Source organism: Panicum virgatum, chromosome 9K (genome assembly GCF_016808335.1).
Source record: "Panicum virgatum strain AP13 chromosome 9K, P.virgatum_v5, whole genome shotgun sequence".
NCBI classification, from domain to species: domain Eukaryota; kingdom Viridiplantae; phylum Streptophyta; class Magnoliopsida; order Poales; family Poaceae; genus Panicum; species Panicum virgatum.
The window spans coordinates 1,987,443-2,049,147 of NC_053144.1; the positions used below are offsets into that span (position 1 = coordinate 1,987,443).

The window sequence follows — 61,705 nt, forward strand, 5'->3', positions numbered from 1 at the left end:
CGAGCTCTGCTTGCTCGACTCGATGGGTCTGCTCCCTCAGGATGCTGGCTTGATCGTCAAAGAGCTGATCCAAGGAGGCTAGGTAGGTAGCTACTTGGTACAGTGGATCTTCTTCATGGCGGCGCCATTCCAGACTTCTCATGCGAGCTTTCCAAACTGGAGTTCTGATGGCCGGAGAGAAGAACCTCATCGGAGTGGGGGCGAGGTGTCCTTCAAAATTCCGGCACAAATAACGGAGCGCTTTCCTGACGGCCAAGGGATAGGTGTCTTGGTGCCTAAACCCTATGGCAGTCACACGCCATGGCTGGATGTCGGGGTAGCGGTCACTTCTGGCGATGACCAGGATCACCCTGCAGCGGAGGGTAACATGGTGCTCGTACTCTCTGCACCCGAGGCGTCGCGTCACCAGTGCTCGCCTCGCCGACTGCACCACCGCCGCCGTTGACGCCCCGCCAGTGCCGCACAGTGCCCGTGCCATCGCATCACCGCCGTGCCGCCTCGCCGCTAGCACCGCCGCGTCGCGACTCCATTAACTCGGCCGCACCGCTCGCCGGCCTCCGCCCGCGCCCCGCCAAACCTCCACCGCCTTAGCTCGCCTATAAAAGGACGCCCAGCACCGCCCCTTCGCCCCACGACCACCTCCACCACCCCAGCACCTCCCCCCAAGCTCCAGCGCGGCCGCCGCAAAGCTACTCCGCCGCCACACCTGCCTCCCATCGACCCGCCTCTCTGCTCCACTCCAGTCCGAGGTGAGCGAGGGAAATCAAGCCAGAGCCCTCTCTGGTGCTCCTCCCCCACTCCCTGGCCGCTCTCACACCCCACGACGTCGCCGCCACCGCACCGCCGCCCGCCACCCTCTGACCCCGTGGCACCGCCGCCTCATCACACCCCGGCCCAAATCAAGGCGGGGAGTGGGTTCCCCATGGCCCGCACCCCTTTTTCCCCTCCCCAAGACCGCCGCCGAGCCCCAGGGCCGCCGGCCCAAGGCCGCCGGCGCCCTAAGCCTCCTCCTCTGTTTTCCATGGAGGGAGGAGGAGGAAGGGGGCAAATTTGCCCCAAGCCCCCTCCTTTCCCTCTTAATTGGTTAAGAGTTCCCCCCTCTTTAACCATTTTGCAAAAAGAGACCCCCTTTTATTATATTTCAAAACAGACACTTCCACTATATAGCATATTTGTGAATAGACCCCTACCTCTTTCTAGAATGACCCAAATACCTTCTAGATTACAAACCAAGCCCCTGCCTTCTCAAATATATTTACAAACAAGTCCCTGGACCTTATTTAACCCCTGAACCTTTGTGCAACCTATCATTTTATGCACCAAATGAACTCTGATCAACCCGAAACTTTACCACGACTTTCATAACTTAGTTTTGACCATGCCATTAGGAAACTGCTCGAAAATATTACTCCGTACTCCATATCTTATGTGTTTCCGATTCGAGCTCAATGATAAATTTTTATTTTTCTGTGTCTTGATTGTATGCTTGTTTGCATGCGTCATAGACCACGGTGTGAACGAAGGAGAGTCCACCAACGAGCAGTACTGTGAGCAGGTGAACGAGGACCAGTTCCGCGACCCCGAGCCCGAAGGACAGGACCTCCCCGAAGGCTACGAAGACGGCAAGTTCAATCCCGCCCCTTTGATGCATGTTTTGTCCTAGTTTTTATAAACACAACCTATTAGCCTGTTTTACAAAATTGCATATGTTTTGCTTGCATGAAAACACGGTTGGATAGCCACCCCTTGATTTGTGATGACCATTCTTTGACCACCTAGATTAATGTCTGATTTTGCTTGGACGTTAATCGATACTAGAACGCTTAGGACCTGCTACTTTATACAACTTGTTTTATAAAGAAAAGGTGTGTGTGGGAAGGGATAAAAGTGGATTTTCGAAAGTTGAGTCTAGACGGGATGGATGGCATTTCAGTGTGATTTGCCGTTTGGTGTGCTCGTGCCGGTGTGGTAGGGCAAGGAAGGAAGATATCCATCTTATCACCCCTAAGGACCGAGTTGGTGTTACATCTCACCTAACTCTACTATCGTGCAAACCACTCGACCGTTGTATGGGCAACGGCTTAGCATAAATCCCACTAGTTAGTCTGATAGCCATCAGGAGAGCTGAGAGCAACGGGTGACTAAGGAGAAAGGATAAGCCTCGAGTGACTTATGCCTCGGTTAAACCTAGGTGAACGGTCGATGACCCCTTGGTGCATCCCGTGATGGCTAGTCAGGTCTAGCTAAGGAGGGTAATGGCTTTGTTGGGATCTGCACCGTCACTAAGGTGATCGAGTTGCGGTACCCCGCTTGTGAGTAAAGTTGCACACCTCTGCAGAGTTAAAAAACCTATTCGAATAGTCCGTGCCCACAGTACTGGGCGAGTTACGGTGTGGTCTCACAACTAGTGTTTACTTTGGGATGGGTTGGTGTGAGTTGTTTTGGAAATGCTCCGGCAGTTGTGCCGTGTGCTACGGCGGATGAGAAGTCCGGTAGCAGCTTAAAACTTGAACTCCGAGTTCCTCACTACAAAAACTGGTTTCTTAAATGTTTTCGGCTAAACGAACCCCTGCATAAAATTTAGCTTTCCGCAAATTAAACCGTAACCTTATCCATTGTTTTACCTGAGCATGTTATTCTGATATAACCCCCTCCGTGGGTGTGGTTGGACTTGCTGAGTACATTTGTACTCACCCCATTCTTACTTTCTACAGAAGAAGACCCAGACTTCGTACCAGACGACGCCGAGTAGGGTTATCGTTCTACACCCAACCTTGCCTGTGGAACCGGCCCTGTTCGAGATGTTTTCGCTGGCGCAGTACTCTGAACCCGAGCTAGATCCCATGTGGGTCGCGCTCTGGTGTTATGTCGTAGCTTGGTTACTTATTATTATCATCTGTATCGAGTGTCCTCCTCGGAGGTTTGTACGGTAATTAACCATCTGATGTAATAAAGGTGGCATCAGCCTCCTGGGACTGATGTTTGTATCACATTTAAGTTCTCTCTTATGAGGGGACGCTTCAGGTGGTATCAGAGTCGTAGGTTGGCCGTAGGACGTGACCCTAGGAGCGAAACACTGTCTTAGGCCCTTTCACACTAGGATTATTCCTTCCTTAACCCTTTCTTCACACAAACACTCACCATTGGTTCTTGCCCTGTTCCAGATGGCTGACAATGGATGGATCGGCGGAATCTGTCACGCAGAGCCCGGCCTTCCTAAGTTGTTGATACTCAGCCTGGAACGCATCGGAGTTGTGGACCCCCCAGAGTTTCTCTACCGGGAGTACGACTCCAAGGGCACTCTTCGGTGCGACCTGATGATCTTCGTGGCAAGGAGCACCCGCTATCCAGATGTGGACCCTTGGTTCATCTCCACCACTGGTTTTCGCTTCCCGGACACCTATCGAAAAGCCGCCCGTAAAGCCCTGCGACGTCTACGCGTGATCTACAGGCATCCCCTCCAGCGGACTCCTATGGGATTTTTCCCGCCGACTGAAGGAAGAGGACGCACATGGATTGCCCGGATGAGAGGACTTGGAAGAGAAGAAGAAGACCTAGAAGACACGGTCTCTCACCTATCCATCTATCTCACCGGCCTGGATGAGCTCTACCGCGAACAAGCGGCACAACTGAAGCAACAAGTCCACAGAACAGACAAGGCCAAGATTGATGAAAAAAAGGATAACAAGCGCAAGTTCCTAGAGAGCAAGTCTCGCCAGCAGGATCGTTTCCAGAAGCCCAGAAGCTTCAGCTACAACGCACCAAGGTCCCAAGCCCCAATGCAGTACAGAACTTAGTCTCAAGTGACAGGACCACGGGCCCCTAACACCCAGCCCAGAAGCCAGAACACCATGAGGGCCCCGCAAAGTAATGCAAGCTAGGTCACCACCAACAACAGCAATGTGAGGGCCTGCTTCAACTGCCGAGAGACGGGACATTTCATCGCCGACTGCCCCTATGCCAAGAACAAGCCCGCTACGTCAGCCTTCTCCAACACGGTGAACCGAAATTATGTTAGAAATGGCGTGGTTGAATTTTGGGAGAATTGGAGGATGTTTGGCGCATGAAATGATATGTTAAAGGAGTGGTTAGGGTCTAAACCGGGTTTCAAGGACCTATTTGCAAATACTTTTCGGAGAGGAAAGGTCCTTATTGGAATTTCTGAAAATATCCAGGCCATATTAGAAGGGCAGGGGCCTAGGTGTAAATGTTTTGTAAATTGGAGGGGTCATCTCTTTAAATAGGGAGGGTTTCTTTGAAAAAGGACTAGAGAGAGGTGGGAGGTTTCTTAACAGAAAAGGAGAAAAGGGTGGGGGCTTTGGTCAAAGTTGCCCCTCATCTTCTTCCTCTCGACACACAGGCCGAACAGAGGAGGGCGCAGGTGGGGGGGGGGGGGCGGCCATGGGCCGGCGGCCCTCGGGGCGCGATGGAGGCCCGGAAGTGGGGGGAAACGAAGAGGAGGCCGAGGGGGTCCGATTCCCCTACTCACCTCGAGCGGAGGCGGTCTGTGAAGGGCTGTCCACGGCGGCGGGCGGAGGTGGGCGACAGCGGCTATGGCGGCGGCGCTGCGAGGCTGGGGAGAGGGCGCGCGGTGGGGAGGGCGGTTGTGGTGGCCGAGGGCTGCGCGGAGGCCCTATTTATAGGCCGGGAGAGGCGGTGGAGAGGGGGGGCGGTGGCCGAGCTCGGCGGCCATTAATGGTGTTTGGAGCCGGCGAGGTGTCGCGGAGCGGCGGCGCGATTCTCGGCGGCGGTGCAGACGACGGGATGGCTCAGGCAGAGGCCGAGCGGCGCGCCGGGCATCCCGGCCGCGTGGTGCGCGTGGGCGCATAGGCTCACGCGCGTGCAGCGCGTGGGGGAGGTGTTGTGCTCTGCTCTGTGCTTGTCCGTGCGTGGGAAAGGAGAGAGGAAGAGAGAAGGAAGAAAGGAGAAGGGAAAAAGAAAAGGAGAAAAAGAAAAACAGAGAAGGGAAAAAGAGGAAAAGGAGAAAAAGAAAAGGAGACGCCGGCGGGATTCGCGGCGACGGTCGTGAGCCGGGCGTTCAAATTGCAAGTGGGGCGGCGAACGGGTACCCACTACCCGTCCACATAAGCCGCAAGCTTTGTGCGGGTTTATACGGCTGCCCACGAGACGCCGCATGCTGACGCGGGCTCATGCGGCAACCCGGCAGCCCGCATGCGGCATGCATGCACATAAATGTCACTTAACGTTTAAGCATGCTGGCCTCTTGTGCGCTCGTCGCGATACAAATCGCTGGCCTGGGCATAGACAGGGCAAGCCATGCCAGAAGCATGCATGCGCCCGCTGCAGGATCGAGACGGCGGCTACTGGCCTGCTGCTGCAGGAAACTGGGAGGGTGTGCCGGTGAGGCGGCCAACGGGATACACGGGCTGTGCGGGTTACCCGCATATAACCCGTCACTCGAAGTGGGTTGGGATATCGAACTATGTGGGCTCACGGTGCTGTCCGGCCCAGCGGGTTAGATGAATGGCCCGCGCCGCTTGCATCCTGACCGGGCGTGGCGTCGACAAGGAGCGACGTGCACGAGAAACGAGGGGAACAGGAAAAAATAGATGGTGACTGATGCGGGTGCCAGGACGGCGGATCGCCAGGGGATTTCGGGAGATTAGGAGTTCGGACGGAAACGATTCGAGCTCAGCGACGAAAAAGTTTTGAAAATTATTTTTAGCGCGTGATTTAATTTGGTGAATTTTTTTTGGATGTTATAATGTGCTTGTGAGATTAGCGGCTAATTGGAGGCATTATGAAGTAGAGTGACCAGGATTTGGTGGATGGGCGTGTGTACTGACCCTAGTGTTAAACTATGTTGTTTTAATTTATCTGCTTCAAGTTGATTTTTTGAAATTCAACAAATTTAGCTTGGATGCTTTTCTTGCTTAAGTTCTGCCGAACTCATGGTAATGATCATTCAATTTTTAGACCGAGGGAGAGCATCATACTGGCAGTAGATCACATGTTTGATCAGCATCATATGGTTGAAATGATGTCCGGTTCAAGTTAGTTTTTGTATTTTTTTATTTTTATTCAGTGGTATGTAATCGATGGATGTTCATTCGGCACGAACTCAGGGTACTGATCAGGGTATGAGTACTGTTGAAATGATGTCGCTTGAAATCTGGCCGGAATCAAACATGTCTTGCCCAACAGTTTGCTGGAACCAATCCTGACCAGGAATGATTACTGACCCGGTTCGATCTGGTTTGAGTGACACCTCTGGAACCACTCCATCCTGACCAGGATCAAAACCTGGCCCGGAACCAAATCTGGGCTGCCGAATGAGTCCTAAGAGAGAATCCGCAACTGGTGCTGTCGACGAGCTGGAATGCAACGAACACATCATGTCACTGCCTCAGCGCGCGTTACATGATACAAGCTCTCTTCTCTGTACCAAAACCGAAACATGGCAGACTCTGACGGTGATCATGGAATGGAAACCGGTGTAAAAACAGGACGTCGCCGTCGCTGCTTTGCCCTTTAGTCTCACGCATGCACAAATACAAACTGTTTCAAACCGCAGAAAAAACTGTATTGGCGCCAAGAAAGAAACGAGAACACCATCCAATCATCCATCGTGCAGATTCCTAGTTTGCTCGATAAAAAAAAAAGCGAACAGCCGGATGCTAATGCAACATTAGCCTGTAATGCTAACCACCTTATCAGTGTTCCAGGCTGCAGCAGCAATGATCGGATGATGTCGACGTAGCTCCCCTGTCGGCACTCGGCTCAACCATCCATCGCCCAGCCCAGTAGGTGCCGGGTAATCATCCGATTACGTTGCCTCGGTTAGCCAACCGCACTGAAATTCTGTACAAATTCGTGCGAATTCCAGCTAGATTGCGTGCATCCCACAGGAGGAGGGCAGACGGTTGATAGTTGATTCGATTCCACGCTTGAGTTTGAGGAGAGGAGGAGAAGAAAGCAGAAACAATTTTTAATCTTCGTCCTCCCTGCCTTCTCGAACATCGGTCCACTCCAAATCTCCAGAAATTTTACAGATCAAAAAATTAAGCGGAAATCCAGACGCGAGAACCGATGCTTTTAACGCTGACTGTGAACCCCTCTCTCTTTCCTCTTCCCCAACCCAACCACCCGCACCCAGCCGGGCCAGAGGCCAGAGCACCCGACGCGACGCGGCCTTCGCCTCCTCCCTCTGACTGGCCCCGCCCCCGCCTCGCCTAGCTGCCGCGCTCGCGCCGCCGGGGGTGGTACAGGGAGGAGGAGGGAGGGCTGGTGGCGGCCGCGCCTCGGGGCCCCGATGGAGTGGGCGTCGGCGGCGTACACGGCCGCGGCGCTGGTGTGCGCCGCGGCGGCCACCGTGCTCGCGCTCGTGCACATCTACCGCCACCTCCTCCACTACGCCGAGCCAATCTACCAGCGATTCATCGTCCGCATGATCTTCATGGTCCCGGTAATGCTCCCCGTCCGGCGCTTATACCTAACCCTTTTTGCTCAGCTCCCCCCATGCCAGATCTATCGCCGCTTTCGCGAAAAAATTCCTTTTTTTTCTTAAATTTGAGGGCGCGTCGAAGTTATTAGCTGGGATAAGACCCGTTTTAGGTGACTTTGCAGGAGTTCGTTGCTTGCCCACGCGAATATGCGATTGGGTTTGTTTATGCTATTAGGTTTCAGTCGGTGTCTAAAGTGTCTTTTCAGGCGAGTTACCCGTGAAAGCCAGGCTGTATTTGGAAATTGAAGTACCCACTAATAAATTTACTGCAGCTTTGTGCCCCATGTGTGGAGCTTTATGCGATTTTGCCCTGGTTTTCTTTGATGTATGCAATTGAATTCATTGTGGCTCTGGAGCTTGCGGTTTTGCCCTGAGTATGAGTTCATTAATTGTACACCGAGTTCTGATAGGAATGTGGGTGCTTCCGGGGCAAATTATTTCTGTTGTTTGAGCATTAGAGGGTTTTGGTTAGAGGATATGGATAGTGTGTTTAGATTCACTAGTGGTTGGGATCAGTAAATGAATTTTCTGTGCAGCTATGAGAGTAATTATTTGGTAGAACTCCTACAACTTCTAGTTTGGAAAATATGAACACTTGGTCATGTATTCGTCCATTTGCATCCCACCCTTGTGTCCCTTCGTTTATGTTTACAAGCTCTCTTTATATCTTTGCATATTTCAGTATATTAACCAAAAAGGCGTTCAATGTTCTGCAGGTATATGCTGTTATGTCATTCCTTTCCCTTATCCTCCCTGCAAACGCGATATATTTTAATTCTATTCGAGAGATGTAAGTCCTACTTGCATGCCAGACCTCTTTTCTCATTTCATATGGATTATTTAGTTCAGTGTGGCGATTAATGGCTTGTACTTTTGCTTCCTGTTGAGACATGTAATATTCTATTCCATGATTCCACCTATTTGTAGGCAACTAGCAAAAAGATAAGAACTAGCAGAAGCATGCTATCCAATTCATATGCGCTGTCAACATATCACTGTCTCTGAACTGCTGATGGGTTTCGGTAATCTGCACTATAAATATGGTTAGCAGGCTTGATAATCTTTGACCATCTCTAGTAAACGGGTATCCAGTATGCTTTGTGAATAAGTTCGCATGCATCCAATTTGTTCAGAGATTGATCTGATCCCATCGGAGTAGGCATCATAAATTCATAACTGACAAAGATTACTCACGCTTCTGTCTACTCATTATCTTTCTATGAGCATTGAGCAACATCAACATAAATGAAAACGAGGTGGAGCAAATGTAACAAAATGATTTCTCTCTGTAAAATTGCAAAACGATCTTCACACGCATAATTTGATAGTAAATTCATTTAATGCTTCTAATCTAATATGATACTAAGTGTGTCTTCATATGTCAACCTATAGGCTAGATTCTTGCTGAGCTTGTGGTTTAAAATTGTGCAGATTTTAGCCGTTGCTTACCTTTATATTTATATGTGAGTTTGTATTCTATTGGCTTTTTCTGCAGTTACAGAAGTACGTCTTCAACTAATAATGGCAAAAATGTGTCTTCTGAAATGTCATATCTCATGTTCTTTCAGCTATGATGCTTGGGTCATCTACAATTTCCTCTCACTCTGCTTGGCATGGGTGGGAGGTCCTGGTGCTGTTGTGGTGAGTTTGAGTGGACGAACTCTGAAACCGTCATGGATTCTGATGACTTGTTGTTATCCAGCTATACCTCTCGATGGGTGCGTAAGTTTCCTTGGTGCATATTAGTAATTATCATAACAGTTTTTATGCTTTTCTGTGCCATTGCACAATTATAGGTGATTAAGTTTTGTGAATATATTTTTGCCTTTGTTATCATGTGAGTGCTGTCTGAAAAAAAATCTGATGATCTTGAACAGGCGTTTTATACGAAGATGCAAACAAGGCTGCTTGCAGTTTGTAATTCTCAAGCCTATTTTGGTTGTTATCACCTTCATACTTTACGCGAAAGGAAAATACAAGGATGGAAACTTCAGTGTCAACCAATCCTATCTGTACATAACTATCATATATACAATCTCATACTCGATGGCATTATATGCCCTCGCATTGTTCTATGCGGCATGCAGGGATCTACTTCGGCCATATAATCCTGTCCCAAAATTCATAATGATCAAATCGGTTGTGTTTCTCACATATTGGCAGGTAAAGTACATGGTACTTCAATCGGCCACCTGTTGTCCAAAATAAATTTACAACTGTATCTCTGTTTGCACTTTGCAGTGTATTTACTAAGAAATTTTTATATGTAAACTTATTCTCTTATAATATATAACCAGTAGGGGCATACCCCTCCTGTTTCATCGAAACAAAAAAAAATGATTGGAGGTGTTATCCATGCAATAATTTGAAGCTTTTTCTTACAGGGTGTCCTGGTTTTCCTTGCTGCAAAATCTCGACTTATCAAGAATGCTGATAAGGCCGCTGATCTCCAGAACTTTGTATTGTGTGTTGAGATGCTCATAGCAGCCATTGGGCACTTATTTGCCTTCCCCTACAAGGAATATGCAGGTCCCAATGCCCGCCCTGCCGGTGGTTTCAGAGAAAGCCTTCTTCATGCTTTGAAGTTCAATGATTTTTACCATGACACTGTTCACCAGGTAACTAGGACTTTCATACCCTGGTACCTAATGCATGGTAGCATTTATTGTCTGACCAAATGCTATTCTCATGCAGTTTGCTCCTACATATAACGAGTATGTGCTCTACAATCACAATGAGGGAGACAATGCACAAACAAAGTATCCCTCAGGGAGCACAGTGCCAAGTGGGCAGGGTGTAGAGTTAGCTGGCATCACTGTGGTAGCTTCAAATAGTCCAGTGACATCAAGCGTCTCATCAAACAAGGCAGATCAGGAAGAAACAATGACAACCCCGATCAAGGACAAAGTCGATCCTCCTGGAGGGCTGTATGACCTCACAGACTTGCTCGATGTGGATTTGTCTAACTACCCAGCCAAGGTTCCTGCAATCACTGATGTAAGAAAACAATGATCAACCTTGACGAGGGGCTATTTGTAGGGTGGCATTTGGGGAAAATCGTGATTTTTGTTGAAGGCTCGGCATAGTTAACATTGTAAAAATGTGTGTATTACTTGCTTCTGATTTTTCCCCATTTAAGGGGCTTATTCATGTCAGCAGCTGCTGCCACATGGCTTCTCGCCCCGCTCTTTACTAACTGTAATGTTGTGAGCTGAAGATAAACTGAAGTGACACAAATGAAGTCCATACTGAATATACTCTGCATTTCTGATGGAACATTTCTCATTGGCTGCCTTATGTAATATGGCTTATTCTGTGCACGAGTAAATTAATCAATCGAGATATTTGGCAGATTTCTTTATGCTAAATTGCTAATGGCCTGCTTTCTGCTTACAGCTTTACAACACAACAAAAAGCATGATAAATAAAACCCTTTGCCTTGTCCCCCTCCCAACAACAACAACATAGCCTTTTTTCCCAAGCAAGTTAGGGTAGGCTAGAGATGAAACCCGAAAGAAATAAGTTCAAGGTTCAGGCACATTGATAGCCAGTCTCCAAGCGCTCCTATCCAAAGCTATCTCTTTAGAGATATTCCAATCCTTAAGGTCTCTCTTAACCAACTCATCCCACGTCAGTTTAAGTCTACCTCTACCCCTCTTTACATTATCGACCCGCTCAAGAACCCCATTACGCACCGGCACCACAGGAGGCCTTCGTTGGACATGTCCAAACCATCTCAGCCGATGCTGAGTAAGTTTCTCCTCAATTGGTGCCACCCCGACCCTATCCCGAATAACTTCGTTCCGGACTCTATCCGTCCTTGTGTGCCCGCAAAACCACCGCAACATCCGCATCTCTGCTACACTCAGTTGCTGCACATGTCGCCTTTTTGTAGGCCAACATTCAGCACCGTATAACATCGCCGGACGAATTGCTGTCCTATAGAATTTGCCTTTTAGCTTTTGTGGCACCCTCTTGTCACAAAGGATGCCAGAAGCTTGCCGCCATTTTAACCAGCCAGCTGAAATTCTATGCCTAACATCTTCATCAATGTCGCCATCCTTTTGTAGCACCGATCCTAAATACCGAAAAATATCCTTCTGGACCACCACTTGCCCATCTAGACTAACGTCTCCCCCCTCATGCCTAGTCGCGCTGAAATCGCACATCATGTACTCGATCTTGGTCCTACTAAGTTTGAACCCTTTCGACTCTAACGTGCGTCTCCACAGCTCTAACTTCCTATTAACCCCTGCCCTACTCTCGTCAACTAGCACCACATCATCAGCAAAGAGCATACACCAAGGGATCTCACCTTGTATATCCCTTGTGACCTCATCCATCACTAAAACAAATAAATAAGAGCTCAATGCTGACCCCCTGGTGTAGGCCTATGTTAATAGGAAAGTCAGTGGTGTTGCCATCACATGTCCAGACAAACATCGTCGCATCCTTGTACATATCCTTAATGAGGGTAATGTACTTAGTTGGGACTTTGTGCTTCTATTAAGTGATTGGGAAGTAATAGCTCTATTAAGTGTCAACCAAAATGTCTGCTAGCAACTTACATGCTTTCTGCCTACAGCTTCAAAACTTAAATTGCACTACACAGATTCTTATGGCAATTGACATGGAAAAACACTACCTTTCATGACTTCAACCCTTGAAAAGAAAATGAAGAAAAGGAAACGGCACCATCAGAAAATCTTGTGCATGTCAACACTTCAAAGAGGGTTAAACATCCAGATTATTAACATTTACACTTATCAACGGTTATTGAACTGTGCGTGAAAAGACTCATTATTCATTCCGTGGCTCGCCATTTGCATTATGTTCCCTTTGAGCAACATTCTGCTTACTTGAACTTGACTGCACCTCTTTATCATCCTTTCCATCATCCTGAATCTGGGAGTCTGTTGAGGAATCTGATAACGAACTCTCAGAAGTGATGGCACCAGAACAAGCTTCGCCATCCTCACCATTGAAGAACCTAGACAGAGATAGGGGGTTGTAAGTAGAGCTGGCTCTCCGAAGGCCTTGTATCGCTTTCATTGCTGCGAGTGTGCTTCGGTACACATCTGAGGCTTCCACGTCACCAGACAATGTTGGATCACGCTTAGCCACAGCATGCCTTTCCAGATTTGAAGATGAACTAGGCTCAAGAACTTCTGCTTCGACCGGGAAAAGGAGTTCAAGATTAGCCTCGCATTCTCGAACAAGCCTTGTTAAAGGTTCGGTTGTGAAAAATGGCTGGTGACGAACACGCTGAGTGAAAGGCAGGCTAAGCAAACCGCCTGTTCTCTTGTCATACTTCTTCAGTATCTTCACTAGTCCTGCAATTACAGCATATAAGACACACTAGAAGCTAGACACTACTATACAAATACTGCAGATTGCCAACTTAGTTTGAGGTGCTCACCAGCAAAATTTAGGGAGCTGTAGGTTTGCAGAAGAATCATTTCGCCGTGTATGATCACAAAGTCCTTGCGTATCTCTAGCATCTCTTCAGTAAATTCACTCCTGGATGTAAAAGCATCATTCTTCTTAGCTTTGACGCGCTCAATCCTCTCCTTAAGCACCTTCGAGAAACAAGGTCACCAAGGGTTAGAACGGCAGCTCCAACTCAAGGAAGTGCTAAAGACAAGCAAACTAACTGATGAATAAGGTGATAAAGGACAAATCTGGATGACTTGGCTGCCTAACCACGTTATGATAATCTTCCATTTTAAGGCGTTAACATATTCTTAGATCTAGAGGTACAGCCATCTGTCACTGTCAACGTTTTATTTCTTAATGTATCCAGCACCAGACAATATATGGCAAGGATGAAGCCCCATGACAGCAGCGCAGCACAAGGACATAGATACATAGATACTTTCAGGTAGAGTTTGAGAGTTTCAAATACTGATCATGCCTGAAGAGACTTTTTAGGTACGTCAACATTCAGCGTACACAAGATCACAAGTTTTGGAGGAAATAGAAGATCAGCCTCATATTAAACAGTCTAAGCTATGTCCACCTTGTCTGGGTGATCAACCCAAAATGAAGTTGTAAATATAGTTCCTCATGCAAGTATTTTGCAATACCGGGTGCAGTTGCTGTCTACATGAGTAAACAGCTCTTCATAGTAAACTTAGTTCAATTAAGGGGCTATTTCAGTATCTACATGACAAATCTGGTCATCAATGATGTTCTAGTAAACCCAAAAAAAGAAATTCATTTCACTTCAATGCACAGACACAATTGCTGATTGAGTGTGCTACTCTTATACCACAACACTTCCGCACCTTGAAATCCATGCAATCTTAGATTGGACTCGAAAGGCACGAGGAATATATCTCTCATCATGGAGAAAATAAGGAACATTATCCAGTCATGCTCACATCATTGCAAAAATTGTGTGGGTCATTGCGGTCAGTATTTATGTATTGACTTTAGCTAACATGCCCAAAGTGATTGACCCTGTGCAAAGATTAGATTCTAAGGCCATTACCTGCACTATGACTGTAGAATTAGATTTGAAGTAGCATATTTGACCCGTTGTTAAGTGCATACAGCAGCACACAGCAGTAAAGCATCTTCCATAAAGAAGGGTAATGGCAATCCATTTTGTTCAGAACGAAGTCATAAACAAAAGAGATGTGCGACAAAGCTATGAAAATTAGACTAAGACAAGTTTTCTAACCACAATTAATCATGAACTGGCCCCTCCTCCAAGGCAAAAAGCAAGGATTGGAGGCATGATACTCTATTATCTCTTAGCAATCGTCCTTATCATTAGTTCAATTCAAAATGCCCGTGCACATACTGAACTACCAGAGATAACATATCAGTACATAACCCGACTGCACATGCCGAGATCAATAGATCAACTGGGGATCGGGAATCACTCCAACATCAATCGGGTGGCCTGCATCGACCAGGATCGCCGAGAGATGGGTGGGCGAGGGCAAGGAGAAGGGCGCGCACCTGGAGGCGGATGACGTACCACTCCTCCCTCTCCATGTAGAACTCGTTGAGCTTGTGGAGCTCCATGTCGAGGATGCTGGCGAACCAGTTCCCCAGCGCGACGTTCCCCTGGCCGGCCCCATCCCCGGGTCCCTCGGCGACGGGCGGCGGAGGGAGAGGAGGGGCGGCGGGCTCGGGGGCCCGCAGGTTCTTGATGAGCTTCTTGAGGGCCTTGTAGGCGAGGTACTTGTCCCTCCACGCCGGCAGCGTCTCCTCCAGGTGGTTCCGGAAATCCTTCCCGAACTTCATCCGCGGAGGACTCACTCTATCTCCCCCTCACCCCCACGAATTCCTCCTTATCAGAGGAGTGGAATCTCTTACCTCTACCACCCCCTCATCTCCCTCTCTCTCTCTCTCCCTCCTCGGGTGGGAGTGGAGGAATGTTTAGCGATGGGAGGAAGAGGACGGCGAGGGGAAGAAGAAGAGGAGGCAAGTGGAGGGAGGGGCACGGATGGGATGATTGGGTGTTGGGTCGCTGTCGGGTGGGGCCGGCCGGGGGATATTCCGTATTCGCCTCGTGGGTCCCCGTCGTCTTCCCCTCGGCGCCTGCAACGCCTGCCGCTTTTGCCCTATTTTTCTCAGGGTACTTTTGTACGGCATAATGGCATCTTCTCCTTCATTGGGTCTCCTCCTTTCTTGCGCAGAAATTTCGTCGTGGATGGTGGGTTGATCGGTGGTAACATGGCGAATGTTCCATGAACTGTTACAAGCCAAAAATCGGATCAAACTCAGGCCCGGTCCTGAGATGTTAGTGGACCGGGGCGAAACTAAATTTTAGGGCCCTTAATATAAATATTCATATCAAACCGTTTTGAATATGCTATTGAATGCGATGAAGTTGCTATTTTTTTTTAAAAAAAAGAAGTAATTGGAAAGTAGCTGAAAGCCTAAGAGTACTAGACGAACACAAGGAGGAAAGTTTACTTACTATCACGGAGAACTTGCAGTCCAATGAATAGATTCTATCGCTAACCCATGTACTACAATGAACTGATGATTATCATTTACTAGCTGCAATGAACGCGAGTATTCTGATACTGATAAGCCATTTTATAAAGGGAACATATCAAACTTCAATCACCGTGTTCGGCTGGAGGCTCAGCCTCCAGCGCTACAGTGTTTTTATCTCACGTTCCTCCAGCTCTAGCCTCCAACCACTAGTCAGGTAACAGTATTTTTCTCTCACACCACTCCAGCTCCAACCTCCAGCTCCAGCCTGCCGAACACGGTGATTATTGGCAACCGAGCTGCGGCAGTACGTGGACTCAGAACACGCTGCCAGGGAGATGCTACGTGTTAATCTGCGGTTATTATTGGCTCAGAACTTGGCCTGGTCGCGGCGTCCACGCACTCTCTACTGTCTGCGTATCCGGGCCCGGGGCGGCCGCACCGCTCGACCCCCTCAGGGCCGGGCCTGATCAAACTGGAGACAAAAGAGAAACAAAATAAATAAAAATAATGCTGGTGGCTGGGGAGAGGCATAAGTCTTTTCTGGGCCAGGCCCATTTGAAGCGATCCGGCCGCGTGAGAAACGGCCCGTATTTCGGCCTGCAGCAACTGAGACTCGACTGCCTGCTGCCGCCGTATGCTGACAAGGAGAAGGAGATGAGCTCGCACCGATAAAAAATGGGAGATGAGCTTGCTGATAAGGACGAGGAGCAGTGCAGTGCATTGCACCAGCGCCTTTGGCGGAAGATGCCTATCGAGGACACACTGGCATGGGGCGCTCGCGCATGCGCGCACTGGCGACTCCGGCCAGCGACGCGTGTGCTTCATCGACAGGTAGCTGTATGCATGCTTGCTTGGGGAACAGATAAGCTGTGCGAGGGAGGGACAAAGCATTCGAACAAAGCAGATAAGGGTTGTTGGTGGGAGTTTCATATGAGGCTTGGATCGGACAAAGCAGGTAGCTGCGCATACTGGTCGATCGATCGAACAGTAAACTTGAAAGAATAAACAGTAAAATTTTCAGCTGCTGGTTCGTCTATAAAATGGCCATCAGCTGAGAGAGTGTTCAGCAAAATTATTGATCATTCCTCGCACACTTGCTCTTTCTTCCAGGCCAGGGGAGAGACGATACAAGAGAGTTATTAGTTGTTCGATAGCATAGGCCATATATAGGGTCGTCGATCGATCGATAACGAGTAGAAGAGATGGGTTCTCTGATGTCTGGCTGGAGCTCGTCAGTACTGAGTGACAAGGAAGGTAGGACTTGCAATATTTTCCTCTTTTGATGCCTAAGTGCTGTCTCCTCACGACTTGACTGACGATCTTCACGTACACGTCCATGGTGCGCGCGCAGTTCGTCTGATGAGGAACCGGTCGCTGACCAACGACGAGGTGGAGGCGTTCTGGAGGAAGCACGGCGGGAGGCCGGCGGAGAACGGCGAGGCGTCGCCCGGCGGCTCCCCGCTCGCCGGCTCCCCCGGCGCGGTACCGGACGGCAGCTGCCCTGCTCTGCTATATTATAGGAGTATCAACTCAGTTCGTCAGGTTTAAATTAAAATACAATGCTTTTAATGATGGATGGCAGCAGGAGACGACGATCCCGCTCGCCGCCAGGCAACTGAAGGCGATGAGGTCCATGCCTCCGCTGCGCGGCGGGATGAGGAGCGACGACCTGCCCTCGCCGTGCGCCGCCGGCCAGCACGCCCGGTGCTTGTATCCCGCTAGCGAGCCGTCGTCACCGGCGACGACCGCCCGCGGCAAGGGCTGCTTCTTCCACGGGAACGCCGCCGCCGCCGCCGCCGCCGACGACGACGACGATACCTCCAGCACGAGCCGCGGCTGGTACGTATACGTACGAGTGGTTTCAAGTTGCACGCGGTGCACACGCACTGATGATTCACGAACGATACTTGCATTGGCAGGTGGACTCGTAGCAGCTGGGCGTTCCTGAACGATCCGCCGAAAGAGGAGGTGGTGCTGGGCAGGGCGCAGATGATGAGCTTCGCGTGCGACCAGTTCCACGCCGCCCGGATCGTCACCGGCAACGCCTAAGCTGTAGCGCGCGCACGTCCGGCCCTGCACATACACGTGTGAAAGTGTTGTGTAATTAACTTGTATTCGTTGTCCTTTAGGCTTGAGACGAGTTGTTACCACCTTTTTCTCTAGCTAGCTAGTACGTGTCGAAGTGTAAACACGTACAGTGCATGTCATGGCATGGTGAGCGGCTGCCGGCCGTTGGATCGTACATGTAATGTAACAAAAGAGGAACGTTTTGATGTTGGAATGAAGAAGCTATTATATTTCAGTGCGCGCCGACGGACACTGACAAACCAATCCCAAATTAGAGTAGTTTTTTCTTGCTTTGGTTTTGCGTTCCCAAAACTCTGTTCTGCTGGCAACCAGTAACAATGTTTTTCTCTCATATCGAATCATCACCAGCCATCAGCCACCAGCAATATTTTCTCTCACAGCAAATCAATACTCTGTTTGGCTGGTTGTGGCATTTCTCGCACCAAATCAGCACCCGCCAACAGCCACCAAATATACTGATGCTGATGTGTTGGGAGTTACACACCTGACACCCATGATTTTTTTTAAGAAAAAAAGGTGCAGCAGGACGAAATCACACCAGGGCAGCAACACAACTGATCAGTAGCAGCAATGCATATATGTTTCACAAACACATGGCACCACATGGGCGCACTCTTTCCTCATCTTGCCAAGAAAGACGCGAGTTACATTGGGTAGATCTCTGCACATCTTGCAACGTGCTCCATCTCAGAGTTTCAAAAATACAGCAGCAGTACAGCTCAACAAGACTCAGCACAAGTGAGGTCCTTCCAGTGAACAATTCTAACAACGGAAAATTCGAGCAAAATCACTCCAGCAAAAACCTACTCAAAATCCACACGTTTCCTTTCCAAAAACTGTCCAGGCAGGCGCCCCCCCCCCCCCCCCGCCCCCGCAGTGCCTTTCGTAACAACTTAGAGGAGAGTGCAATTTCCTCATTTTTTTCAGCTCTTAATTCTGACGAGGTAAGCAAGATCACCCAAATCACGCACTTCAAGGCCCGCATTCTCACATCGTTTGAAGAAAAGCAATTGGTCCTTGCCGATTCTTCTGCGCCAGCTAATCAGAAACACAGGAGATTTTGCAGGTACTTGTGTTCCTGCCAATCAAGGAATCATAGCACTCTTGTCAAAAAAAAAAAGAAAAAAAAGAAGAGGAAACATAGCACAAGATATTCTCACATGCCGGATGAGTAAAAACAAATGAAATTTGGAACAACTACCTGATTTGTCTGTGATGGTGCTGCAGCCTGACTTCTCACCTGACTTCTTGTATTCTTTTAAAAGAAAGTATACTGTCTTTACCAGGTTGTCATACTGTTTAACATCTGAATGCAACAAGTGCATATATTGTGTTAGGGCATTCCATTCACGATAATACATCATTACGAGATGGAGGCCTAAGATATACACTTACAGAGTAGAATATCACTAGCAATAACAATGTCCCAATCTGGTCTAGAAGCTGGAAATGGATCTCCCCATGTGTCTGAGGGTTAAATGGAAGTGTTAGAGAACAGTTATCCACTTTCAAGTGTCCTACTGCCCTGCTTGCACCTAAGGGGCATATTTAGCAAAAAGAAAAACTACAAGTGCCTAATTTTTGTTTGAAATGGTCAAAAACTCACGTCTGATATGAGGTAGCACATCCAACTTATTAGCTTTGCAGTTGTAAGCAATATTCTCTTCAATGTCCTTGTCATCATAATCAGATGTTGTGATATCCACCCCAAATGACTTCCTCAAAAAGATCGCCAGAGCTCCCGTCCCACTAAGCATTATAAGAGAAACTAATGATCAACAACATAGACAAGCTGAAGAAAATGCCATCATGTTCTTGTGACAACATTCGACTAAGGAGACAAAAAATAAAGCTTTTTGCTTACTACAGCACCAAATCATTATAACAACAGGATACTGAAGACCCAGAGTCACGTAATTCAACCAAGTAGCCTAGTAATTTCTGATTGCTTCACATGGTAAACAGTGATTTCTAACTTCTGACAGCATGATAAAAGCACAGAGTGTGCCTCAGTGCTAACAGAAAACAAGAAAAAGCTATGAAAAGGTCATTAGATATCCTGAATTATTTATCGAGTCCACTCTTACTGCGTGTAGTGGTCATTATCATCGAATTGGTCAGGAAACAAGGGTAAAATACATGGCATACATACCTTCCCAATTCCAAGACCCGTTGTCCATCCAAAATCAACTGGTTCTTAACCAGCCAAGCAGCAAATGAAAATGTCCCAGGCCACAGCAAGTTTGCGTTAACCTCATGAGCTGAGAATTCCCTTACGCTGAGTTTCTGTATTGTCATATTTGGAAATTTGAAGAAAAAGATAAATATGAATTCGGTATCGTTTGTAGGGTTGCAATAACAAATAACACTGAGATCAAGAATGCCTAGTAGTGCTGGCTGCCTAGCTGCAGCAGCAAGCCGGCAGCTGCAGCCAGCTGCTGCAGCCGCAGCCTGCGAGCACAATATCCATTGTCCAATAGCTGCAGCTGGGCAGCAGTAGGCTAGGCAGTGGCATGTCAAGCAGCTGCAGCCGAGCGGTTTCGCTGTGCAGCCTGCCCAAGCAGCTGCAGAAAAGCAGAAGCGAGTGGCGCAATTAAATGTAGCCTTAAATCTTGCAAAATAATAGATTACAGGTCGAGCAGCCTTTGGTAAAGAACATAAATGGCCAGCCAGTGACGTTGTTTTTATAATTATGTGGATCCGGTGATGCAGGAACATGAACTCCAGTGCATGGAAAAATACAGCAACACATCCATACACAATATGTGGATTTTTTTATGCTGCAACATGAACTCCAGTGCATGGAAAAATACCTTGGCAACATATCCATACGCTCTTCAGAAGTATGCTAAATTGTTCGCACAATTTGAAAAATCAATTGGGACGACCCAAAAAATGTGTAACTAATGATGTAGCAGCAAAAATCAAGCTCTACCTGTCCATATAAGATCCATACAATGCTTATGGCTCGTCCTAAATTAGCCACCATTTTACTTTTTTATTCATTTTTCTACTTTGCTGTGTTTGAAGCAACAATTCTCATGTGCGCCATCAGTAAAGTTTAACCACTAGAGAATCACTGAACTGGATCATAGCTACTGCCTTTTGGATAACCTAAGTAATAGTTCAAATTCCGGGCCCTCCCTATTTCAGAGAAGCATCGATTCTGCAGACGCGGGACTATGAGGCAAGGGTCATGAAACCTTACCATGCCAGGGAATTCGTGCGCTCTCTCCACATACTCCAACGCCTCCTCCTTCCCCTTGCCGTCGACCTCCATCTCATCTTGAGTCGCGCGGAAGAGATAACACCAGCCGTTAGGACTTAGGAGGCGCGGTGGGAGACGGGGAGGGGAAGGCGGCGAGGGGGGGGGGGGGTTGACTTTCTGGTCGTACCTCGGCCGTCGTCGCTGTCGTCGGCGCCGTGGAAGAGGGAGGCGGCGGAGAAGAACGCGGTCTCCATGAGTGTGGTCGTGTGGACCCTTGCTGGTGAGGGAGTGTCTGTCTGTTTTTTTTTTTGGAGGGAGGTCGCTCGAATCTCTAAAACACGATTCCGGTGTCATTTCCTAGCACGACGTCATGCCACGTCAGCGAAAAAAAAATCGTGGCCATTCCGGTGTCATTTCCTAGCACGACGTCATGCCACGTCAGCGAAAAAAATCATGGCCGTCGATCCGGCGACCAACGGCCCGCGGCCGGCCGAGCACCTCCTCCCCGCGGCCGGCTCCTCGCGGTCGCCCCCCCGCATGCGCCGACCACCGCCGCAGGCCGCGCCTCCCGCCGCCACGCCATGGCCTCCACCGCCGCGCGCATGGCCCACGCCGGATCCAGCCGTGGACGGAGGAGGGAGGAGGGAGGAGCGAGTAGGGAGGAGGGAGGCGAGCGGCGGGCTCCAGGCGAGGGAGGGGGAACGAGGACGAGGGAGGAGGCCCGCCGCCGCCGAGCGCTCCGCCGCCGTGCGGCAGCTCGACCGCTCCCGCCTCCGCTCCGCCCCTACTCCTCCACCTCCTCCACTGCCGCAGCTCACGGCCGCAGCAGGGGAGGGCCGCGCCCGGTGCAGCGGGCCGCCGCCGCCATGGCCACCGCGCGACGATCTGAGGGAGCAGGTGAGGGCCGCGCCGCCCATGGCTACCAAGAGGAGGAGGCGCGTGTGGGGCCCCCGCTCCGCCGCGAGGCCCGCTCCTCCTCCGCCTCGAAGGCGCGCCGCCGCCCTGGATCCGCCGCCGCCGCCGCCGCCGCCGCGCGAGGCCGCCGCGGGAGACCGCCGGGGAGGGGAATCCGAAGGAGCAGGGGAGGGCCGCGCCGCCCCTGGGGCCTGGCTTCTCGACCCTTCGCGAGAGCGGCGAGGCGGCCGACGCCTCATCCCCCACCTCGCGCCCTCAGCCTGTATTGCTCTCCTCCACCCGTGTTGCCATCCACCGGGGGCGTCCAGGACCTTCGGCACCTCGCCGTCTCCGGGGACGTGCCTCCTCGCCAACGCCGACAATTTTGATGCGGTGCTACTGTCCGCCCCGGCGGTTGCGGTGGCGGAGGAGCAGCAAGAGGCGGCGAGGGAGGTGGAGCGCGGCCTCCTAGAGCTGCAGCAAGTGTTCCTGGACAAGGCGCTGGTGGAGGCCCAGGGCGCGCCGCGGCTGCCGCGGGCGACGTGGGCGCGGTGGAGGCTGAGTTGCGGGAGGCCCGGAGGCTGCATGCTGAGGCGCGGCGGAGGCGGTTTTGCTTGGCCGGCGGACTCGCGGCGCTTCTGCTCGTCGCCGTAGCTATTGCTGTTGTAACGGCACTCGTGTTGGAGCGCAGAGGCGGCAGCGGCGGCGAAAACCTTCTGCTGCAGATCGCTGCGAACTTGCCCGCGTAGTGAATACCTTGGGATGACGTGATTTCAGCATTTGTGGCCGTGAAGAAGCAAGACGCTCGAAAAACAACAACAATCTCAATCTCAAATCTCCATGAGTGACCACGAAGGAAGTGAGACAGATACAAGTTTCTTCAGGCGGTAAGCAAATATCCTTTCCTTTCCACATATGTTGATTGATTTTTGCTCCTTGTACATAGATTACATTCCTTTGCTTTCAATCTCCCTCCCAGTTACTACACATGTAAAATCAGTTCTCCATCCTTTTTGTTGTGTGCACAACCTGGAAATTCCATAGGAAAATGATAACAGTGATATCGAATGCTCAGATCTTGTACAAAATTTAGCTTTTCAATCATATAAGAGGTAATTGATCTTTGGTCTATCCTATTTAAAATTTTATTGACTTGATGTTCCTTACACCAGCCAAAGAGATATCTAAAAGCTGGAGTCATTTTTGTTGTCCTAAACAGCTTAAAATTGGGGGCTACAATCTTATTTATCAGGTATGCATTCAAACTGAGTAGTACAAATAGTAATCACCAAAACTTTACAGTACAACATACCTTTCTTATAAAAATCATATTTGCCTATGCAATTGTTTCTATTACTGACCAAATAATCATGTTCAGAGTTCTGCATAAACAAGAATGAATGTGTCCATATATGCGGCTGACAAGGGCATCTAACTGATGAGAGCAGCAAATAGAAATCAACTTATAGGATAGTACATAACGTAAACCTACAAGTACTCTTTGCTTATCAAAGCCATAACAAATAAAGAAGGAACACATCTTAAGACAACTTTGCTTCTGTCATATCTACACATTCCCTATATTTGTCAAAAATGCTATAGCTACAGCAGCCACTTTAGCAAACTCGATTTCGACAATAACTTTTGTTATAACCAGAGTTCTTTTTTTTACTATGCTCATCGATTACTTGAATACAACGTCCTGGTCTTTATTCCTCAGCTAAGGGCTACTGTAAAAAGATCAGCCATCCAGTTCTTGATTGGTTCTGTGTTGGAGTGAAGTGATAAACCATTCCTGTCATGGCATTGACATGTATGCTAAATTGAGCACCTGCACCCTCTGCTGTCTTTAGATGATCTATAAGCAGCTGTATTATATAAGCAGCTTTGGTTGGCAAGAGAAGGTTAGAATCTTGCACAGTTCGGCAGACATTGACTTCTGAACAGATCTTAAAAGTATGCTCTTCTCACTTCTCTTTGCTTTATTTTTTGGAAGATTTCAGGAATCTACTGACAGTAAAAATACCAAACTTGGTTACTCCACCACAATGAGCATTTCGAGGTTCTAACTAAAAGCAGTTGATCAGGTTATGTCCCATGGCAAAAGTAGTTGAGAGAGAGAGAGACTACATAGAAATACTCATTTGCAACTACCGATATAAATATTACAGTAATGATCATGTGGTGCTTGATCTCCTGTAAATTCATAATACAGGTTGCAATTCAAAGCCATATAGCAGCTTGCTTTATTTGATCAAATTCAAAAGATATGTTGCATTGGCTATTTTACCTCAAATTGATACTTTCAACATTCACTTAATGTTACCCTTGTAATTTTTACCATTTTACCTCCTAATATGCATAAAAGGTATACTAAAGATAAATGCAAGTGGCTCACCACATGAAACACGCTCTTAAGGTTTTGTGTTTTCTGATTTCATAAAGCACCCTGCATGACATGATGTTCATAAAGTGGAAAAAAATCATCTAATGGATTCTAGCTGTTTTGTCATCTTCTTTGGCTCAAGTTAGTGCATGATCTTTTGAAGGCATGTAGTCATTTCTAATCTTTAGAAAATTGGGGATTGAGAAGATCGCCAATTATTGTGGATTTCAGTTGGACCTCTTATATATATTAATACCTCGAATACACTCCAAAGAACAAAAAAACACTCACCTTACCTCTTGTATATATATTAACACCTCGAATACACTCCAAACACCGACGTATCAGAGATTCATAGGTCTAGAATGGCCTAATCAAACTGGGCGCGGCAACGCCGCGCCGAGTTTCTATTCTCTAAACACGATTCTTGCACCAAACCGGAGCCTCTCATAGAGCCACGTCATCTACTTTTCTCTTTAGCGTTGGATGAAAAACGAACGTCATCAAACACATCAACGTGGCTCCTATATACGTGCACTTCTGAAGTCTTGGTGAAGTTTCCGGGATATTCCAGCCACAAGACAGGGCTTTATTATCGTGCTGCTTCTTCCCGTCCTCGCCGCCGTCGCAAACTCGCGATCGGAGCGGTTATCCTAAGGGGCAGCCAGCATGCCACTGGACGCTCCGCCCGCCGACGATGCCGCGCCGCTCCGCCTAGCTGCTCTGACGGCCGCCTGCGCCGGGGAACTCCATCCGCTCGGCCAATTCAGGCAGTCGCAGAGTACTGGGCTGGCTCCGCCGGCCGACACGGCGGCGAGCCCCTCCGCCCGGCCGCGCCCTCTGCCTGGCCGCTCCGACAGGCGCGTACGCCGAGCAGCTTGGTCCGACCGCACGCATGCCCAGCCGCGCCATCAGGCACGCGCCGCCACCCCCCGTCAAAAGGGTGTCCGACTGGGTCGCCGCGTCGTCTGCTCCCTGCCTAATCCCCGCTGCTTGCCAGACATGGCGCTCTGCTCCTCCCACCGAGCAGCCTGTGATGCTCCGGCGCATCTCTACACCTGCAACTATGTCACTTTGATGCACAACCCTGCACTTCCAAAATATAGTCTGTATCAACTTGCTTGCTGTCAAACAAAGCATCAATGCTCAATACCCCTCCCACCGACCAATCTGAGACAAATTTGGGCAACACAGTCTACGAGTGCAGAGTCAGCTGCTCTCTCCTCTCCTCGAGACAACCATAAAACATTAGATGCTAATGTTTTAGAGTGGACGAGTAATGAGGAAGGTAACAGAAAGAGAATGTGATGGCCCTGCAAGAACTCGCAGCTGCTCTCTCCTCTCCTGATGAGTCAATTAGCTAGCATTGTTAATCTCCGCAGCACGCAATTATTAATCATATTGGAAGACTAAATAATATGCCTTATCATTGATGCATTTAGCTGCATTCTCATTTCAGTTTCACGTTACTTACATATATAAACCTGGTTTGTACAATTGCACATCAAAGGGAAATTTCTCTCGATTATAGCCTAAGAGACAAAAAGAACATGGGTTAATATACTTGCCTAGGATTCGATCCCACAACTATGATTACTCCTGTGTGCAGTGCTACCTCAAGTCTGATTGTAACGATTGCTCCTGGTAAATGAATGAAATTCCTGATGTCAAAACAAAAACTATGATTACTATATGTGGTGCTATGCAATTTCCATAGCTTCAATTTCAGTACTACTTAATGGTTATTGCAACAAAAGCTTACCAAGTTACCATGTATTTTCAGGAACAAGAAAAGTACAATTTTATTATAGAACAAATTTTAAAATTCAAAATGCTTTCGCAATTAGTTTGCACAAATGCTTACATGCGATTAGTTATACCTTGACACCAAAACATCTTCAAATTTTAAAAAATGTTCAATACAAACTTGCTCTGAATTTCAAAATCTAAAGCTTTGCTACCCAACAAAATTTAAATTTAAAGTGTTTTCATAATTCGTTCAACATAAGATCTTAATTTGCTAAAAATGTAATATCGTACCACTGTTTTTCTATGCCTTCTCATGCTACCTCCAAAACAATGTGGCATATTTTAATATAATCACTACTTTCTCAAAAAATACCATAACATCTATCAATTGTCACATGATTAAAAGTCCAAATCTCCTCATTTCACAAATACACTAAACTTCTGGCCAATTGTGCTCCACCTCCCTAATAAATAATATTACCCCTTCTTTCAGCACAATATATATAGCAAAAGAAATATCACAATACCCATAATAATATGCTACCAAAATGATAGCGTCATGATAATAAAAAATTCAAAATATACCATAATAATTATATGCATAAACTAAAATCCCCGTGAACTACAAACCTACAACGCAAAATACAGGCACCAAGCGGCAAAGCCGCGGGCCTTTCTAGTACTCCCGAGTCCCGACCCTCATCGGCCGGGCGACAAAGAATTGTCGATACTAATCCAGGAAGCCAAACAGCGTCATCAGGCTTCCAAATTCATGTCCATGTCGGTACAGTAGTATGTAAGTTAAAAGGGGAATGCAAAATAACTTTAGGTTTTGTTAATTTATTGTGCGGTAATTTCAGAGGTGTCCCATGAAGAAGACCCACGCCAGATCGCCGATGTTGAAGCTATCCCGCTTATCCGCCATCGTGCGATTGAAGTAATCTATGAAATCATCGTAAAACAGTAGCCTTGTAAATGTAATTGGCATTTTTACCAAAAAGTTAGCAAGTTTAGAAGGTGAAATTACTATTTGGATTCTAACCAAATAAATGCCAAAAGTTATGGCATGCCCACATTTTAGCATGGCAAATTTTAGTAGTAAAATAATCAGATCCTTAATACTTATTATATAATTTTGCTCCCTACGAGGCGAGTTTGGATGATGGGCCCCTTGAGGCCAATATGAATGAGCCTTTTGTGGCTCATTGACAACACTTGATTTTTTTTATATCAATCTGGCATAATTAATCAAGAATCGAACTGAAATACCAAAAAAATGAACCGAAATACCTAATATAATATTAGTTTATTCGATTCTAGGCCTCGGATACCCAAAATTACCGATATAGCACACGCCCGCACCCTCTGGGTTCCGACCTCTCGCCCTCCTAATCGGGGTCCCGTCTCCTTCCACCCTCCAGCCTCCAGGCCACCACGCGCCACCGGCCCAGGAGAGGAGGTGCCCACCTCGGCCCGCGCTATTGCTACTCCTACCAAGATTCGGGCCCTGACGAGCAGGCTCTTTACGGCCGACGCCCGACGGCAACCCCCACCAGAGCCGGCGAGCCCCATCGCGGGCCGGCGCCAGCGATCTGGCCCCCCTGCTCCCTCCTCTACCGTGAATCCTATGTATCTTTCGGAAGATTTTTTCTTCCTCATTTTTCACTATTTAAGATTCGTGCAAACAATCATAACCCTTGGATCCATCTCAAATCCTAACTCCTCTCTCTCTTAACCTTCTCTCTCCCCCACCCGCCGCCATCTGCTCGTGCTGCACTGCGCCCGCCCGTGCCTCGCGTCGCGCCCTCTCCTCACGCCACACGGCCGCCGCCCGCACCCCGTACGCCACCGCCGCTCGCGCCCCAGCGCACTGCCCCGCCGCCGCGCGCCGCCGTCGCCCACGCCCCCGGGAGCTGCCCCGCCGCGCGCGCCGCCCGTCGCCCGCGCCCCCAGGAGCTGTCCCGCCGCCGCACGCTGCGCGCTGCCCGCTGTCCCGCAGCTGCGCGCTGCCCTGCTCCGCGCACCGCCCGCGCCGGCGCCGGAGAAGATGGCGCTCCGATCGCCGGAGAAGAGGTGCCTGTTCAACTTTCAATTTTAGTATTTTTCAACATTCTGTGACTCCAGTTTCAACATTCCGTATCTATAGTTTCAACAATTCGAAGTTAAATATTGAACATATTTATGAAAAATATTGAGGTGATTTTGTTGAAATGTTGAACTTATTTGCAGCAACTAATTGGGCTAAATGGGCTTTAAAGATGAAAGGCTTATCTACCTTCCATAAGATGTATAGGAGCCCCCCTCCTCTGCTCCTCTACCCGAATGGTGAAGAAGGTGCGGGAGAGGCGGTGGAGCTTGTGGATGTAGGCCGTGAGCATCGTCACCGTCGACCGCCGCGATGACGCCGATAGTGGCGTCGCGACCGGTGGACGAGCCGCCGCAGCGGCATTGACACGACGAACAGACGTATGGTCTCCCCCGCTGGGAGAAGGCCATGTCGCCACCACCGTCGCCCTAAAAAAATAAAACCAATGTATAATAAATAGTTGGTACTGTTGAAAATTTGAGATTGAAATTAACTATTCATATATTTGTCTAGCTCCTTTAAATTTTCTCTCTAGATTCGCTACTGGCCATGCCTCACGCGGTCATGCGCGCCTCACAGACGAGATGCTTTGAGAGGATCAGAGGAAAATAGAGGGAGAGCACAGCAGTGGAAAGAGATACGAGGAGGAAGTGATTTGAAGCGGCAGAGCAAGCTAGTGCCAGTGCACTGTGGTGTGCGCGGCTGCAGCAAGCCAACAGAGGATCACGCGCGGCTGCCATTTTTGCAATGAGAAGGTTACGCGCATTGCCACATTTGTATGTCAGTTGGACCTTGGACGTTCGCCATAGCTAAATGTATAGAAGCTTATCGCCTGCCAGCGGTGGATTTGGCACTACAGCCCGGCCGATGCACATGGAGAAGAAGAAGAGAGCTCCTTGACTATTTTCCTGATGACTCAAAATTTCCCAATTGACGTGTCAATGTTCCAATTTTGCAGCTGCACTACTTGGATGCATGCAATGGGATCATGGCTACGAAGAAAAGAGAGATTGTTTCTCAAAAAGAAGAAAAGAAAAGCACCACGGTTACACTAGAGAGACGTCCGCTTCATAGAGCTTGGTTGTAGTGGGATCGCAACACTTGGTTCATATTATGCCAAAAATCTTAGCCCAAGCCCACCTGATGCACGACCTGACGGCTCGCGGGCCAAATCGGCGGCCCGATAATCCTTGCCCGCCGGTCGCTGACCGCTGCACCTGTCTGCGGCTTGGCCGCCTGCACCTGCAGTCGTGCCTAGCCATCCGCCTCCCGCACCTGGCCGCGCTTGCTCGCCGCCGCCGCGCCTAGCCGTCCTTCGTGTGCACTCTGCCCGTGCGTTGCTCACCGCCGCACCTAGCCGCGCACTGCCCGTCGGGCCGCGGCATTGCACCCTGGCCGCCGTCGCTCGGTAGTCGGTGCAGAGTATACAGGAGGAGGAGTTGGGGAGGGGAGTACGAAGAGATGGCGGCAGCTCCGGGATTGAATGGCTGGGAGGGAAGGGAGGATTGAAAATTAGAGTTAGAATCATCTATTTATGAGTTCTTTGTTGGAATGGGTCATAAAATTTTATGGGCTGCACAGGAAAGATGAGTTTTTCAATATAATTTCGGGTCATCGGGCCGGCCCGCGGGCTAAATTGCAGCTCGAGCTTGACCTGAATCTTTGGTTAGGTAAAAAAGTAAACCCGTGCCCAGCCCATACACTTTTCGGGTTCGCTTTTTTGGGGCGGATCAATTCGGGTTCATCGAGTCGGCCGGCTCATGATTAGGTAGGTATACTCGCATGGGTGGGAGGCAGCACGCGGTGGCGACGAGCCAACGATAAAGGACTAAGAGGTGGTAGGGAGTGGAGCTTGGAAAAGATGGCCGTTCTGTTTTGGGGCTCTCGGCCTAGGATGGCAAGGAACACAGGCCTTCCCAACCAACAGGAATCCTATTCGTCAGGCCTAGGATGTTTGAGCTTCGTACGCTCCGTGTTGGCGTAATTAAAAAACTCGATCGGGGGTTGAAACAGTCCCCACCTGTGTTTCATTAAGAGGAAGCAACAGCCTCGGCTCTTAACCCGACCGAGAAACCCCCCGAACTCGAACCCGCGCCGCGGGGGGTGCCGCCAGCCCCAGCCGGCCAACTGGTCGTAGGGGCCTTAGGCGTGTTGGCGTAATTAAAAAATCTTAAAAAAGAGACAAATACCAGCGTAATACTGGAGGCTATCTATGGTATGGAGGAATCGGCCCAAAGTATAGGGCCATAGACATAGTAGCCCCTTGGCCTTCCTCCGCCGCTGTTGATATTGTAGGCATTTGTAGTACACCGTAGTTAGTATAGATTGTAGGAATATGTCGTTAACGACCTATGATTTAAAAAAAACGCGGCCGGAGGGGTGTGAACGGAGCCACTATTTTTCATTAAGAGGAAGCGACTCGGCTTCTCCCGGTCGCGGAAAATTCTCCGAACCCTGGTCCATGTCCGAGAGAGACAAACCTTTTGACGAACATAGCAGAACCAGTGAGGAGCGACTGTGCCACACCCAGTTATTCATCCCACCAGAGCGGGATCGAACCCGGGCGGGTGGCCTCCACAACGGGAGTGCCCACCACTGCGCTACAAGCGCGTTGGCACGACCTATGATTTATGGACGAAGTTCCCGTGCAGTCACTGCACGTGCAGTGACTGCCGCTGACGTGTGGGCCCATGTGCCGTGGGGCCCACGTGTCAATGGCAGTGACTGCACGTGCAGTGACTGCACAGGAACCTCACGCATGATTTAGGGGGTGTTTAGGAACAGGGACTTCAAAAAAGTCCTAGGGACTTTTTAGTATTTAGAAGTATTAAATAAATATTAATTATAAAACTAACTGCAGAACCCTGGGGCTAAACTGCGAGACGAATCTAATGAGGTATCTTAATCTATGATTAGCGAATGGTTACTGTAGCACCACTGTAGCAAATTATGAATTAATTAGGCTCATTAGATTCGTCTCGCGAAAAAGCACTCAGCTGTCAAAAAAACATTTATAAACAGATTTTATTTAATACTATAAAATAGTAAAATTCCTTTTGATGTGATAAGGACTTCTGAAAAAAGTCCTGGAACCAAACAAGGTCTTGTACCCCCAGACTCGGAGAGGTTACAGGTTAGGCAGTTGCACCAACGCGCGCAAACTATTTTTTTTTTTTTTGCTTTCTTTCACCAAACTTATAAATATATACAGATGTGTTTTAGGGTACACATTGGAAAATCTCCCGTACTACTGTAAAGGATGTACAAACGATGAGCATCACGATTTTCACAAACACTAGGATCGGATCTCGCTCGCCGCACATATATATATATATATATATGTATATATATATACATATACATATATATACATACATATACATATATATACATACATATACATACATATATATGTACATATACATACATATATGTGTACATATAACCGCTAGAGTATATGCTGCGCGCGTTGGTCATCACTAATAATCAGGCGTCGCTGGTGGCGATCCGGGCGACGTGGAACTGCGGCGTGTAGCTCTGCGCCCTGCCGGAGGGCTCCTCCTGGGGCGGCTCGTTCAGGAACGCCCAGTTGCTCCGCGTCCACCAGTCCCGGCTCTTGCTGGGGCTGTCCGCGCCGCCGCCGGGGAGGAAGCCGTCCACGCGGACCTTCGGGGACGACGCGCCGGCGGCCTTGGTGCTACCACCGCCCGGGGACTCCAAGCTCCCGAATGGGCTCTCGGCCTCCTCCGACCTCCGGCGCTGCTTCCAGAACGCCTCCACCTCCTCCTTGGTCAGCGACCGGTTCCGCCGCGCGTGAACTAATTAATATATAGTATATCAGACAGACAGATCCATCGGCACACACAAAACTTGGTATTCCTATACTGTATGATGTAGGAGCTACATACTAGTATTCAAGGCATCGCCAGCAACGTGAAGTGGAGCATTTTCAGCTAACATGCACCAAAGACAGCTAGCGGAGAGAGATCTTTAATTTGCGTACCTTTCTTGTCGTCACCAAGATCCGGCGAGTCCCAGCCAGCCATGAGAGACCCCATCGTCTCGACTCTCACTCTCTTGTATGTGTGTCCAAGTAACTAAGTAAGCAAGTACCACAGCTAGCAGAGAACAAATTCGCACAGGGTTGAGTTGGAGAAGAAACTCAGGTCGTGAGCGAGTCTTGATCTTTAAACTGGGTGAGGCGTATGGAGAGAGACTAGTACTGTACTTGCTTAGTGATAAGCCTCAGCGTAGCAGGTGGTCGGGTTCTTTTCTTATACACGCACGGAGGCTTGACTTTATTTAGGAGGCCGGCCGGTTTAGCACGGCGGCAGCTGCAGAGCACACAGGATTACCAGCAGAGCCCACGGGTTTCGTATAACAAAAGGACGAGAAGGACGATGTCTATGGATGAAGCATGATGACACAGGTGGGTGTCAGTGTTTGTCCCTATCTCTAATGCAGACTAGTGCTAGTGCATTATTTTTTTCCATGATTCTTAGGCGGCTCTGTTTAGTTGCCTTCAAAATTTTATAAAATTTCCCATCATATCAAATCTTTCAACCCATGCATGAAGTATTAAATGTAGCTAAATAAAATAACTAATTACACAGTTTGTCTATAATTTACGAGACGAATTTTTTGAGTCTAATTAATGCATGACGGGATAATAATTACCAAATATAAACAAAAGTGTTATAGTACTTTGTACCTAAAAGTTTATGCATCTAAACAAAGACCTTAGTACGTACTACTACTAGGAGCAGTAGTGTATGGATCACTCGATCAAAGGACCTGGAAAATTAAAGTTTTGTTTATCTACGATAAAGCCGGGCGGTCCGGTGTTCTGGTATCTTCAACAAACCATGCATGGAGCTTAATAACTATGCTACCGTTGTGTAACTATACTCAAGTCCTGACCACTGTAGCATCACTGTTGCAAATCATGAATTAAGTAGGCTCATTAGATTCGTCTCGCGATTTACAGCCCAACCATACAAAAATTTTTATAAATAAACTTCATTTAGTACTTCAAATTAGCAAAATTCCTTTACACTTTTTTGCGTTTACAGTTTTTTTGTGTTTACAGGTGGGAACTAAACAGGCCCTGAGTGTAAAATCCCTGCCAGCTACTCCCTCCGTTCTAAAAATTCGCGCCGATGGGGACGCGCGCAGTGTGCAGTACATACAGATTGGCTTGTACACAGGTTCACCTATACAGATCCCATCCCATCCACGCCTTGTACTTGTACAGGAGCGATTCAGTTGCAGCGGTAACCGCGCATGCAAAAATGCAAAATGAAGCTACCGCCGTCCACCGGAGAAGTACCGGACGGGACGAGGGTGCGGCCGGCGTGGGCAGATAGCGTCGTCGCTCCCTAGCGTGGCAGCGTACGTCTATCCTATGCTCTGCTTATCTGCTCTGGGTCGCCCAAAGTCACGGACGGATCCCCCCCACCAATCAGCACAAAAGAAAAATAAAAAGAAGGAAAAGGCATCTAGGCTATTGCAGGTGATCCTTATCTCCCAAGGTCTCAGATGCATTGCATGCATCACGGGGCGACAAAACTGTCAACGTTAATTTAATTATTATCGATTATCGATGCAGTCTGCTGCAAATGGATCCAACCGCTGAAAATATCTTGCTCGGCTTCGGCGGTGTGTGTCCATGTCTTTTGGGGACCACCGGATGACTTTCCATCTGTCCTCTGTACAGGTGCGAATATTTTATTTTTTTGAGAAAAGGTGCGAATACTTTCTTTGCCACCATGGCACGATGGGCGGTGGCGTGGCGGCCCAACCCGTGTGTGCAGCTTCGTAGGGCGGTTTTTTTATTTTTTTATTTTTTATTTTCATTTTTTACAAAAATATATGTTTGTGTTCGAAATTTACATGAATATACCAAGCTCCGCTGCCGGGACCTGGCCGCCCGGCAGGGGCTTATCTGAAAAAAAAAGTCGACAAAAAATTGCGCCGAGGTCTCTGGAGGACCGGCCGCCCGGCAGCGGGGCGGCCAACCCTCCAGGCCGCCCGGCAGAGGAGCGGCGGGCCCTGGCCGCCCGCCTGCGGGGCGACCGCCCCCAACCCTATATAAGGTGTTGGCTGCCTCTCACCCCCTCATTTGTCTCACTAAAAATCCAGAAAAAAAGAAAAGAGAGGGAGGGAGGGAGAGGAGTGGTGAGGGAGAGGCAAAGCGGCGAAATCCTGCCGGATTTTCAAGCCGGCGACTGTAGGTAACTAAAATTTTCTACATTTTATAAATAGATTATGTTGTAATTATTTTTTTGAAACAGTAGATTAGCAATCAGTTCGATTATTGTTAGAAGTGATTAGTGGTACATTTAGGTGCAGTTAATTGTAGTGATTAGCGTTGATATAGTAAATTTAGTGTTAGATTTAGTATTAGAAAATACTAGAAAATTGTTAGAAAAGTATTAGAAAATCAAAAAAATTGCAAGATAATATTAGAAAATTATAGAGAATATTAGAAAATTGTAGAGAATGTTAGAAAATTGTAGAGAATGTTAGAAAATTGTAGAAAATTATAGAAACTATTTTGTTGAAACAGTAGATTAGCAATCAGTTTAATTATTATTAGGACTGATTAGTGGTACATTTAGGTGTAGTTACTTGTAGTGATTAGCGTTGACATAGTACATTAGCAATCTAATGAATTAATCTTAAAAATTGCAAGATAATATTAGAAAATTTATAAAATGTTAGAAAATATTAGAAATTATTATAAATCGTTAGAAAATCTTAGAAATTATTTAGAAAATATAAGGAACTATTAGAAATATTTAAATTTGTGTGATTGTATTGTATTGTTTTGATCTTACGTGGTAGGTATGGCCGGGGTTACTCCTGCGTTGCTGGACCCAACAATAGACTCGGGTCACCGGTCCTTCCTTGCGAAGGTTCAGCACCAAGAACTAAACGTGCTGCGTCCACGTCCACCTACAGAGTTGATTCCTGTAGACCCACGATGGGTGCCCAAGTGATATGTCGTCTATTTTCTATTTTTATCCGTTATACATTTCGTTATATAATGTATTAATATTTGTGCACTGTATGATGCAGGCTGAGCGAGGCAGGTCTTCTCACTGTGGCTCGTCTTGCTGAGAGTGCTATGGTGAAGCTAGACAAGTCTCTACTTTCAGCTCTCGTTGACAGATGGAGACCTGAGACACACACATTCCGCCTCCCTTGTGGGGAGATGGCACCGACCCTGCAGGACGTTGCGATGCTGCTTGGTCTTTCTATCACCGGAGACGCTGTCAGGCCCCGCGTGGTACCTTCTACGTGGCCGGCGGATCTTGAGGAACGTTTTGCAGGTGTTGCCACCACGATTGATCCTAAAGATTTCAATGAGCACCCACAGTCGAAAGGTCCTTCCAAGTCATGGCTCCTACAATTTCAGGTACAATTTCGTACAAAACGATGTGTTGATGTATTTTATGGCTTTGAAATACCTCATGTGTTTTTTATTTTCAATGTTCGTATTTCATTGCAGCCGGATCTGTTGGCAGCCAATGCTGATGGGTACAGCGTGACTAGATCACTCGAGGCATACCTGCTGTGGTTGTTTGGGTACATCATGTTCAACAACTCACATGGCCACTGTGTGGATTGGGTGCTTCTGCCCTACGCACAGGAGATCGCCGATGCAGATGAGGATGCCATACTCTTATATATTTGGGGTTCGGCGGTTCTTGCATGCACATATCGTGGACTCTGCAAGGCATCACGGCAGAATGAGAGGAATGCTGTCCTAACGGGGTGCCCAATTCTGCTACAGCTTTGGTCTTACGAAAGGATTGCTATCGGTCGTCTCATGATTGACCAGTCACCGTACAAGCCGGATATGTATGGTGACACGGAGGACGACAGACCCACCATGGGGACTCTCTGTTACTCTCGACAGGTATGGACCAGATAAAAATTTATATTCTATGCATACTATGGTCATACATGTTCCCTCAATACCTTTCTTATGGACACATAATTTTTATTTTTGCAGAAAACATGGGCACATGTACGGACCCGGCGGTCTTATCCTGAGTTTGTTGCCGAATTTGATCGATTGACCCTAAAAGACATTGTGTCGGAGCCATACATTCCTTCGGCTATAGTCGCACGTGCACCGCTTGGGATATCTTCGGTGTGCACACAGGACCAGGGCCTATGGATGACTACTACAGGTTTGGTGTACGACGTTGCAGTTGAGGCCCACTGCCCGGATAGAGTCATGAGGCAGTTCGGTCGACGCTAGTCTTTCCCTGTGTCTTCAGCGTTGGATCGTGTTCAGCTCCACGATCATAGGTAACAAAAATGTATAAGTCCCCATGTACTAATAACGTGAAACTAATTTCTATTTAACGTGCAGTTTATCAAGAGTTGGACATCCTTTCTCGACAATGTGGGTCATTAGATTACAAACATGGGTAGCTGCGTGGGATGATGCAGGCGAGCAGTTGGCTGAGGATATCGGTCCACACACTGAGCCTTCGTTTCGGGCGTACCTGACCTGGTATGAACCGAAGACTCGTTGTCGTTTGATGTATGTTGACATGCATCCACAGCCGCATGTTGCGACTTCGCAGGATCGCTATGCACGACACAGGGATGAGGCATTAGCTGGGGCGGTGAGTAAATGTTGACGGCATTTTCGATCTTTTAAGATTTGTATACTAAGTTTTTTTTTGTTGCAGTTCGAGGCCAGTAGGTTGCTTGAATTAGATTGCTCACTGAATGTAATGAGGATTCATGGCGGGTCTATGATGAGCATGCCGGCACAACTCGAGGCTTGGACCACTCAACGTGATAGAGCCCGAGGCATCCTTCAGGCCTTTGGTACGCGGACGGAGTACGAGGATTCCTACGGATCGTCGCAAGCGTCGACGTCGGTTTCTTGTGGTCCCGCATGGCAGCAGCCTCCCTTATACCACCGACAGTACGAAGGTATGGTGTGATATTTACCGATCCGTATGTTTATATGCAGTATTTAAATACGACTCCACACAGGGTACGGGTACCCCGGTTCTCAGCCCTATGGAGGGCCAGGTGCCTCGCAAGGGGCTCCATTTCAAGGAACCAAGTTTACCTCTATGCCACCAGCTGGAGGGACTTTAGGTAAATATGTGGTGCATAATTGTATTTGCTTATGTTTTATGGTCGAAGGCTCATACGTTATTATTTATACTCAGAATCACAACAGTTCACCGTAGCGGGGCCGTCTTCGTATCACCCTATGCCGCCACCAGGAGGATATGATGGAGCTTCTTCCTATCCACCACCACCACCACCTGGAACACAGGGTACGTAGTATAATTTGTACGGAATTGCATTAACCTATTGAATGTTGCTTAAATTTTTTTTGTGATCTGTAGGGTGGTCCGAAGACAACGACGCGGCCTCCTTCGACGACTTTACACGGTTGTTTGCTACGCCTGCCCATGACGATGATCCCAGCTTGCATACACCTGTGGCTTTGTTACGCCGTCCTGCCAGAGACGTGAGGCCACCAGACCGTCAAAGCTACCCTACATATCACGTACACGCGCAACGTAAGAGAGGTCGGAATGGTAGGGGTGGTTACTTGTTGGCACTTGTTTCTCTATTGTTATTATGGTTGTTTATGATTGTGGTAGTTTACTTATCATTTGTTTCTATAGATATTATTGATGTGAACTTGTTATGTTTGTGGGTTCCATAATGCTCGTGAAATAAGGGAAGTTCTTACGAATTTTTTCCGTGATTTAATGAAGGACAAGTTAGGTGCGGGAGGAGTTAGCGGCCGAGATCCCGCCGACGATGATGACGACTACCGCATACAGTGTAAACTTCGTGACACGCTCGTATAGCTCAAAATAGGGATCATAGTGTATCTAGCTGCGAGTACGAGATCACAGGTTGCCACTGCTCAGCACGGCGATCACGGGTTTCCCATATGTCGCATTGTTTGCCCAGACAAATGTGACAAAAGACGACAGCCCAATATCAGCGTCCTTTCACCATTTCAAAAAGATGTGACAACATGGCAACCACACCAGCTCACCTTCAAAGCAGTCTCTCGGGCGAGGATGATGGAACTGTCATTCTACAACGAAGATCTGTGGCGCGTAGTGACGAAGGCGGCATCTAGGCACGATCGACCGAGCGGCAGCGATGCAGTGCTGTGAGTCTGCATGCACTTAGATGCTCTGCATGCACAGAGATGCATCGAGTAGTCAGTTCGAGAATTGAATCTAGCCTTTTCAGTGTTCGGTCAGCTAGCCTATTCTCTGTGTTGTCATGTAGGCTTTTCAGGTGCATTTACACTCTACACTCCGGGTATCAGACCTTTGTGCGCCTATAAATACTCCGAAGTTTGTGAACTCCCAGCAGCACTCAAACACCAAAGCTCATTGTATACCCAATGTCTGGAGGTAGGTCTGGCGGGAAGAATTACTACGGTTTTGGGAAAGGAAAAGGGGGAAGAAAGAGAACCCCATAATATGGGAGGGGCCTCTTGGACCTGATTACTTTCCGGAACCAGTGTTTGAGTTTCAGCCACAGCACAAGAGTGAATTTACCAATGAAACTCCTCTTCGACAATACGATAACCGTAGAGAACCGTGGCCAAAATGCAGACATGGTGAGGACTGCTTAGTGCAGATGTGCACCGATGGGATGGATGGCGGTCGGCGTTTCTTCAAATGCCCATACGCATGGGTAATACTTGGTTGTTTTATTTCTTTACCTTCATTGAGACACCTTACATGAAATTTATTTTGCAGTCTTCAGATACCCCAGAAAACTGTGGTTTTACCAGGTGGGTCGATCATGCAACAATTGATTCAGTTTAGGAGTTCATCGAGTACCTCCAGATAAAGATCTTTGATCTGGAATGAAAGGTGAACCATTACGAGGAAGTGAGCGAGGGTAACAAAGACGACGAAGATGATGATACTAGCAATGCTGCCGCTTCACAGGATGAACCATATACTATTCCTTACTGCAACTGCCCTTGTCACAAGAAGAAGGGCCCTGCCCCTCCGGCACCACCGCATGCACCACCTACAATGGTTGGATACTGCGGAGAAGGCTCAATGCAGTTTGCTACGTGGGGGCACGGCTACTAGGACTACCTAGTGCTAGTGACATGCTGCATCGTTGTGTTTTTTTAAATTACCAAAGGCATGTTAGCTTAGTTCAGAATCTGTTTACCGTAGTTGCAACGAGTTCTGTCATGCCACTGCATGTCTGATGTGTGTTTCATTAACGTTGTATTATGATGTAATTCCTATGGTTTACATTGTGTAGTGCAGTTTTTAGTTCTTAATTCTTACCGTTATATTTGATGTGTGGTTCACAGTATTCTAGTCTCCTGAAAAGGTCCGAAAATATTAAAGGCAAGTTCGAAGATTCACTAGATTGGTTGTGCGTGCATGGCACCTCGGCGCCATGATCTGTGGCGCCAAGACGTGTTATCTCGGCGCCGACCCTATGGTCTATTTCTGCAAAAAATTACAAAAAAAGTACATATGTGAAATTCTTTCACGAAAAGAGCTAAATTGCAAAAATTACGGCCGGTCGCCCCGCAGCCGGGCGGCCAGGGCCGGCCGCCCCGCTGCCGGGCGACCGGCCCTAGGGACCTGCGCGCAATTTTCTCCGCGATTTTTTTTTCAAAAATGCCCCTGTCGCCCCGCTGCCGGGCGGCCAGGTGGGCGGCCGGGGTATTCCTGTAAATTTCCAAATCGAAAATATATTTTTATAAAAACGAAAATAAAAAATATAAAAATATAAAAACCACGCTTCGTAGGCCGCGGAACTTGAGCTCAGGTCAGAGAATCGGACAAAATGGCCCATTATTAACTAAACAATCGGCCGCGGAATCACTGCGGCTGCGGCAAAGCGTGGTTAGCCATCTCAACGTTAGGAAAACTACGTGCATCTCATGTGGCATCTCAAGTGCAGCACCAGCATTCGGGCTACCTTGTGCACCTCGTCGGAAAGAACTGAGAGAGAATTCAGGAGGTGATGCACAGTTTTGCTTTCACTTACAGTAGGAACCATTTTCTCCATTTAACGAGCTAGAACCAGAGGGTGCCAAAATTTCACTACGTACGGAAGAGCAAAAGGACATGTGGATTATGACTAGGCTTGTTGATACGGTTGCACCATTTGCCCCCAACCATTTTTTCCCCATATGAAATGCATCTTGCTTTTGCTGATTCTTGTTGATCTACTCAGCTGTACTGTATAAACCTTGATGAGAAGAAAGAGAGAAACAGCTGTACATACAAATCACATCATCCAAAGCAGAAATCGACATCCTGTATAAGATGCATATCATACATTATCCCAAAGTGCAGTTCCACTGATTAACAAGCAGGTACAGTACAGACTGAATAGGTACAATTCCAGAATGTTTTAGAAATCCCCGCTACACATTATCCAGCAGGCGACTTAGGCTGACCACAGCGGAGGGAGCAAGAGCAAATTTGCTCCCTCCTCGTTTCCCACGCCCTCTCTGTCTACAGTGCCAAACAGTGCATCTACAGTGTCAAACAGTGTATTTGCTCCTTCATTTGCTCCTTCCACTGTGGACGGTCTTACATATATCACATAAGTCGATGGTATTTCGAGCTGACGAGCTCCATCTCAGTGCTACCATGACAGTCTGACGAAGGGCAAGCCTGAGATGTCCAATATCACGACGTCTATTTACAAAACCATGCCTAAGAGCTATCCATTACATGATGCTGATATCCTGCACTACACCAACAGAGGTCTTAGCACATTACAAAACAGTTCTGATGTGATGTAGAGTGGGAGTGAATGATGATGCCAAGTTTGTGCACGGATTGCTGAACAATCTATTAGAGCTCTGATGACAAACCAGAGGACATTGAGGCCCTGCTGGTGAGAGCAGGCCTCATTGTCACCAAAGCAGATTCATTTGCACCAGCTCTTAGAGCAATCCTACCAGCTTCCAGAAATCTGGCAACAGCATCCTCTGCGTAGCGGTTTGCTTCCCCGACAGTCATGGTCCTGCCAATATCTGGGTACGTGTTTAGTACATGATCACCATTAAGCTGTGACGCAAGTTGAATCAACTCCACTTGAAACTCCGTCAGAGATGAATCTTCCTTAGGGCCAAATGGTCGCAATGATTTTGTAACCTCTGGGAGTTTCTCTGTTTGGAAAAAAAAAGAATGCCCAGTTAGGATCCTACTAGTAGATAGAATTGGTCACTCAGTTCAGCTAGCACATATTAGCGTTGATAACTCCAAGAATTACTTAGCCTTTTTGTGAAAAAAAATCATTGATGATAGCAGTTATAATGCCAAAAAAAATGCCATAATTGTTCAAGCTATTGGCATAACATGCATATATACCAACCAACCAAAAATATACCAGGACAGTCAGTTCTTGGCGTCTTCCGGATTTTGAAGTAGTTCTCGAAGGTCCCAGCCCATGCATCTCTCTTTGTCAGGAAGTTAGAGTGTAAATTAAATAGCTTCTTTACTGTTGCAGGAATGGACGAATGCTCATATTGTGAGCTTTCTTGTGGACCATTTGGTTCATGGATCACTGCACAAATGGAAAGTAAAGTCATTACTACTGCAAGATAAACAAAATGGCAAAGAACATGAGCATATATTTCTGTGGCTGTAAACATACAGCTTATTGTTTCCTTCCAAAATACATAAGCATAATTTCTAGGTAAGAAAGCTCAGCTAATTGTTCAACTTCCTAGTTTTGTTAAAATTAATCTGAGGACAAATATGGCAGAGAGGTGACATCAGAATAACATAGATGGCAGTTCCGATCTTTTGATGAGAACAGTTTGTGGATGGAATGCTGCTTATCTGCAAACTATCCACATGGATTGCTACTTGCCAGATATAGGGTGTTTGCCGAGTAACACAAGTTGACATATGACTATACAGAGTCTACATACTAGAAGCTGCAATGTTAAGCCCATTTGATTACCAACAGCAGTTAGTACCGGGAAAACGCCACAAGCTCCTACACTGGCTGAATGTTTCTGAGCCAGATGAACAGAAATTGCCCTTGTCCTTATACTGTAGAATAAGAATCCAATCATACTAACATATTTGCAGCTTGATGTACTAATCAAAATAATACACGAACTGACCTTAGCAAATATGTTCCTACCCGAAGCTAAAGTTAATAAATAATCCCTACCTCCAGATATCAATTTTAAAAATTCGCTTTATCTTATGTTTCTCAATAACCCCTGCTTACGAACTTGAAAATTGGAATTTCAACACCAGAAGTACTCACCAGTTCCTTTCTCAATCCACGGCGAGATGAGGAAGCTGGGCACGCGCACCCCAAGCCGTTCAAACTTGAAGTAGTAGGGATCAGGTCCAACAATTCCATCAGGCTGGGGCACTCCGACAACCGGTGTAGGAACATGGTCATAGAATCCACCATGCTCATCGTATGTGATAATCAGGGCGGTCTCGTTCCACTGAGGACTGGCCCTCAGTGTCTCATACACCTCTTTGACAAACCTCTGGCCCCTTGCCACATCATGCGACGGATGGTCATCGTTTGCGGGAAACATCTCGCAATCAAAGTACCTCTGCTCAATCACCACATAGTTGGGCAGCTTTCCCCACTTGGCGTGCAGCTTGAATTTGAGGCTGTACTGGTGGAATTTGACAAGGTGCTTGAGCCGGCGGAGGCTCTGGTAGAAGAGCGTGGCCGGGATGTTCTGGTAGTAGATGCCAAAGGACAAGCCGTTCTCCTCGAGGCTATCAAAGATGGTCTTCTGCGGGAAGCCGTGGATGAGGTCCTTCCGGCAGTTGAAGGTGAGGCCGTGGGAGGTCGCTGAGTGGACGAACAGGCGGTTGGGCTGCGTGGAGGTGGGCACGGAGGCGAACCACCGATCGAATACGGCGAACTCATCGGCGAGGGAGGCGTAGACGGGGATGGCCTCGGGCTTGAATCCGCTCATGACGTTCTGCGCCATGCCGAGGCCCATCCCGCGCGCGTTCTGGGCGAAGCCTGACATGGGGGGCGGCACGGCGGAGGTGTCGGCGGACCCGAAGATCTGCTCGCGGATGTCCTCGAAGCCGTGGCCCGGGTCGGAGTCGACGTAGCCGGCCTCGTCGGTGACGAAGATCTCCGGGGAGGAGGGGTCGGAGGCGTTGAGGTGGTTGGACTCGCGGCCGGTGAGGCCGTCGATATCGGGGCGGGTGCGGCGGAGCCAGCCGAGGATGTGGTCGAAGCTGCGGTTTTCCATCACGACGACCACCACCGTCTTGATCGGGGAGTGGATCTCGTGCTTCCGGCGGCGGCGCTTCAGCCCGCGGTGGTGCGCGTCCAGGCAGTGGCCGGAGACGACCAGCGCGAGCAGGAGGAGCGCCACGAGGAGGCGCGCCTCGGGTCCGCCGCGGCGGCCCGCGCGGGCGGCGGCGGCCATCGCGACGGAGCTAGGTCTTCGTCGGCGACGGCGGCGGAGGGTAGGGTAGTTGTGATTGCTCTTCAGTTGAATTGGTGAGCTCTGTTTTTTCTTTTTCAATTTAAGCAGTTGCTTTGCTTTTGCGTGCGAATTTCGCCGCCGGCGCGGCGCTTTTTTTAATCATTTCCGATTTTACCCCGTGGGGGTTGGGGCCATGGGGGAGGTGGTTGGAGGAAGCGGAAAGCAGACAGGTGGGCCCTGTATAGGTGCCGTATCGGGGCCACACGTCATAGGGATATGGGGCTCGGTTCGTGCCCGTTGCTTGCTGCGAAGCGTGGACCAGATGTTGGTACACGTGCGACACCGACTAGTGGGACCGTTTGGTGTCGGGTCCCACAAGTCATCGTGACACTAGGCTTGCTGTTTTGTTTGCCTGAAAACTTTTTTTTTCACCTAAGGGCAGTCCAAATGCAGACTCCATTCATAGAGTCTAAACCTCAAAGACTCCATTACAAGAAACTATACTTTTCAATGCTAAGTGTGTTACTTTGGTTTATATGGTCCACTTGTCTCTCACACATTCATTCTTGATTTGCGTGAAGACTTAGAGTCTAAATAAGACTTGGAGTCTTAATTTCTCTCCCTCTCTCTTTCATAAATATACTAACACATCAACAAAACACAATAAATAAGAGGATTAGACTCCATAGTAGAGTCTGGGTTGGGACTGCTCTAATGGGACAAGCAGATTTGGTTAGCAAGCAGATGGTGCGACTGGTAGGAAAAAGAAATTTGGTTAGCAAGCAGATTTTCCGGAGTGGCTTTGCTTTGTGCTACGCTAATGCGACAAGAACCACATGCTCCAGTCCAGCAGCTCCGCTTCTATTCCATGTGTCCCTCAACCTCAACACTATCACGTCAGTAGTTTGAATTTTTACCGAGTGCATATTTAATAAAAACAAATTGGCATCAAACTGTCTTGAGAAATTCTTCTTCTGGACTTTGACTTTTGAGGATTTGATTCTGCAGCAAGTGGATGTGTTTCTTTATCATCTTACGCGATGAACAATATTTGTTTTTTGTTTAGTTTTTATTTTGTTGTGTTCCACTCACGATCAGGACATGTGGAAAGTATATTTGAAGCTAAAGCAGGTTGGGGAATTTCTTCCGCGCCTGCCTTTCAAGGAATTCCTTGTCGATGTCTCCCGTTCATCTTTAGCTAATTACGAGTTACGTTTAATCCCGTGAATTCCCGGACATTTTGTACTCCTATTGATGGGATGATAGTTTAGTTGGACAACTGGGAAATCCGATGGCCAGTTGTTCGATTTCTATGAAATTAAACGCAGCCGTTCATGATATGTTCCCTTCTGACGATGAAATGGTACTTTCAGACTTTCAGCAAAACTACCAGTGAGGGCTTGGATTGCCATTCAGTTTCAAAAAACAATCAAAAGGAAATGCAAATGCTAAATTTCAAAAAAAAAATGCAAATCCAGTGCAAGCAATATTATCCTGATTAAATTGTTTGAGATGCGACCGATCATCCAGAGTTCCAGACGACCGGTGCCAATCATTTGGCCGGCGCAGTCGGTGCAGGCAGATCGACGTGTATGCTCGCTGACGTGAGGTCCTTGTATGTTCATTTCTTTCTGTATGTGACAATAATACGATACTAGCAGGTGTTCGAAAATTAACTTTTAGATTACTTGTAGTGTCTAGTGATGTTTGTCACTAACTCACTATCACAATCAAGCAGGCACGGCACCTCCTTTTTTACGGTCTCTGACTGAATAAGCTTTCTCGCAGTTTCTCTCAACATCAGAGTCTGCAGTTTTTATTATTATTATTATGAGGACAGATTCTGCAGTTGAGCTACGCACGGCAGAGAGGCGAAGATTGGAGTAATCGCATCGAAAATGACCAGGAAATATCTCTATTCCGGCCGGATCGATTAAGAATCATCGTAAGGATATGCCAGGCCAGATCCAACCTCAGACGCTCCATTTTGCTTGCATCCGTCATGACAGTGCCGTTGCTTTCTCCAATCCTGAACTCCTAGCTCTAATCCAATGATAAGCCATCGCGTACTCAACTAAAGACTTGTCGGGGCTGTCATGCATGATCGCTAGCTAATTAGTACATTTTTTTTAGAAGGCTAGCTAATTAGTACTAGTCAAATGGGCCGGAGCGTTTGATTGGGTCTCGCGTGGCCTGGCCATCGACATCGACGAGCTTCCCGGCGACTTTTTGGTGGCCAAGTTGTTGTCATTCGCTTTTGAGTTTGTGCACTAGGTTGCTAAACTCTATGTCCGCGTATGGTTCTGGCCGTATGGATTGGATGATGCAAAAAGTCGGATCTTTATCCATTTTCTAAAACAAGTGTCTGCATATGAACCTGTTCATATCAAGTCATTTCGCTACGGACCAAATGTGATATGACTTTGCGCATATGCTGCATATATACCCAAAAGTACGGTGGAGCGTCGCATCAAGGACATCGGGGGAGCCGGATGGCCGATGCTCACCAAGACCAACTACGGCACGTGGGCGGCGGTGATGCGGCTCATGCTCAAGGGCCGGCATCTCTGGGGCGCCGTCGACCACAGCTACGTCCTCGTGGACGACGACATGATGGCACTTGAGGCCATCTGCAAGTCTGTCCCGCCAGAGCTCCAGGAGATCTTGGCGAACAAGCCCAGTGCGAGGGCGGCCTGGGAGGACCTCAAGACGGCCAACCTTGGCGTCGAGAGGGTGCGCTGGGCCAAGGCAGACACGCTGCGCAGGGAGTTCGACTCCCTGGTGTTCAAGGATGGCGAGTCGATCGACGAATTCTCCGTGCGCATCAATGGGGTGGTGCAGCAGCGGAGGACTCTCGGCGACGAGGTCGACGAGGTGACGGTCGTCCGCAAGTTCCTTCAGGCGCCGCCGCCGCGGTACCATCAAATCGCCATGTCGATCGAGACACTCCTCGACGTGGAGGATGTCCCGGTCGAGGAGCTGGTCGGTTGCCTCAAGGCCACGGAGGAACGACACGCTCTCACCGGCGGCGGCACCGGCCTCGCGCAGTTGAACCTGATGGAGGACGAGCTGGTGGCGCGACTGTCCAAGCGGCTCAACATCGGCGCCGACAAGGGGCAGGCATCAGGGAGCTCGAGCGCCTCATGGGGAGGCTAGCGGAGCGGCCGTGGTGGAGGCCGCGGCAAGTCTGGACGCGGTGGAGGCCAGAAGAAGGGAGGCGCGCGAGGCGGTCGCGGCGACGGCGCGCGCAGAGGCAACGGTGATGGCGCGCGCGACAGCCACAACGACGACGGCGCACGCGGTGGGAACGGCGATGTCGGCCGCGACGAGTGCCGCTACTGTGGGCTAAAGGGGCATTGGGCCCGTGAGTGCCCAAAGCGGAAACGTGATTTGCAGGCCCATGCAGCCCAAGTGGAAGAGGAGCAGGAGCACACCTTGTTAGTCGCTGCTGTGTTGGCCCAGAAAGCCAATCCCTCTCCGTCTCCTCCCGTCACGCAGGCAGCGCCGGCGGCGGCCGTGCACCTCAACGAAGACAAACTCTACATCCAGCTCGGGGAGAAGGGCGACGGCGACACCGCCCTTTGGATCCTCGATACGGGTGTGACGAACCATATGACGGGTGCCAGATCGGCTTTCGCGGAGCTCGACTCAGGGGTCCGCGGATGCGTTCGCTTTGGGGACGGATCCACCGTCGACATCGAGGGCCGCGGGACGGTGCTCTTCAGGTGCAAGACGGGGGAGCACCAGCGGCTCACCGGCGTGTACCACATCCCCAGGCTGACAGCGAACATCATCAGCCTGGGCCAGCTGGAGGAAGAAGGCTTCAAGATCCTGCTGGAGAATGGCGCACTGAAGATTTGGGATCCACGGCGACAGCTCGTTGCAGCGGTGCAGCACGGGGTGAGCCGGCTCTACATCCTGAACCTCACCGTCGACAAGCCGGTGTGCCTGGCGGCGCACACCGAGGAGGCGTCGTGGCGCTGGCATGCCTGATTTGGACACCTCGGTTTCCAGGGGCTGCAGAAGCTGTCGAAGGGGGAGATGGTGCGCGGCCTTTCGAGGATCGAGCAAGTTGATCAAGTCTGCGACGGGTGCTTGGTGGGCAAGCAGCGTCGCTTCCCGTTCCCGGCGGCAAGCAAGTTCAGGGCGAGGCGGCAACTGGAGCTGGTCCACGCCGATCTGTGTGGGCCGATCATGCCGGAGACGCCCGGTGGCAAAAAGATGTTCCTGCTCGCCGTTGATGACATGAGCAGGTACATGTGGATGGTGCTGCTGGCCACCAAGGACGAGGCGGCAACGGCGATCATCCGCCTGCTGGCGAGGGCGGAGGCGGAGGTCGGCCACAAGCTGGGAACACTGCGTACTGACCGCGGCGGGGAGTTCACAGTGCGGGCGTTCGGGGAGTACTGCGCCGGTCAGGGGATCCAGTGACACCTCACCCCGCTGTACACGCCGCAGCAAAACAGCGTGGTGGAACGCCGCAACCAAACTGTGCTGGGGATGGCACGGTGCATGCTCAAGGCGATGGGCGTCCCTGGCCACTTATGGGGTGAAGCCGTGACGACGGCCATCTTCGTCCTCAACCGCGCGCCGACAAGAAGTTTGGAGGATAAGACTCTGTATGAAGCCTGGTATGGTTCCAAGCCTGCCGTACACTTTCTTTGTACCTTTGGCTGTGTTGCACATGTCAAGAACACGGGAGGCCATCTGCGGAAGCTGGACGACAGGAGCATGCCGATGGTGTTCATTGGGTATGAGCCGGGCACAAAAGCCTACCGGCTCTACAACCCAATCACTGATCGGGTGCACGTGTCTCGGGATGTGGTGTTCGAGGAAGGGCGCGCGTGGAATTGGAATCAGGGCGGCGCCAAGACGAACATCGACAACGTCGGCGGCGACCCGTTCATCGTCGAGTACGTCTACGTGCCGGGCGCTGCAGATGCGGGCGGGGCACCACCGAGCATCGAGTCAACGCCATGCTCGACATTGGCTGCACAGAGCACGGGCCGGAGTATGACGTCAAGCGCGCCGGGAGGTGCTGGCCGCAGCGCGACACCAAGCGCGCCGGTCGGCTCAATCCGGAGCGCGACGCCGAGCACGCCGGGTGGAGCCAACATGTCTGGTGGGGATGCCTCGCCACCACAGCAGCCAGGAGGGGTGGAGTTCGTGTCTCCACCAAGCCAAGGGCTCGACCTCGACGCCGACAATGATGTTGGTGATCCCCTGCGTTTCAGGCTGCTCGACGACATTTATGCCAGAGGGGAAGCACCTCTGGAGGATGCAGGGGGGAACAGCTGAAGGGGAGCTGCTGTTGGCCGCTGGTGATGGGGAGCCGGCCACGTTTGAGGAAGCTAAAGAGGAACAGTGCTGGCTCAAGGCCATGAAGGAGGAGATGGCGTCCATTGAGCAGAACAGTACATGGAAGCTAGTGAAGCTGCCCCGGGGTCACAAGTCAATTGGCTTGAAGTGGGTTTTCAAGGTCAAGCGCGATGAGCAGGGCACCATTGTCAACCACAAAGCTCGGCTCGTCGCCAAGGGGTTCTGTAACACCCGGATACTCCGGCCATTGGCCCGGAGACTCCGAGCGTGGAGTTTCTATTTCCATAATTTGGTCATCTGGACCCCACAACCATTTAAATAGAAAATACCACTCTCTCTCTCTCTCTCACTCTCACTCTCTCCCGTGACCTCTCTCCCTCACCTCCCTCACGAGCTCTCCCTCTCCCCAAGCTCTAGATTCCAAAATCTTTCATTTCAACTTGATTCCAAGGCCAAGGGAGCTTCACTCGACGTGGGGGATCATCTTCTACAAGTATTCCACCTTGGGGCGACATCGTTTTCGAGTTTTCTTGCAAGAAAAACTAGCTCAAGGTACTAGAAGCTAGGGCTCGTCGATTTGGTTGTTTTAGGATGTTCTAGGTGATTTCCTTTGGTCAATCATCTCTATATGCATCCCTCAACTAGGATCTAAAAGGGTTTTGATTTTGGTGGGTTGGTTTTGTCAAAATCAAGATTTCAGTTTTTGGGGCGAAAATGCTGTCAATCCCGGAGACTCCGGGTATAAGCCCGGAAACTCCGGGTTTTGAAAACTCCGGGCGAAACTCCGGGTATAAGCCCGGATACTCCGGATTTGGGATACTCCGGGGGAAACTCCGGGTATAGCCCCGGAAACTCCGGACTTTGGGGTCCAGATACTCCGGGTATTCGTCCGGATACTCCGGATTTTTGGGGAATGTTCTGGGCCAGGGAATGCAATTTTTGTGTAAATTATTTGCGGTTGCATCTAGTCATTGGCTATTTTAAGATTGCAACCCATTCATGCATTCTCATATCATTGCATACGTGTAGCCGCTGCCGCCGAGGGAGCCGTGTACGAGGTGGTTGCCACAGGAGCCACAGGGGCCAGCCCCGCAGCAGGAGGTCCGTGGGGAGTCGGCCCAAGGCCCGGCTAACCCCAGTGTGGAGCAGCAGACGCAAGGCAAGCCCCGGTGCATGTCCTATTAATTTAAATTATGATTCACTATGTATATGTTTTATCTATTACTTGTGCATTACGTTTTAGGGATTGTTTGGAACCCTAGTTGCATGATCCTTAGGATTCCCTGAGATATACTAGTACGTATAGGACGATAGAAGTGCTATGCTTAATGTTTCCGGTAGAAGACGAGTGGTCTCCTGCACTCGCGAGATATAGGATGTTTAGAAGTCGAGTAATTTCCGGTTACTCGCGAGATATAAGATGTATTCATGTTCCAGTACTTGAGTTGTGAGTTTGATATTGAATAAATGGAGAATTTAGACCGGACGGGAAATGATGAGGAGACATAGGTATGGCAGCAGGACAGGGTTCCTGGGTGTCTTAGTCCCGTCTGTGTCGGTTAAGGACCGGTCGTTGTGGCAGTGCTGATCGGGGATTGAATTTGTACTAACCACATGCCGGGAGTAGGAGGTAGTCGAAACCGGTAAGCCTAGTACTGCCTTGCTTCGAAAGTACAAGACTCCATCTCACCTACTGGGGTAGTCGAGTAGTCGCAGAGAATTGAGGATGCATGTATTACTTTTGGTGGTCTCATGTTGAGCTCGGCTGACCATATGATGGTGGGGCGGTCCTGTAGTTCGAGGCGGGGAGGGGAAGGGTTGGTGCGTGTGGTCCGACGGGGCTTATACGTGCCGTGTTGGTTAGGTCCACATTGCAAGGTTAAATCGGATCGATTCGCCGTGTCTCGCGGTTATGAGGGCCTTGATCTCTTTGTCACCTCGTAGAAATGAACTAGAGATGTTAGTGATAAATGATGGAACTATTTTGAATCATTATTGTAATGCTCCAACATGATTGTGTAGATATGCCAACATTAGATGAGAGTCTTTCTATATAGAACTTGTGGCTAAAATATTGAAAGTAAGAATTCAACCTTAGATGCTTTCCTGCAAAACATCCACCAGCCAGAGAGCCTTGCATGTCTAGATATGTGGGCTAAGTTATACCCACTGGTCGGGTAAGCCTTGCTGAGTATTAGAATACTCAGGGTTTGTTGCCACATTTATTATTACAGGACACTTGGACGTCGACTTCTGCCCCTGTTGTGTCAAGTTTATCCGCCGGGATGCAGAAAGGTGGCAGGTCGAGGAGCGAGACCCCCTAGACTAGGACTTTGTCGGGATGTACACTCGTGGGCAGAGTGTTCAGCCTTTCTGTTTTTGCGCGGGCCGGTCTGACCGGTCATGGTTAGTCAGGGCTTTTGAAGGCTAGAGTATATGTAGGATCTAGTCTGTTTGAATTTTAGTACATCGGATGCAAAGTTTGTAAATTATGCAACTTTTGTAAATTATGTGTATATTTGAACTCGGGTTGTAAAACCTAACATTTCGTCCCCTTATAGTGTTTGTACTTTCAAGTATCATGTTGTGCTTGTACCATCTGCGCCCACCTTCGCGTGGGACTACCGGTGTTGTTTCGATCAGGCCGTGGGTTGAGAAAGGATCGCCAAATTAAGGCGTTAAGCTAATGAGCCCGATGTGTTCAAATGACGGCCATTACGCTTAATTAGAGTTTTAATTTGGTGGTTCCGTCACAACTGGTATCAGAGCCGAAACGCACTGGGGGTGGTACGAGTACGACTATTTTGTAAAATATCTTAAGTTAACAGGGAATTTCTGATTTGAAAACAAATTGGGTGGCGTTAATCGTACTAAGCCCTATAGAGTTGGTATTAGAGTCGCGTGTAGACGGTGGGTTTGGTTGAGAGGTTAACGTAGGGCGATTATGCATCATGTCATTCATTGTTTTAGAGTTTCATGCATTCTGGAGGTGGGAACAGTGCGAACCATCACGAGGGTAACCGGATACTCCGGACATATGTCCGGATAGTCCGGGTGGGTTGTCCGGATATTCCGGAATAGAATCCGGATAGTCCAGATTTGGGGTGTCCGGATACTCCGGATGATAATCCGGATATTCCGGATTTGGTTGCGAAAGATTCCTGGCTTTTTGATTTAATTTACGCTCCCTGCATTCTTCCATGGTTGATTGTTTTATAATCAAAATTATGGGACTAATCCAACCATGGCTGGATGCAGAATGGGGGAACCACCGAACCCTCCGGATTTGGCTCAGGCCATTGCGGCCATGTTGACTGGGCGCGACGAGCAGACGGCACTCCTTCGTCGGCTCGTGGAGCAAGGGGCAGCGCCACGGCCAGGACACCACCCACCACCTGTTCCTGGGTATCAAGAGTTCCTGGGAACCCAGCCGCCGCTCTTTCACAAAGCAGACAAGCCATTGGAAGCCGACAGCTGGCTTAAGACCATCGAGTCCAAATTCACGCTATACCCATACAATGATGGGGGCAAAGCCGCCTTTGCAGCACAACAGCTCCGAGGTCCCGCACGTACGTGGTGGGACAACCACGTGGCTATGTTTCCTGCTGGCACTCAATTCACATGGGCAGAGTTCAAGGAAGCCTTCAGGGCACATCATGTTCCAGCAGGGGTAATTAGAAGAAAATTGACTGAGTTCTTGGCCCTAAAGCAGGGCAACAACAGTGTGATGCAGTATGCCCAGATGTTCAACACCCTATCCCAATATGCTGGTTATCATGTAGACACTGATGAGAAGAAACAGGCGTGCTTCAGGCAGGGGCTTAGCAGCAAGCTCCAGGATCGCCTGGCAATGTTCAAGTTCAACACATTCAGTGAGCTGGTGAATGGGGCTATCGTTCAGGAGGACGCCCACCTGGCTCATAAGGCAGAGAAAAAGAGAAAAGCACCGGCAGCAGGATCTACGAGCAGCGCCCCACAGCGGTTTCGCCTTGTCCAGTCAGGCCCACAGAGAGTCCCCTTTCTGCACCAGCCACAGCAGCAGTGGGGGTATCGGCCACCCCAGTACACACAGCCGCAGGGGACGGTCAGGCCTCCTGTTCCTCAGCAGAGCGAGCAGAAGGTCTGGGTGCAGCAGCCGGGGGTGCGCCCCAATTTGTTTCCTTGTTACAACTGTGGGCAACCGGGTCACTTTGCACGGAACTGCCCAATGCCACCAAAGCAGGGCCAGCAGTCCGGTCAGCAGAGCCAGAAGCAGAATGTGGCTCATTTCAAGCGGGGGCAAGTGCACTACACCACCCTCGAGGGTATCCCTGAGGGAGCTCCAGTGATGGCGGGTACGTTTTCTGTAAACGATCATTCCGTCACCGTATTGTTTGACTCTGGGGCATCTCATACATTCATTAGCAAGGAGTGTGCCATTAGGCTCGGATTAAAAATAGAAAACATGCCAAATCCATACAATATTCATTCGCCCGGGGGCCAATTAATTACCAACCAAATTGTCAGGCGAGTGCCTCTCCAGTTACAAGGAAAAGGATTTATAGCACATCTTATAGTACTCCCAACTCAAAGAGTGGATATTATACTCGGCATGAACTGGATGAAGGAACAAGGAGTTCTCTTAGACACTAATGCACATTCTGTGCACATAAAACCATCTGACCAAGGGTCCATGACCTTATCTTTAAGAAACCCTGAGTCAACCACTTCCACTATGAATCACACTGAGGGTAAGGCTTTGGCTGACATACCGGTGGTGTGTGAGTACCCGGACATTTTTCCGGAGGATTTACCCGGGATGCCACCTGACCGTGATGTGGAATTTGTCATTGAATTGCAACCGAGTACGGCACCGATATCTAGGAGACCTTACCGGATGCCACCCAATGAGCTAGCAGAGCTAAAGAAGCAATTGCAAGAACTGCTTGATAAAGGCTATATCCGTCCTAGCACATCACCATGGGGCTGTCCTGCACTCTTTGTGAAAAAGAAAGATGAAAGCCTCAGGTTCTGCGTGGATTATAGACTTTTGAATGCCGTCACAATCAAGAATAAATACCCACTTCCCCGGATTGACATTCTATTCGATCAGCTATTCGGGGCCAAGATATTTTCAAAAATTGACCTTCGCTCTGGTTATTATCAGATAAAAATTAGAGCTGAGGATATTCCCAAGACGGCCTTCTCCACCAGATACGGGCTTTATGAATACCTAGTCATGTCTTTCGGGCTAACCAATGCCCCTGCTCACTTCATGTATCTCATGAACTCAGTGTTTATGCCTGAGCTCGATAAGTTTGTCGTGGTTTTCATCGACGACATTCTTATATTTTCTAAAAATGAAGAAAAGCACGCAGAGCATCTCCGCATTGTGCTTCAGCGCCTGCGGGAACACAAGTTGTATGCCAAATTCAGCAAATGTGATTTTTGGCTCAAGGAAGTTCAGTTTTTGGGCCACATCATCTCGGACAAAGGGATTTCTGTCGATCCTAGCAAGATTCAGGATGTCTTGAAATGGCAGGCTCCTACCTCTGTTCCCGAGATTCGAAGTTTTCTTGGGCTAGCAGGATATTATCGCCGGTTTGTACCGGACTTCTCCAAAATTGCTAGGCCCATGACAGAATTGCTTAAGAAAGGGGTGAAGTTTGTTTGGGATAACCAGTGTGATCAGGCTTTCTAGACTTTGAGAAAGCTTTTAACATCGGCCCCTGTTCTGGCTCAGCCAGATATCACTCGACCCTTTGATGTTTATTGTGATGCATCAGGTACGAGTTTTGGGCCGTATTCTCATTTCTGCCTTTGGCTTAGCCAGGTATTACTCTGGCCTTGATGATTGTATATAATGCGTTAGGTACAGGCCTCGGCTGCGTCCTTATGCAAGATCAGCGGGTGATTGCTTATGCTTCCAGAGCACTTAGGCGACACGAAAAGAATTATGCCACTCATGATTTGGAATTAGCAGCAGTGGTACATGCACTAAAGATTTGGCGTCATTATCTTCTGGGTAATCCTGTGCATATATACTCTGACCACAAGAGCCTCAAGTATATCTTTACTCAGAATGAACTGAACTTGCGCCAGAGACGGTGGTTGGAATTGATTAAGGATTATGATCTGGAAATTCATTATCACCCGGGTAAGGCCAATGTTGTGGCAGATGCATTGAGCAGAAAGGCAAGTTGCAACTGCATCTCAGCAACACCTATGCATGCAACTCTATGCCAAGAGATGGAGAAGTTGAATCTGGCTATAGTAGCTGAGGGTACACTCACCAATATTACCCTCACTCCAACACTGCGGGATCAAATTATTGCTGCTCAGAGAAATAATATTGGCATGGAAAAGATTAGGCAAAGGCTCAGGGAAGGTGACCCTCGTGTGGCATGTTTTCAGCTAAATGGTGAGGGTGTTTTATGGTTTAAGAACCGGCTAGTGGTACCTAAGGATTTAGAGCTCCGGAAACAAATTCTTGATGAGGCTCACCTCTCTAGGTATTCCATTCACCCGGGCAGTAACAAAATGTATCAAGACCTCAGGCAGCGGTTCTGGTGGACCAGGATGAAACGGGAAATCGCGAAATATGTGTCCGAGTGTGACACCTGTCGGAGGGTTAAGGCAAGCCACTTGAGACCAGCCGGCCCTTTGCAGCCCCTGAGTATTCCCTCCTGGAAGTGGGAGGACATCAGTATGGATTTCATTGTCGGCTTACCCAAAACCTCCAAGGGGTATGATTCGATATGGGTTATTGTGGACCGTCTTACCAAGACCGCGCATTTTCTGCCGGTAAAGACCACACATACGACAAAGCAATATGCCCAATTATATCTGGATCGTATTATGAGTCTGCATGGAATTCCAAAGACAATCATTTCAGATCGGGGTGCTCAGTTCATTGCCTGGTTCTGGGAGCATTTTTCACGCCGCCCTCGGCACTCAGCTCCTCCGCAGTTCGGCTTATCATCCCCAGACCGACGGCCAGACAGAAAGGATAAATCAAATATTGGAGGACATGCTTAGAGCATGTGTGCTCACCTATAATAAAAAATGGGATGAGTGCTTGCCATTGGCCGAGTTTGCTTATAACAATAGTTATCAAGAAAGCATCAAGATGGCTCCATTTGAGGCCTTATATGGACGAAAATGCAGAACCCCATTGAATTGGTCAGAAGCTGGGGAGAGAACTTTCTTTGGGCCCGATATGGTAAATGAAGCAGAAGAGCTGGTTCGGGTTATTCAAGAAAATTTGAAGATTGCCCAATCACGACAAAAGAGTTACGCCGACAAGAAGCGTCAATCTATCCTGTTTCAAGTGGGGGATCATGTCTATCTGCGGGTATCTCCAATGAAAGGGGTTCAACGATTCGGGGTGAAGGGAAAGCTCGCACCTCGCTATGTTGGGCCTTTTCTTATTAGTGAGCAGTGTGGACCAGTGGCATACCGCCTAGAGCTTCCTGCTCACTTATCCGCGGTTCATAATATTTTCCATGTCTCCCAGCTCCGGAAGTGCCTCCGTGTTCCAGAAAAGATGGTTGACATCGAGAAATTGCAACTAGAGCCCGATCTTGTCTATCCGGAGCAACCAATAAAAATTGTTGATTTCAAGACTCGGGTTACTCGGAATCAAACCAGCAATTTTTATAAGGTTCAGTGGAGTAATCACTCCGAGCGAGAGGCTACTTGGGAGACGGAGGACTTCGTTCGGTCTAAATGTCCGGAATTGTTACAAATGTATCAAGGTACTCACCAAGTTCCATTTTCCTCAATTTAGCACATCCATTAAATCTCGGGACGAGATTTCTTTTAGGGGGAAGGATTGTAACACCCGGAGACTCCGGCCATTGGCCCGGAGACTCCGGGCGTGGAGTTTCTATTTCCATAATTTGGTCATCTAGACCCCACAACTATTTAAATAGAAAATACCACTCTCTCTCTCTCTCACTCTCTCCCGTGACCTCTCTCCCTCACCTCCCTCACGAGCTCTCCCTCTCCCCAAGCTCTAGATTCCAAAATCTTTCATTTCAACTTGATTCCAAGGCCAAGGGAGCTTCACTCGACGTGGGGGATCATCTTCTACAAGTATTCCACCTTGGGGCAACATCGTTTTCGAGTTTTCTTGCAAGAAAAACTAGCTCAAGGTACTAGAAGCTAGGGCTCGTCGATTTGGTTGTTTTAGGATGTTCTAGGTGATTTCCTTTGGTCAATCATCTCTATATGCATCCCTCAACTAGGATCTAAAAGGGTTTTGATTTTGGTGGGTTGGTTTTGTCAAAATCAAGATTTTAGTTTTTGGGGCGAAAATGCTGTCAATCCCGGAGACTCCGGGTATAAGCCCGGAAACTCCGGGTTTTGAAAACTCCGGGCGAAACTCCGGGTATAAGCCCGGATACTCCGGGTTTGGGATACTCCGGGGGAAACTCCGGGTATAGGCCCGGAAAATCCGGACTTTGGGGTCCAGATACTCCGGGTATTCGTCCGGATACTCCGGATTTTTGGGGAATGTTCTGGGCCAGGGAATGCAATTTTTGTGTAAATTACTTGCGGTTGCATCTAGTCATTGGCTATTTTAAGATTGCAACCCATGCATGCATTCTCATATCATTGCATACGTGTAGCCGCTGCCGCCGAGGGAGCCGTGTACGAGGTGGTTGCAACAGGAGCCACAGGGGCCAGCCCCGCAGCAGGAGGTCCGTGGGGAGTCGGCCCAAGGCCCGGCTAACCCCAGTGTGGAGCAGCAGACGCAAGGCAAGCCCCGGTGCATGTCCTATTAATTTAAATTATGATTCACTATGTATATGTTTTATCTATTACTTGTGCATTACGTTTTAGGGATTGTTTGGAACCCTAGTTGCATGATCCCTAGGATTCCCTGAGATATACTAGTACGTATAGGACGATAGAAGTGCTATGCTTAATGTTTCCGGTAGAAGACGAGTTGTCTCCTGCACTCGCGAGATATAGGATGTTTAGAAGTCGAGTAATTTTCGGTTACTCGCGAGATATAAGATGTATTCATGTTCCAGTACTTGAGTTGTGAGTTTGATATTGAATAAATGGAGAATTTAGACCGGACGGGAAATGATGAGGAGACATAGGTATGGCAGCAGGACAGGGTTCCTGGGTGTCTTAGTCCCGTCTGTGTCGGTTAAGGACCGGTCGTTGTGGCAGTGCTGATCGGGGATTGAATTTGTACTAACCACATGCCGGGAGTAGGAGGTAGTCGAAACCGGTAAGCCTAGTACTGCCTTGCTTCGAAAGTACAAGACTCCATCTCACCTACTGGGGTAGTCGAGTAGTCGCAGAGAATTGAGGATGCATGTATTACTTTTGGTGGTCTCATGTTGAGCTCGGCTGACCATATGATGGTGGGGCGGTCCTGTAGTTCGAGGCGGGGAGGGGAAGGGTTGGTGCGTGTGGTCCGACGGGGCTTATACGTGCCGTGTTGGTTAGGTCCACATTGCAAGGTTAAATCGGATCGATTCGCCGTGTCTCGCGGTTATGAGGGCCTTGATCTCTTTGTCACCTCGTAGAAATGAACTAGAGATGTTAGTGATAAATGATGGAACTATTTTGAATCATTATTGTAATGCTCCAACATGATTGTGTAGATATGCCAACATTAGATGAGAGTCTTTCTATATAGAACTTGTGGCTAAAATATTGAAAGTAAGAATTCAACCTTAGATGCTTTCCTGCAAAACATCCACCAGCCAGAGAGCCTTGCATGTCTAGATATGTGGGCTAAGTTATACCCACTGGTCGGGTAAGCCTTGCTGAGTATTAGAATACTCAGGGTTTGTTGCCACATTTATTATTACAGGACACTTGGACGTCGACTTCTGCCCCTGTTGTGTCAAGTTCATCCGCCGGGATGCAGAGGGGTGGCAGGTCGAGGAGCGAGACCCCTAGACTAGGACTTTGTCGGGATGTACACTCGTGGGCAGAGTGTTCAGCCTTTCTGTTTTTGCGCGGGCCGGTCTGACCGGTCATGGTTAGTCAGGGCTTTTGAAGGCTATAGTAGATGTAGGATCTAGTCTGTTTGAATTTCAGTACATCGGATGCAAAGTTTGTAAATTATGCAACTTTTGTAAATTATGTGTATATTTGAACTCGGGTTGTAAAACCTAACATTTCGTCCCCCTATAGTGTTTGTACTTTCAAGTATCATGTTGTGCTTGTACCATCTGCGCCCACCTTCGCGTGGGACTACCGGTGTTGTTTCGATCAGGCCGTGGGTTGAGAAAGGATCGCCAAATTAAGGCGTTAAGCTAATGAGCCCGATGTGTTCAAATGACGGCCATTACGCTTAATTAGAGTTTTAATTTGGTGGTTCCGTCACAGCTGGTATCAGAGCCGAAACGCACTGGGGGTGGTACGAGTATGACTATTTTGTAAAATATCTTAAGTTAACAGGGAATTTCTGATTTGAAAACAAATTGGGTGGCGTAAATCGTACTAAGCCCTATAGAGTTGGTATTAGAGTCGCGTGTAGACGGTGGGTTTGGGTTGAGAGGTTAACGTAGGGCGATTATGCATCATGTCATTCATTGTTTTAAAGTTTCATGCATTCTGGAGGTGGAAACAGTGCGAACCATCACGATTGTAACCGGATACTCCGGACATATGTCCGGATAGTCCGGGTGGGTTGTCCGGATATTCCGGAATAGAATCCGGATATTCCAGATTTGGGGTGTCCGGATACTCCGGATGATAACCCAGATACTCCGGATTTGGTTGCGAAAGATTCCTGGCTTTTTGATTTAATTTACGCTCCCTGCATTCTTGAGCTTCCTGAAGGGAGGAGATGGTGGCCGTGGCCGCGCCGGGCATGGAGTTCACCTCCGCGTTCGCCCGCGCCTTGAGCTTCCTGACGCTCTCCGCGGAGAAATGGAAGAAGCATTCCTGCAACGGTGGTGGTGGCTCGTGTCGCCGGATGGCGTCCTCGAGCTTGGCAAACTTGAGGGGGACGGGCACGGGGCAGGTGTCGAGGAACCACCGCTCTAGCACCGGCGGCGGCCGTTCGCATGTAGCGCCACCGCTCCGGCTCAAGTCCGACCAGGTGTTGACGAAGTGCCAGAACGTGGTGCCGTCGCCGACGGCGTGGTTGAGCGACGCGGCGACGAAAACGTCGTCCTCGACCTCGGTGACCTGGTCGGCCAGCAGCGGCGCCCGCCGGGGCTCGCCGTCCACCGAGGCGGCGTCGGCGCTGACCAGCCCGTTGAGCGGGAACAGGGACGCCACCAGCTCGCGAGGAATGTAGAGCTCCCTGGTGATGTCGGCGGCCGTGACACCCGGCGCCGAGGCGTGGACGAACTCGGCGCCCTCGCCGGTGCAACGCAGTTACGCAGCGACACGGTGATGGTCCCGTCGCCGGCGTGCTCGTGGACCACGAGCCGGCCCGCGAACGGGTAGAAGCGGCCCAGGGCGCGGCCGAACGCGGACGCAAGGCGGTCGACGGCGGCGCGCCGGTCCTCGTGCCTTGGCTTGGGCAGGAGGACGCCCTTCTGGATGTAGTCGATGGTGATCAACCGGAGATCCCACGGCGTCAGGTGGATGATCTCCGGCACCGGCGACGACGATGGTGGTGGCGGCGGTTCGGCGCGGATGACGTGGCGGCCGATCACCTGGACGCGCCCGGTGTCCGTGGCCGTGGAGCCTGGCATTGGCATGGCATGAGATCTCAGCAACGTCTAGTAGTAATGGGCGTGTTGCTCTGAGCTGTTTGCTACTATGCGGTAGAGCTTGCGAATAGCACATGAGCTTTCCTGCCTTTTTATTGCCGATCGTCGGATACGCTCAAAACAGAGTTCTAGACAGCTCGCTAATGCGTTCACGTGCGGCACACGAAAATCGTGAGCGCATTGTGTGTCCATATATATATATATATATATATATATATATATATATATATATATATATATATATATATATATATATATATATATATATATATATATATATATATATATATATATATATATATATATATATATATATATATATATATTTGCTACCAGTGCAAATGAGAGATATTTTCATTTGGATACGAGAATCTACATACACAAACACGTGCTCCATCCGACCACCATAATTTTATGATAGAATAAATTGGACATAAAAACCCGATAATATATAAGTGTATCCGTCGTACAGTACATAAGTAGTGAGGCTCCTATATGACATCTAGGTATTGTCTACTTTTTCAAACTATGGTTAGTAAGTGAGGTGGTAGGGGTTCCACTTAGCACAATGGTGAAGGATAACCAATGAGTAAAAACATATGATACAACAACATCAAGATAACATCTACTGATAAAAAATCCATTCGCTATAAGTGGATTGGACCGATCCAAAATTAGTTATACTTAATTGTTAGCTAGCTATATATATATTCTATCATTTAAAAAATAAAAAAGAACCATGGTAAAAACCATTGTCTATAAACTGTGTGGTTTATGAACTTTTATCTTTATTTCTACATGTACGTTCTTCTAGATCTTATAATTTTTGTAAATGTCATTTTCATGTTTTTTCATGCAGTTGGTGTACAATCTTTGTCAGTCAAATTTTTATTAGAAGCTTTCGACTTCCGTGCGAACCTTATTGCCTAGATGATCTGACCGAGCATAAAATAATTGTATCTTCAACGGCCAAGTTTCTACGTCAAATAAGCTGGTTGATAAGATCCAAGTAGTATTGGATCTATATTTGTTCCTCACTGGATTTTAGGATCGAACAGAATGGATGGAAGGTTGCCTATCTCCGAGTAGTGACTAGCTAGCATATGTAAGACCACTAATACACAACTATGAATATTTTGTTCCATAAGCTCATCCCAAACCTTTTTATGATTCGAATGTCATTTAAATATTGATAAACAAAAGTTCACAAAAACATACGCCTAATGGTTAGAACACGTGAAAGGAAATAAAAAGCTATGATATTATGACTTGAATTTATAAGTAAAAATAGAAAACATTTGGAATGTTAAAAAATTCTAAAAAATATTTGATAAACACTTCATAAGTGCATAGCATATCCCTTATTTTCAACCACTACCATATAGAAAAACTGTGGAGATCCATTCATCCATACCACTGTGATACCACCAA

At 48.6% G+C, this 61,705-nt stretch overlaps 7 protein-coding genes and 1 pseudogene across 16 annotated transcripts; 3 read left to right on the plus strand and 5 right to left on the minus strand.

Annotated features, from left to right (window-relative positions):
- Window positions 1-7,083: 7,083 nt before the first annotated feature.
- Window positions 7,084-10,743, plus strand: LOC120649223 (transmembrane protein 184A-like). Its single transcript, XM_039925957.1, has 6 exons — window positions 7,084-7,426; window positions 8,182-8,255; window positions 9,034-9,183; window positions 9,343-9,628; window positions 9,850-10,083; window positions 10,160-10,743. Exons 1-6 carry the CDS (start codon window positions 7,274-7,276, stop codon window positions 10,475-10,477), a joined length of 1,215 nt encoding a protein of 404 aa, XP_039781891.1. The 5' UTR covers window positions 7,084-7,273; the 3' UTR covers window positions 10,478-10,743.
- A 1,233-nt stretch (window positions 10,744-11,976) lies between these two features.
- LOC120649224 (SPX domain-containing protein 4-like) lies at window positions 11,977-14,840 on the minus strand. Its single transcript, XM_039925958.1, has 4 exons — window positions 14,826-14,840; window positions 14,435-14,791; window positions 12,885-13,044; window positions 11,977-12,798 (listed from the first exon to the last, which is right to left on the minus strand). The coding sequence occupies exons 2-4, from the start codon at window positions 14,720-14,722 to the stop codon at window positions 12,266-12,268; spliced, it is 981 nt and encodes a 326-aa protein (XP_039781892.1). The 5' UTR covers window positions 14,723-14,791; window positions 14,826-14,840; the 3' UTR covers window positions 11,977-12,265.
- A 1,531-nt stretch (window positions 14,841-16,371) lies between these two features.
- Window positions 16,372-17,726, plus strand: LOC120648459. Of its 2 annotated transcripts, none has more exons than XM_039925238.1 (4): window positions 16,372-16,678; window positions 16,776-16,906; window positions 17,007-17,263; window positions 17,344-17,726. In XM_039925238.1, the coding sequence occupies exons 1-4, from the start codon at window positions 16,627-16,629 to the stop codon at window positions 17,471-17,473; spliced, it is 570 nt and encodes a 189-aa protein (XP_039781172.1). In that variant the 5' UTR covers window positions 16,372-16,626; the 3' UTR covers window positions 17,474-17,726. The 2 variants fall into 2 exon arrangements, with proteins under 2 accessions (XP_039781172.1, XP_039781173.1); XM_039925239.1 differs by having other exon boundaries at window positions 17,010-17,263.
- Window positions 17,727-18,091: 365 nt separating this feature from the next.
- LOC120649226 (protein N-terminal and lysine N-methyltransferase efm7-like) lies at window positions 18,092-21,124 on the minus strand. 2 transcript variants are annotated; one of them, XM_039925968.1, is made up of 7 exons: window positions 20,908-21,124; window positions 20,721-20,797; window positions 19,665-19,798; window positions 19,119-19,261; window positions 18,908-18,979; window positions 18,714-18,818; window positions 18,092-18,590 (listed from the first exon to the last, which is right to left on the minus strand). In XM_039925968.1, the coding sequence occupies exons 1-7, from the start codon at window positions 20,972-20,974 to the stop codon at window positions 18,436-18,438; spliced, it is 753 nt and encodes a 250-aa protein (XP_039781902.1). In that variant the 5' UTR covers window positions 20,975-21,124; the 3' UTR covers window positions 18,092-18,435. The 2 variants fall into 2 exon arrangements, with proteins under 2 accessions (XP_039781902.1, XP_039781903.1); XM_039925969.1 differs by having other exon boundaries at window positions 19,665-20,076; window positions 20,908-21,079.
- Window positions 21,125-21,173: 49 nt separating this feature from the next.
- LOC120649225 (formin-like protein 5) lies at window positions 21,174-23,873 on the plus strand. 8 transcript variants are annotated; one of them, XM_039925964.1, is made up of 4 exons: window positions 21,174-22,726; window positions 22,834-22,866; window positions 23,335-23,518; window positions 23,611-23,873. In XM_039925964.1, exon 1 carries the CDS (start codon window positions 21,174-21,176, stop codon window positions 22,266-22,268), a length of 1,095 nt encoding a protein of 364 aa, XP_039781898.1. In that variant the 3' UTR covers window positions 22,269-22,726; window positions 22,834-22,866; window positions 23,335-23,518; window positions 23,611-23,873. The 8 variants fall into 8 exon arrangements, with proteins under 8 accessions (XP_039781898.1, XP_039781900.1, XP_039781897.1 ...); XM_039925966.1 differs by having other exon boundaries at window positions 21,174-22,501; window positions 22,787-22,866; XM_039925963.1 differs by having other exon boundaries at window positions 21,174-22,866.
- A 7,099-nt stretch (window positions 23,874-30,972) lies between these two features.
- On the minus strand, window positions 30,973-32,183 carry LOC120649227. Its single transcript, XM_039925970.1, has 2 exons — window positions 31,839-32,183; window positions 30,973-31,653 (listed from the first exon to the last, which is right to left on the minus strand). The coding sequence occupies exons 1-2, from the start codon at window positions 31,891-31,893 to the stop codon at window positions 31,322-31,324; spliced, it is 387 nt and encodes a 128-aa protein (XP_039781904.1). The 5' UTR covers window positions 31,894-32,183; the 3' UTR covers window positions 30,973-31,321.
- Window positions 32,184-40,131: 7,948 nt separating this feature from the next.
- On the minus strand, window positions 40,132-43,417 carry LOC120649228 (non-specific phospholipase C1-like). The gene is made up of 3 exons (XM_039925971.1): window positions 42,131-43,417; window positions 41,237-41,413; window positions 40,132-41,015 (listed from the first exon to the last, which is right to left on the minus strand). The coding sequence occupies exons 1-3, from the start codon at window positions 43,275-43,277 to the stop codon at window positions 40,699-40,701; spliced, it is 1,641 nt and encodes a 546-aa protein (XP_039781905.1). The 5' UTR covers window positions 43,278-43,417; the 3' UTR covers window positions 40,132-40,698.
- A 15,665-nt stretch (window positions 43,418-59,082) lies between these two features.
- LOC120648460 lies at window positions 59,083-60,323 on the minus strand (annotated as a pseudogene).
- Between the last annotated feature and the right edge of the window lie 1,382 nt (window positions 60,324-61,705).

Coding starts and splice junctions, on each gene's coding strand:
- LOC120649223 (XM_039925957.1), top strand. CDS start 7,274: ATGGAGTGGGCGTCGGCGGCGTACACGGCCGCGGCGCTGGTGTGCGCC. Junction 7,427..8,181: donor GCATGATCTTCATGGTCCCG/GTAATGCTCCCC, acceptor AATGTTCTGCAG/GTATATGCTGTTATGTCATT. Junction 9,184..9,342: donor CCAGCTATACCTCTCGATGG/GTGCGTAAGTTT, acceptor GATCTTGAACAG/GCGTTTTATACGAAGATGCA.
- LOC120649224 (XM_039925958.1), bottom strand. CDS start 14,722: ATGAAGTTCGGGAAGGATTTCCGGAACCACCTGGAGGAGACGCTGCCG. Junction 13,045..14,434: donor GGTACGTCATCCGCCTCCAG/GTGCGCGCCCTT, acceptor TGTTTCTCGAAG/GTGCTTAAGGAGAGGATTGA. Junction 12,799..12,884: donor CAGCTCCCTAAATTTTGCTG/GTGAGCACCTCA, acceptor CTGTAATTGCAG/GACTAGTGAAGATACTGAAG.
- LOC120648459 (XM_039925238.1), top strand. CDS start 16,627: ATGGGTTCTCTGATGTCTGGCTGGAGCTCGTCAGTACTGAGTGACAAG. Junction 16,679..16,775: donor AGTACTGAGTGACAAGGAAG/GTAGGACTTGCA, acceptor GTGCGCGCGCAG/TTCGTCTGATGAGGAACCGG. Junction 16,907..17,006: donor TCGCCGGCTCCCCCGGCGCG/GTACCGGACGGC, acceptor GATGGATGGCAG/CAGGAGACGACGATCCCGCT.
- LOC120649226 (XM_039925968.1), bottom strand. CDS start 20,974: ATGGAGACCGCGTTCTTCTCCGCCGCCTCCCTCTTCCACGGCGCCGAC. Junction 19,799..20,720: donor CGCACGAATTCCCTGGCATG/GTAAGGTTTCAT, acceptor ATGACAATACAG/AAACTCAGCGTAAGGGAATT. Junction 18,980..19,118: donor TGTGCTACCTCATATCAGAC/GTGAGTTTTTGA, acceptor TTTAACCCTCAG/ACACATGGGGAGATCCATTT.
- LOC120649225 (XM_039925959.1), top strand. CDS start 21,174: ATGGCCGTCGATCCGGCGACCAACGGCCCGCGGCCGGCCGAGCACCTC.
- LOC120649227 (XM_039925970.1), bottom strand. CDS start 31,893: ATGGGGTCTCTCATGGCTGGCTGGGACTCGCCGGATCTTGGTGACGAC. Junction 31,654..31,838: donor TCTTGGTGACGACAAGAAAG/GTACGCAAATTA, acceptor TATATTAATTAG/TTCACGCGCGGCGGAACCGG.
- LOC120649228 (XM_039925971.1), bottom strand. CDS start 43,277: ATGGCCGCCGCCGCCCGCGCGGGCCGCCGCGGCGGACCCGAGGCGCGC. Junction 41,414..42,130: donor GTGGATTGAGAAAGGAACTG/GTGAGTACTTCT, acceptor CCATTTGTGCAG/TGATCCATGAACCAAATGGT. Junction 41,016..41,236: donor GCCAAGAACTGACTGTCCTG/GTATATTTTTGG, acceptor TTTTCCAAACAG/AGAAACTCCCAGAGGTTACA.